The 71750-nt window shown below is 43.6% G+C and overlaps 1 protein-coding gene and 1 pseudogene across 1 annotated transcript; both read left to right on the top strand.

Moving 5' to 3' along the window:
• The first annotated feature begins 8197 nt into the window (after positions 1–8197).
• Positions 8198–18307, top strand: LOC132681671 (E3 ubiquitin-protein ligase TRIM36-like; annotated as a pseudogene).
• Positions 18308–19462: 1155 nt separating this feature from the next.
• LOC132681670 (E3 ubiquitin-protein ligase TRIM36) lies at positions 19463–51815 on the top strand. The gene is made up of 10 exons (XM_060636346.2): positions 19463–19732; positions 21808–22042; positions 30874–31199; positions 35322–35468; positions 37564–37659; positions 41430–41683; positions 41895–42019; positions 46135–46425; positions 49318–49615; positions 51373–51815. The coding sequence occupies exons 1-10, from the start codon at positions 19706–19708 to the stop codon at positions 51722–51724; spliced, it is 2151 nt and encodes a 716-aa protein (XP_060492329.1). The 5' UTR covers positions 19463–19705; the 3' UTR covers positions 51725–51815.
• The last annotated feature ends 19935 nt before the right edge of the window (positions 51816–71750 follow it).

The raw sequence follows: 71750 nt of genomic DNA on the forward strand, positions 1-71750 counted from the left end.
TTATATATATAAAATTTGTATGCTATACAGAATCTGGAGATTGGGTATAGCATAAATTATCCAAACACTCCTTCATGAGTGAAAAGTAAATTTCTTCCAGTGATTTACCATTATAGACAATGTTGCAACGAACATATTTATACATGCCTCCTTGCTAGATGCTTCTCTGAAGAGACGCTTCCACTGAAAAGTGGAATTTCTGGTTCATTTAACACTGTGATCTCTGTTGCCAAATTGCCCTCCAAAATGGCTGTTTCAATACCCAATGCCGAAAGTTCTTAAAGGTACATCTTTCCTTATACTCGTACAAAAATTTGTATTTTCAATTCCTTTTAATTTCTGATAATCTAATGAATGAATGGTGACCTGTCATTGTTTTTATTTCTGTTTCCCTGATGGCTTTTGTGGCTCTGCATCTTTTTATGTTTACCAGTCATTTGTTTTCTCTCATTTACAGATAATCTGTCCATATCCCTTACCCATTTTTCTTCTGGGCTACTTGTTTTTTGCTTATTGATTTATAGGACATTATTTAAGTATTCTTAAATGTGCCCTTTTATCTGTTGTGTATATTGCAAATATTTTCTTCCAGTCTGTCTCATGTCTTTTATCTTTGGTATCTTTTGTTGTACAGACTTTTCTCATCAGTATTTGATCGGTCTGTCCTTTCACTCCTGATTCTAAATGTCACCTGTATGATTTAGTAAATAAGTATAAATCACGTACAATCTGATCGTGGGTTTTTAATCTAGACAGTGCAGATCTGGATGTGGGGCTCGAACTCAGGAGCCATGAGATCATGACCTGAGCCCAAGTCCTCAAATGCTTAACCGACTGAGCCACCCAGGCGCCCCATGCATTTCTCTTTTGAATTAACTTTAGAATTAATGTGACAGTTCCTGGACAATGACTGAGATTTTTATTGTGATTGGTTTGGATTTACAGATTAATTAAAAGATTGAAGGAGTTCATGGCTAATAGGTTGTCTTACAAGGTACCCTGCAGGGAGTCTTCAGGATGAAAGGAGATGCTTACAAATAACAAGAAATGTTGAACACCAGATATTATAAACATGTGAGTAAATCAGTTTTTCCTTTGCCCTTAATTTCTTTAAAGAACACATAGTCTTTTGTTAGATTGTGTAAAGTGATAATCATAACACTGTATTGCTGGGTTTATAACATGTATAGATGGGATATGTAATAGACAATAAAGGAAGGAGGATTGGAACTGTATTGTAAAGTTGCCATGTTTTACCAGAATTTAAGTCAGTATTAACCTATTATAGATTGTGACCAGTGAATATTTACATTATAATTCCTGCAATAACTCCTACGAAATAACAGTTTTGTTAAAAATCAATGGAAGAAGGGGACAGGTATACTAAAAAATATTTAACACAAAAGAAGACAGAAAAAGAGAGGGGTGCTTGGGTGGCTCAGTCAGTTGAGCATCCAACTCTTGCTTTTGGCTCAGGTCATGATCTCACAGTTCATGAGAGATGTTCATGATGCAGTCAAGCCCTGCATCAGACTCTGCACTGACCAGTGTACAACCTGCTTAAAATTGCCTGTCTCTGACTCTGTCTCTGTCTCTCTCTCAAAAATAAAATAAATAGAAGAATAAAATAAATAAAAAGAAGAAGGAGGAGGAGGAGGAGCAGCAGTAGAACAAAGACATAAGAAACCAGCCTTACCTAACTGATTTGTGGAACACTCTACCAGCAGCAGAACACACGCTCTTTTGAAGCACACGTGGAATATTGCCTCACAGAGATGATAGTCTAGACTGGGGTCAATAAGCTACAGCCCAAGGGCCAGCCACCTAAATTTTTTAAACCATTAAAGAAAAAAATTTTTAATTCATTTTTGAGAGAGAGAGAGACAGAGACAGAGTGGGAGTGGGAGAAGGGCAGAGAGAGAGGGAAACACAGAATCCGAAGCAAGCTCCAGGCTCCAAGCTGTTAGCACAGAGCCTGATGTGGGGCTCAAACCCATGAACCATGAGATCATGACCTGAGCCGAAGTCAGACGCTTAACTGACTGAGCCACCCAGGCGCCCCTTAAACCATTTTTAAGTGTGCAATTCAGCAGCATTAATTACATTCATGATGTGCACCCATCACCATTAACTACATCCAAAACCTTTTCATCCTCCCCGACATAAACTCTGTATCCATTAAAGAGTTAACTCCCCATTCCCTACCCCACTCCCAGCCCCTCTCATCTACGTTCTATCCCTATGAATTGGCTTATTCTAGATATCTCATATATGTGAAATCATATAATATTTGACCTTCTATATCTGGCTTATTTCACTTAGCATGTTTTCAAGGTCCATTGTAGCATTGGACATATTGTAGCATATATCAGAATTTCATTCCACTTTATCGCCAAGTAATAATCCATTATATGTATATACCACACTTTGTTTACCTTTCATCTATGGATCAACACTTGGCTTGTTTCTATCTATCTTTTTTTTTTTTAAGTTTATTTATTTATTTTGAGAGAGAGAGAGAGAGAAAGTGTCAGCAGGGGAGGGACAGAGAGAGAGGGAGAGAGAGAGAATAGAAAGCAGGCTCCATGCTGTCAGCGCAGAGCCTGACATGGGGCTCCAACTCATGAACAGTGAAGTCATGACCTGAGCAGAAACCAAGAGTCTGATACTCAACTCACTGAGCCACCAGGTGACCCTCTATCTTTTGATTATTGTACAGAGAGTGGCAGTGAACATTTGTGAATAAGTATCTGTTTATGTCTCTGTTTTCAGTACTTTGGGGTCTATCACTAGAATTGGAATTGCTGGGTTCTTTGGTAATTTTTTGTTTAACTTTTGGCAGGATCATCAAACTGTTTCTCAAATGACTCTACCATTTTACATTTGCAGCAGTCACGGGTTCCAATTTCTCCATATTGTCACTGGCACTTATTTTCCAGTTTTGTTTGTTTGTTTTAATTATAGCTCTCCTAAGAGGTATATGAAGTGGAATCAATTGTGGTTTTGATTTGTATTTCTCTAATGACTGATGATGTTCAACATCTTATTTTTAAGTTTATTTATTTTGGGGGGGGGGAGAGAATATGAGTGGGGTAGGGGGAGGGGGGGGGAGAGAGAATCCCAAGCAGGCTTCATGCTGTCAACTTGGAGCCCGACGTGAGGCTTGATCCCACAAACCCCAAGATCATGACCTGAGCCAAAATCAACAGAAGACCCACTTAATGTTTAATTATATCTCACCCATTAAGAAAAAAATTGCTAACTCCCATGTTAGACCACAAAAAGGCTTCAATATATTAAAAAAGTCTTTTTAAGTTTGTTTATTTATGTTGAGAGAGACAGAGACAGTGTGAGTGGGGGAAGGGCAGAGAGAGAGAGGGAGAGAGAGAATCCTAAGCAGGCTCCCAGCTGCCAGCGCAGACCCTGATGTGGGGCTTGAATTCATAAAACCACAAGATCACGACCTGAGCTGAAACCAAGAGTTGGATGCTTAACCAACTGACCCACCCAGGCACCCCAAGCCTCAATATATTTTAAAAACAGAAATCAGTTAAAGGATGGTTTTTGTTCAAAACAGCATTAGATTGGAAGTCAGTATAGAAACATGAGAAATCTAAAATATTTAGGAGTTTGGAATTTGTGAAGAAACCACATGGGTAATTTAGAAAATATTTCTCACTGAAGGAAAACAAAAACACAACATATGAAAATTTGTGAAATATAGGTAAATCAGTACTTAATGGTTAAAGACAGAATGCTTCTCTTCTGTGATTGGGAATAAGGCAAGGATGTCCACTGTTGTCATGTTGACTTAATATTGTGCTGAAGGTGCTATTCAGAGCAATAGGTGAGAAAAATAAAGGTATAAAGTTTGGAAAGGGAAAAGTAAAACTTGTTTAATTATACATAGTATGATAAGGAATCTACAAATAAAACCTATTAGAATTAATAAATGAGTTTGGTAACATTGCAAGATACAAGTTCATTATGCAATTATTAGTTGTATTTCTATATGCAAGCAATGAGCAACCCAAAAATGAAATTAAGAAATCATTTACCAAAAGGAGTACAGTGCTTCCAACACCCAAAGCTATTAAGCATAGCTAAGAGACGTTAAAGACAATCTCAATAAATGGAGAGATATTCCAGTGTTTTAAAACTGGATTGTGGGGGGCATCTGACTTTTGATTTTGTCTCATGGTTCATGGGATCAAGCGCTTCATCTCTCTCTCTCTCTCAAAATAAATGAATAAATAAATGTCAAAAAAAAAAAACCAACCTGGATTATGGGATGCTTGCATAACTCTATAATTTAATTTAAAAAACTGTCCACTTACAGTGGACACTTACATTGGTGGATTTTACAGAATGTAAATCATACTTCAACAAAGCTGTTTAAAAAAAACAATTTCAGGGCACCCGGGTGGCTCAGTCAGTTAAGCATCCAACTTCAGCTTGGGTCATGATCTCACGTCTTGTGAGTTCAAGCCCCACATCAGGCTCTGTGCTGACAGCTCAGAGCCTGGAGCCTGCTTCAGATTCTGTGTCTCCCTTGCTCTCTGCCTCTCCCTTGCTCACGCTCTGTCTCTCTTGCTCTCTCAAAAAGAAACAAAACATTAAAAAATTAAAAAAAAAAAAAAGATTTGGGTTTTTAAAATGACCTTTCTGGGTACAGGTGCTAGGATGCATTTTTGTCAGAAAGCCACATTTTTCTGCTTGTACTTTTGAAATAAAAACCAAGGGTTTACCAAAACCGAGATCTTTTTTAGATTTCTTATTCCAGCCTCTAACTCTTAAACTGCTACGCATTCATCATAGATTTCAACCTTCTAAACCTCCACACCTATTTGTGTCCACAGTTTAAGAAAAACTTGAAATATGTTTTCTGTCAGTATTTGTTAAAACTCTTAATGTATCATGTTGTTTACCCTCAGAAGGAGAAAGTAGGGTGTTAGGGGTGAAAATGAAGTCAAGACTGCGTATGCGTTATGTTTACTTCAGTAATTGGCACGGTATTGGAGCAGTTGCATTGAAGTCCTTCTCTGTTAGATGGAGGTTGGCAATTAGAGGGTTTCCCACAGCAAGTGACCCATTTAGCATCGCTAGTCCTCTCTGTGTGAAAAATTCACACATTACATAATCCCACTGTTAAATACCTTTCTCTTAGGTAGGAAAGCTCCCTGTGAAGCAGCATCTGTCATGTTAATTTCGTGATATTTAAGAAATGTGAATTAACTTTTTTAAAAAATTTATTTATTTATTTTGCAAGAGAAAGTGCAGTGTGTGGGTGCACAAGTGAGGGAGGGGCAGAGAGAAGGAGAGACAGAATCCCAAGCGGGCTCTGAGCCAACAGCCAGCGTAGAACTGGATGTGGGGCTTGAACTCGTGAACCCTGAGGTCATGACCTGAGATCAAGAGTCGTTCACTTTAATAGGCTGAGCCACCCAAGCGCCCCAGTTAATCTTCTTCTTAATTTTGGTTCCTTTGGGGAATGAAGTTTAATTGATATCAGTGTTTATCATATTAATCTTCATTTGTTCTTAGAAAAGCAATGATAAACCACACTTTTGTTTGGTACCTGTTGACTGTCTGTCCCTGTGTCTTTGAGGTTCATGCTTAGAATTTCAGGAGAGATTTTTGTGGTCTTTATTTTGTATGCCTGTCATCTTTGAAAGGTCTTTGCTCCACACCCAACGTGGGGCTCAAACTCACGACACTGAGATTAAGAGTCACATGCTCTACCAACTGAGCTAGCCAGGCGCCCCACTTTGAAAGGTTTTGAATGCTCCATAGTGCCTCACACACTGCCAACCATAAAGAGTGGTAAATACCACCAGGCGTCGGCGTAAACTCCAGGATCTAACCCAGGTTGTAATTTCTGAACACTGATCTGGACTCTCACGGGCACTTCTTCTCCTTGTTGCTGAGCAACTGATTCTAAGACCCTTGTCTCCACCACTATCTTGGTCTTGGGTAGGAATCCAGGCAACTGAGAATGATATTTTGCCTGGGGTGTTTCTGCGGTCAGGTGGACAGACCTTTGACAATAGCAACTTTTTTTTCAGGGAAAAGTGCTGGTGCTGCCAGATGGCAAAGGGATCCTTAGATCAGAGATCTTAGCGTTAAGACCAGGGAGGGTTAGAGACTGTTTAGTTCCAAACTGGTCATTTTACAGAAGGGAAAGCTGAAACTCAGAAAATTGAATGGACTTACCCAAGGGATAGCAGAAACTAACAATTTCCTATCCAATATCTGTTTCTTCTTCTTCCTTACTAGCAAGTCCTTGATTTTGTTTACAGTGGCAATGCTCCCAGAGTAAAATAATCACCTTCCCAACCTTCCTTGAAGCTAGGGGTGGACATATGACCCAGTTCTCACAAGGGATATGTAAGTGGAAGTCATTGGATGGGGTTTGGGGGAAAGCTTTTTAAGAGGAAACATTTGGCTTGTATGCCCCTTTGTCTCAACTTTCCTCCCTCTTGCTTTTCATGCAGACGGAAGACTAGTTCAGTTCTAACACTGTGGTTTTTATTATGTGCCAGATTCCATTCTGGGGCATGAAAAACTTTCACTTTTAGAGCAGTGCCTCTTTCTGGTAATCTGTTGGCTATTGCTAATGTTAGGGAAGAATCTGTTCATAAATGCTATGGATGTGTTAGAATCCTGCTAGTATTTTGGGGCACCTGGGTGGCTCAGTCCATTAAGCATCCAACTTCGGCTCAGGTCATGATCTCACGGTTCATGGGTTCGAGACCTGCATTAGGCTCTGTGCTGACAGCTCAGAGCCTGGAGCCTGCTTTGGATCCTGTGTCTCCCTCTGTCTCTGCCCTTCCCCGTTTGTGCTCTCTCTCTCTCAAAAATAAAAATAAACATTAAAAAATTTTTTTAAAGAATCCTGCTAGTTTTATTATAGAAGCAAAGAGAACACAGGAGGTTCTCCAGAACTTGAGGACAAGAAGCTTCCAAGCAAGAAGTATTATGATTGTGTCTGACCTCCTACTCAGCCCCAAACACCTAGTGCCTTATCTTTTGCTGCTTTGCTCCAATCAAGAGTCAGCATCAGCTCATAGAGGAATGTAACACATTGAAGAAGTAGGAAAGTTATGATTAGAACAGTTAAGGAGCAACATTATTGAAGCTTTAAGGAGAGGTGTGTAGGGACCAGGGTGGGGGGTGGGTGGGGGAAGAAACACAGCTCTCTGGGCCAGAGGAGAGAAGTCAGAACATGACCAACAACAGAAGAGCCCAAGAGGACCCCCCCCCCCCCCCGCCCCCGTGTATTATGGAGCCTCGAAAGCTGCCCTGTGCCTGCAAAATGGGTCCTTTCCATACACCACCCTGCCCACTGGTGCTGAGCCCAAGCTCAGCACGATGCCAACCTGCTTAAGGAAAGTGGCTTCACTCCTGTAGTAAATCTTGTGTTTGTGTCTAATCCAATTATCGCTGGCTGATTTTGTTTTTGGGGGAAAACTCAAGCCCTTATCGCTTTCCTCCTTTCCGAGGAAGATAAGAGACAGCCCACAGGGGAGTAATAGACCAGGGCAGACTTGTTAAGCCAAGTATTATTTTCAAGGGAAGCAAAGATTGTCAGGTATGAATGAAGCAGGGAGGAGACCGGGAGGCCATTTCAGCCCCCGCTTCCTGGGGGAGCTGCTATTTTAAAAAGAAGTATAAAATGTGAGAAACATGCGCTGAAGGCTTAACTCGGGTAATGAAACGAATTGTTGGAAAAGTGAGTGAGTCGTAACTAAGGGTGTTCATGCAGTGCTGGCAAAAATGATGCTTTTTTTTTTTTTTTAAATTATGGGAAAGTCGAGTATCAGGAGGATATAGAGATACAATCGCCCTTGCACACTTAGAGTGTTTAAAATACAATCCTTGTATTTGTTCTCATCTCAGAAGCGCTGGGCTTGGTCTTTGTTACCTATTGGGTTTCAGGAAGGCTGACTTGAGACGCGGCGTTGCCATTTTCTGGGCTCTCATTAATTTTTTTTTTTTTTTTTTTTCCGGCGCTGGCAGGCTGATCCTTTGTTGTTGCCTCCTCTGCATTCATCCTCTCTGCCCTCGCACCTCCAGACAGTGTGATGGTTTTTTTTTTTTTCCCCCCAGTCCTCGCGCCAGGAGCTCCGGAAGGCCACCTTCCCCGGCATCCGAGGAGGCACCGCTCTCACCATCCCGAGGGCGGAGGGGGGGGGTGTCGTTGGGCTGGGACCGCGCCACGCCGGGAGCGGACCCGCTTTTGTGTCGCTGTTTGTCTCCGCAGCCGCTCGACCCCGGGCTGGAGGCGCGCGGGCCGCGACCCCCGAGGAGGCGGGGCCTCGGCGCGGGGCTCCGCCTGGTGTGCATTTCACTGCCGCTGCCGCCGCCCTGGTTTGTTCAGATACTCCGCCCTGCCCCTGCCGCTGCACCCAGATCCCAGGACGCGGCCGCCCGGATCCCTCTCGGGCCTCGAGCCCGCCCAACCCCGCTTTGGGCTTTTCCCCGAGCTTGCTGGTTTTGCCTCGTTAACCGCATCCTGGAGCGGCGCTTGGCAAAACTCAGACTAAAAAGAGAGGGTGGGGGGAGAACAAATTCGATGCACCCGTCCGGGTCCTCCAGAGTTTGTGAAGGGTCGTAACCATGACCGAGTCGGGGGAGATAAGTGAGTTTGGCTACATCATGGAATTGCTAGCCAGAGGCAAGGTAAGTGCTGGGGCGCGCGGTGTCGCGGCCTGGGCCCCCACCCCGGCCACTACCTGGCCTGTCACTGTGGGCGTCCCGGTCCCTTCCAGCGCCCGCGGAGGGCGGGGACCGGAACCCCGGGTCCGCGCTCCCAGCCAGGGCGTCCCAGCAGCTGCAGAATGCAAAGTAGCCGCCTTTTCTTTATCGCGCCGCATCTCTGAAATGAGCCAAGGGGACTTGGCCAGCTGGGCGACGGCGGGGGCTCCTGGGACGGCGAGGGGCGCGAGCTCAGCTCCGGGAGATGGAAAGGAGGGCGGGGCGTTGGCCTCCGGGGGCGCTCCTCGACGCCCCCAGGACTGCCCAGTCGTGGTGACTTCGAGTAGGTGACCTCGAGCGTCCAGGCGCGCAGCGCGGAGCGGAGCGGAGGGTCGGACCAGCGGGTGGACAGTCGGGAGGCGGGACCGGGTTCAGCGCGCAGTGCGACCGTGAGGCGGGTAAAAGGCAGAACCCCAGTTCGCAGGCCCTTGGCGTTGCCAGCCCTCTTTCCAGGTCCGTAGGCGCTGCCCGAGGCCGAGAGCATTTCAAGCAGTCTGCTTTTGCAGGGGAGGCTGGGGGGGGGGGGGGGGGGAATGCCAAGGAGCCGGATTTCAGGCAGGCACCTGTCCGGGAGCCCGTTCGAAACCCGGGCTGGCGCCGTCGGTGTTGCCTCGCGACCACGCCCTCGGCCGGCCCCGGTGGCGCCGAGCCTAGGCAGAAAGCTTGGAGGCAGGCTGGCCTCCGCGCTGCAGCCGAGAAACTGCCCAGGGAGGCACCTGAGTGCTTTGCCGGCCGGCGGTGTCGGGAAATGCAAAGCTGAGCCAGGCGCGCTCAGCCGGGAGTCGCAGCCGGAGAGAGAGAGCGAGAAACGGCGCCTGCCTTTGCCCTCTGCACCTGGAATTTCGATAGGTGCTGGCATGAGGGAGAGAAGGACTTCCTGCGCGCAGCCTTCAGAAAGGAGGATGATCCCGCAGCCCTGCTGTGAGCATCTGAAACTTCGGGCTCACACCTCACCAGCCCCAACTGCGCCAGGTTTTAGCTTTCAGGGCAGGCAGTCCCAAGGCTCCGCGCCGGCGCGGGTCCCCGCACTCCCAGATGAAAGCGTCCCGGGGGAACCGCGCGCCTCCCGGGATTCTCTCTCCCGTTCTGCAAACACGGAATACACTCATCTGAAATAGAATGCTGGTTAACATCTCCAAGATAGAAGCTGTGCTTCGGGCCGCCCCCCGCCCCCCACCGTTGACACCCGGGGCCCAGAAGTACACGTGGAGGACCCGCTTTCCACTTTTCTTTCTACCCTGGGCTCTAGCCTGCACCTGGAAGGGGCCTCCGGCGCGTGCGTGGGAACACCCGGGCCACCACATCCAAGCTTCTGTCGCCCAAGAAGCTTCAACCTTGGCCACCCGCTGGGCCTAGGGTGCGTACCACAGCCCGCTCCACCCCTTGGAGGGCCCACCCTGGGAGGAAAGGAGAGGGCCAGAAAGAAGGAAGCGCCGCTTGGAAGGAGGAGACTTGCAGCCAAGGGGTCAGAACCCGGCTTTCTTAAGTGCACCGCAGGATCCAGGCTGTCCATGATCTCTGGGGGCTGGGGGTGCGGAGGAAGCAGGATGCCTTTTGCTGATTGCAAAATAAATGGACCGCTCTTGATGGGGAGGAGTGGGGTGATTGAGAGGTGAGTTCTTCAGAGGGAATCAGAATTGTATTCATTGGCTAATACTTTCCTTCAGTACAGGCCCAAACTTGCAGTTCTGAGAGAATAGCTCTGGGGCGGGCCCCAGGGATCTGCGTGTCGACACCCCAGGTGATTATGAAGCAGACGGATGAACTTCCCATAAACACCAAATAGGCAACTAAGGCAGCACCATTAGTGAATCCTTAACACTTACAATAAAACCAAAACCAAACGCTCAGAGTGAGCCACGTGTTCACACTGTTCTTTCTGAAATGAAACGGGGAGAGCAGAAGAACCTGGCTTCATCCACGGTGTCTGCATCGCTCAGTAGCCACTCACCCGCTCGCTAGGCCGACCCTGTACACCAGGCTTCCCGCCAAGCACCTGCAGCAAGCACATGAGCAGCGTTCTCCACCGACTTCCAAGGTTAGAGGCGTGGGTGTCTTTCTGAAAATCTCTGAGGTTGGGAACCAGGCTCTTGCTGTAAGAACTCAGGACAGTTCCGCCCTGGGCCTTTTTTTTTTTTTTTTTTTTTTTTTTTTTTGATGGGGTGGGGGTGGGGGATTAGGAGTAGCCTCCTACCCATTTCCCCTCAAGCTTATTCTCTGCCCACTGTCCTCATACTTCCCGCCCCCCACTTATGTGTGTGATTACACAGGATTGGGACACTGAATACCTCTGCGAGCATGAGCCAATGAATAGCAGACCGTTGAGATTCACTTGCTTTCTTTTCCTTTGGGAAGTTAGACCCCACTTTGGAGTTCAGACTTATAGTGTAAAGGATACTATGAAATGGCGCTAATGACACCAAGTCTCCCGAGTTAAAGGAGAGCAGAGGCCCATTATCTTCCTGCCCCCTTCACTCCCCTCCCCATCACTCTCCTCCACTGCCCTCCCCACCACACTTCCCTTCCCTTCCCTTCCTTTCCTTCAAAGTTGAGACCAACAGCTTGACCGTCATTCTAATTGCTTTTGCTTTTCTCTGATGGCTTTACAGCTTTACGACATTAATACGTGCTTGTTTGAGTGTAACAGACTTTACACAAAGTTTTACAGAGTAAAAAAAATGGCACTTCACTCCCACCTCCAAAACCCTGCCCCCCTCCTCCTGGGAGCTGCAGTGTCTTGTGTGTCTCTTTCCAATTAAATTAGCTTATTGTGTGTTCTCTGAACGTGTGTGTGTGGGGGGGGGGGGGGTGGGCGGTGAGGCCACATTCATCTGAGGGTAACCTAAAACCTGCATCACAAACTTGATCAACCTATTTTGATCAGCTTATTTCACTCTCTTGTGATGACGACTTTAATATTTAATGGACACAGGATTCTCTACCATTGTGGTCTTTCTGCTCAGCAAACCATGACCTGGAAGTATAGTTGATGCCTGTGATAATTCTCAGGAGGCTTAAAAATCAACGTACATGGACCGCCTTATATTTCACTCTCAGAGACATTTGTGCCACTTCTGGGAGATACTTTTTGGGCTTTTGTTTGTTTGTTTTTGTCTCTTTTGTATCTCATCCCTTTGGACTAAAATAGACCTTTCCAAATCTGTGGTCCATGTCCAGGATTACTCAAAGCAATATTTTCAAAACTTTTGGGCTCTAGAAGGGTTTGGCTTATTAATTTTTTTTTATCATCCTCATTCACCTTTTCCCTTCACACCATCACACACTCTGGAACCATATAATGAAGATTTGATGACAGTGGAAGAATTGTCCATACAAATGGAAGAATTTATATTTAGGGTACCTCTTTATATTTAGACAATTTAACACATTTATATTTATGTATAAATAGTCAGAAAGTACTATTTGGTTTTTGTTTTTTTAAAGTTTATTCATTTTTGAGATTTGAGAGAGGCAGAGCATGAGCAGGGGAAGGGCAGAGAGAGAGAGGGAGAACAGAATCCGAAGCAGGCTCCAGTCTCTGAGCTGTCAGCACAGAGCCCGACGTGGGCGTGGGGTTCGAACTCAGGAACGGTGAGATCATGACCTCAGCCAAAGTTGGACGCTTAACCAACTGAGCCATCCAGGCGCCCCTAGAAAATGCTACTTGTTTTTCCCATAGTTCAATAGTTCCTGTTCAGACACCTCCAAGGAGTATAATAGTTTGAGCAGAATAAAAGCAGCTTTGGAAAGCTTACTATTTAACTTTGATAGAGAAACGGCGATGATTCCATTATCTGGTGAATTATTACTTTTAATTTTGAATATCTCTGAAGCATAAAAACTACAAGAACTTTCATAAGCACAAAATTTACTGTGAAACAAGAAGATACTTGTATTCAGAAAGAATTAGGTTTAGAAAATCCTCAAATCTAGACTAATGGAAAGTCTTAAAACCTCTCCCGGGACCAAAACAAAAATACCACCAAATGATCTGTTTCAGAAGGCTCAATAGGTACTTGCTCACACAACCAAAATCTAAACTGGGTGATAATGCTAAGGTTGGGTCCACTGCAAAGTATTCTTTAAAATATTTTTTTATATCCTGGGATAGGGTGAAATGTGTGCGTTGTGGGGGGTAGGAAAGGCAAACAGAAAATTCAGACTTTAGCAATATATTTGCAAAGTAGCCAATTTCACAAATATAATTTTCCTGTTTTTTTTTTTACTTGTTCAATAGATAATTTGAAAAAAAAAAGGATCTTAAACTACTTAGTCATATAATGCTTAAATCGTATTTTTTTGTGCAACTGTGAATTACATGTTGTATATTTATCTGTGGGCAGTGCAATAGGGATGCTGGAGGGAGACTCAAATTTGAATCTCAAGGTTCTTTGGTATCTGGTCATGTGACCTTGAGGGTATTACTTAATCTCTGGTTAAAGGTGGAGAGCCCTGTCCTGTCTGAAGGGAATCATACCTATTCACAGTGTTACTGCCAGGATTAAATGAGTATTTTACAGAAAGTTCCTAATACTGTTCTTGGCACACAGTAGGCTGTTAAGTGAAAGTTATTACCTCTAGCTGCCATGACAGCAGAGTTTGGTTTTGAGACAACTTTATCCAAACTGTGATTACTAACAAGTGGAGATGGGGAGTTGCCAGCCAGATAAAATACAGGATATAGAATCACATTTGAATTGCCGATAAACAACAAACAATTGGTTTTTAAAATTTTTTTAAACATTTATTTTTGAGAGATAGAGTACACAAGTGGGGGAGGGGCAGAGAGAGAGGGAGACACAGAATCCGAATCAGGCTCCAGGCTCCCAGCTGTCAGCACAGAGCCCGACATGTGGCTTGAACCCACAAACTGTGAGATCATGATCTGAGCCAAAGTCAGATGCTTAACCCACTGAGCCACCCAGGTGCTCCAACAAATGATTGTTTTAATAGAAGTAGGTCCCTTGCTGTTTATGGAGCATACTTACACTAAAAAAAATTAATTATGTGTCTGAAATTCAAACTTATCTGGGTGCCCTGTGTTTTTGCTAAACCTAGCAACCCCAAGTGTAGGAATAACGTGTAGTCCAAGGGGACCTGCTAACAACATCTAAATATTGTTGTTCACCTCAAGTTGGCCAAGGGGGACCAGCCAGTTCACTCCTGCCATTAATGGAAAAATGTCTGCCAGAGAGATGCTGTGTTTTTCTCATCAAATTTCAAATTACTGGGCTGGTGCTGTTTAGTAGGGAAGTGTCTATTGGATTTTCTCTCAAACAGACAAAAGCTTAAAAGGGAGGGAAGATAAGGCTTATAAGACATCAAACATTAATGTACGAAATGAGAGTATGTAATCGTGTTAAACTGAGCGGAAAGACTGTAAGTGCCAAAGGAGTTCAGAGTCAGGAGCTGATCAATGAAAACGAGACCAAGGAGGGAGAAGGGTCTAGATCTGCAGCTTGAAAGATGAGGAGGAGTTGGCTGGGCAATGGACATCTGAACTTCCGGCCTCCCTGGCTCTTCTCCCCCGAGGTTGTTCCCATAGAAACACTTTCTGACAGGTAAGCTTGGCCTGTCACAGGCTTGGGTCAATGATTGATAACTGCCATTCATTGTCCTTTGCCTGTAACCTCTTGATGCCCACTGGCGTAGATAGTGCATGTGCCAATCTCCTGGGAAGCCCTGTGATTTACGTCATTGCTGTCTTGTTCCTAGGGACTCTTCATTTTGTACCCAGGTTGTCCATTGACTAGGAGTCCCCAATAAGGGGCAAGGTGGAGGAGGAGGTGGCCGTATCGCCTAGTTGCGACTTCTTGTTCAGCACATGTTAATGGAATGGCACCCTGGCTGTTTGATCTCAGACCAAACAGATTAAGAGCCAGTGGTGTTGCACGGTACTGACTGAAATATGCACCATGGTCATTAGGACCTGACTGTGCCAGGAACTTAATCTCCTGTTGGGTATTAGGAGTCGGTATGGAAAGAGACCAACCAGGTCAAGTGTAGTGGATAGCCTAAAAGGTAACAGGTTTACATTTTAAATGTCAGGTAATGAACACTTACTGAGCCTCTCTCCTTTACCAAACCTGAATGGTGGTGGTGGTGGTGGTGGTGTGTGTGTGTGTGTGTGTGTGTTTGGGAGTGGCAACTGCTGGTAGCTGAACTAGGAGAAAATTGACAACATCCTTCCCTGACCTTTTGGGCTTGATGAAATATATAGATGCAAGACAGCTCATGCCTCTGTGATAGAAGAGCCATTAAGCAACACCGGATGAGATAATGTACGCAAGAGTGCTGAAGGCCTGTGAACTTGGTGGAGGCGGTGATAGGTATGGAGTAGGCTTCCTTGTGTTGAACTTTGACCTGTATTTTATTTTAATTTTTTGGTGTTTATTTATTTTGAGAGAGAGAGAGTGGGAGGAGGGGCAGAGAGAGGGAGACAGAGAATCACAAGCAGGCTCTAGCAGGCTCTGCGCTGTCAGTGCAGAGCCCAGTGTGGGGCTCAGTCCCACCAACTGTGAGATCACGACCTAAGCCAAAACCAAGAGTTGGTTGCTTAACCAACTGAGTCACCAGGCGCCCCTGACCTATATTTTGAAAGAAAGTATTGGAGAGGTGCCTGCGTGGCTCAGTCATTGAGAGCCTCACTCTTGGTTTTGGCTCAGGTCATGATCTCAGGGTTCAAGAGTTCAAGCCCCGCATTGGGCTCTGTGCTGAGTGGAGCTGCTTGGGATTCTATCTCAATCCTTCTCTCTCTGCCTCTCCTCCACTTGTGTTCTCTCTCAAAAATTAATTAATTTAAAAGATAAAGTATTGGAAAAGGAGGTGCTAGGATACTCCAAACTAGGAAGGGGTAGGTACCCACAGGAGGTATGTGCAATGCAAATCGGGAGAATAATGATTTAAAAAACAAAATACAGATCACTCGTGTCCTTCCCACTTAAAAGCCTTCAAAAGCTTCCCAAAGTCTGCAGAAAAGATGCACGGCATTCAGGTATACTAGACTCCTTTTGTATTATTGCAAGTTTATCACCCCTCCCGTAACCCTTGTCCCCCAACACACAAACATTTAAATCCACTCGCATGCACATATACCCCTCCTGTTATGGTCCTACACTACGCTTCTCAGGGTCTAGGACCACAGCTTTACGCTGTCCCTGTGGCAAATGGAGCAATAAGGACAGAGAGACCTGAATGGAAAGTCATCTGTAAATACTTAATGGATAGGCTGTTTCTGTAATCTAGGCACTGGTAGCAGAGACTCAGGGTGGGCAGGGGAATTGGCTGTAAGGATGAGAAAGGACAGGGATCTGAGAAGAAACCAGAGGATTTGAAGCCTGACCAGAGGTAGAGGGGAAGGAGAGAGGAGGCTTTAAAAACAACAACAACAACAACAAAAAACCAACCAAACCCACAGAATTTTAACTTGAGGAACTGGGAGAGATCTTGGTATGCTCGGTAAGTGGGAAGCTAGAATGTATGGGCCAAGGGGGGGGTGGGTAGGGTGGGGTACAAATGACTAGAAAAGTGGGTAGAATGGTTTAGAATGGTGGTTTTCATATTTGGCTATCTTCCTACTAATACACCCCCTCCCCCCTTAAGCTTTTCAAAATTTATGGGTTAATGGTTTAAATGAATATGGATCAAAATCTGTATGGATTAATTATGTAAATTGCATTAAAAAGTTTCCAGAATTAGGGGCGCCTGGGTGGCTCAGTCGGTTGGGTGTCTGACTTCGGCTCAGGTCATGATCTCATAGCTCGTGGGTTTGAGCCCCAGGTCGGGCTCTGTACTGACAGCTCAGAGCCTGGAGCCTGCTTTGGATTCAGAGAGAGAGGGGGTGGGGGGGGAGAGAGAATGAGTCAGGGAGGGGCAGAGAGAGCAAGGGAAACACAGAATTCGAAGCAGGCTCCAGGCTCTGAGCTGTCAGCACAGAGCCTGAAGCTGGATTTGAACCCACGAACTGTGAGATCATGATCTGAGCAGAAGTCAGACGACTTCGACTGAGCCAGCAACTGAGGCACCCAGGCACCCCTGCTTTTTACTTTTGTAATACAATTTTTAGAAATCCTTCCTCATCAGTACGTTCATTTCAGCTGCTGTGCAGTATTCTACGGTATGGTTGTACATCATGGATGATAGATAATATAGATATTTCTTTAAATAAGGTTTGAACAAGGACTTTGTACATGTTTTTGTGCACACATGCAAGTCTTTCAGTAGGAATTTTTTTTTTAAGTTTATTTATTTTGAAAGAGACAGTGTGCACAAGCAGGTGAGGGGCAGAAAGAGAGGAGAGAATCCCAAGCAGAATCTGACTCTGGCTCGATGCCATCAAGCTTGAGACCATAACCTGAGCTGAAATCAAGAGTCCAAGAGATGGATGCTCAACCGACTGAGACACCCAGGCGCCCCCAGTAGGACAATTCTTAAAGGTGGAATTGCTTAGTCAAAGGTATACGCATTTGACATTTTTGATAGGATGTGCAAAATTTCCCTTCCAATAAGCTGTACCAGTCTACAGCGTCACACACAAAAAGCTTGAATGTACCTACTTCTCCACATTCTTGCCAAATGTATTAAGATTATATTTGAACTTTGGGGCACCTTGGTTGGCTCAGTCGGTTAAGCCCAACTTCAGTTCAGGTCATGATCTCCCAACCCTGGGTTCAAGCCCCACCACCGGCTCTGTGCTGACAGCTCAGAGCCTGGAGTCTCCTTAGGATTCTGTGTCTCTGTCTCTCTCTCTGCCCCTCCCCTGCTCGTGCTCTCTCTCTGTCAATAAATAAATAAATAAATAAATAAATAAAAATAAACATTAAAAAAATTTTTAAAAAGATTATATTTGAACTTTGAGAATCAGGTGGAAAATGCTATGTCATTGAAGTCTGATTTGCATAATGGAGAGCTTTCAAATTTATTTGTGGCCAAATATTGTCTATACAAGTTTAATCTTTAGCTCATGTTAATGAAGTCTTCTCATCTCTTTTACTCAGTTAACTAGTTCGTTTTGGACCAAAGTGCTATTCAAGTGGGCTGATGTGAGGTTACAGCCAGAGGAGAATAATTTAACGCAAACAACAGTATTAAAAACAAACACTGATTTATGCTTTTTAATGGCTGAGTCTTTAAAAAGTATATGGGGACATGGTGTGGTACATGATGTAGGTAACCAAATTACGCGGGTATTTGTTATTTTCCTCATTTCCCTCCTGATTAGGACGCTTCACAACCTGGGGGAACGAAGCAGTCTCAACTCAAGCACGCGGGGCCACAGACAGGGCATTAATCCGGATCAGACTAGTCCAGGCATTGCTTGGCAAGGCGTTCATCCTCTCTACACCTCCTCATCTGTAAACTGAGGGTTTTCCACTAAAGACAACCGCTCTAGCCCTTTGCTGTTCTTGTCTACACTGCCACCCCAGTATTTAATCGCCGGGTTGGAGAAGAGGCTACCGCTGCTGACCGTGCTGTGGGAAGACGGCGGAACTTTTCACACGGAGAGACTTCTCCCAAATAGAAAATACGTGGGAAGCATTTCAAAACCTAAACGGGATTCCTCTGCTGCAGCTCCAAGGTCCCTTCACCCAGCTGTTTAGGGCGCCCGTTTTCCCTGTCTCTACGTAAGGATGGAAATAGCCGGCTGGGAAGGCAGTGGCGTGATCCAGTAACACGGCTTCCAACCACCCCAGGTTAACCCGTTTTCGGTTCGCCGTGAAACGAGACAGAAGAAACGCGCTGGAGAGCCGCGGAAGGTGAAACCCGCGCTGCTGGTCCCTGAGCAGGCGAGGCACCGCGAGGGTGCGCAGGTGCCGGAGCCGCCCCGGACCCGCGGCGCCCCGCACCCCGCGTCCCCAAGGGGGAGCCGCAGGGCGGCTGCCGGGGCGGGGGAGGGGCGCTCCCGCGTCGCCGGCTCTGGACCCCTACCCCGCGCCACTTGGCGACAACGTGTTGTGCGTGCCAGCGCCGCGCCCAGGGGTGCCAAAGCAGAAGGAGAATATGAGTGATTCGTGACCAGTTAGGGGATGTGAAGTTCACCCGACGAATTGGGCCGGAAGAGAAGGAGGAAGAGCCGGGCGGGGACGGGGACCCGCTAGGGGAACCCCCGGCCCGGGAAGGGGTGGGACGGGCGGGTCTCGCTCCGGTCGTCTCCTCCGGCGCTCTGTTCTGCGGCGCTCCGTGCTATGGCACCGGGAAGGCGGCCCGGACCCGCCCTCGCCCCCGCCGACCGTCCAGAGTCGGGAAACGGGGCTTGTAGGTGATGCCTCACATCGCGCTTCACCAAAGCGCAGGGAAAGCAAAATGAAGGGCAGAGGGGCGGTGCCCGGCCAGCAGCCAGAGCTGCAGTCCGCGGATACTCTGCCGACCGCTCCACCCCGGCCCCGCCCTCCGCCTCCCTAGCCCCCTCACTTCCGCCCCTCCGAGGCTTCCTACAGCGTCTGGCCGCGTAGGCGGCGGCCACCCGGGAAGGGGCGAGCGGCCGAGGGGGCGGGGCCCAGGCGGTGGCGACGGCGGAGGGAGCCCGGACCTCGGCGCGCGCCGCACTCCCACCCCGCCGCCGCCCGCGGCCCCGCCCCCTTTGTGCGGTGGGCGCTGTTGCCCGGGCGACGGCGCCGCCCCGCCCCGGTCCCGCCCCTCGGCGGCGTCCGCGCCCCGGTCTCCGCGCGGCCGCCAGCCCAGCCGCAGTCTGCAGGAGCCGCCGCCGCAGCCGGCCGCGCGGCGGGATTCCGGGGCCGTCGCAGGGAGCGCAGCTCGGCTCTCCGCGCGTGTGCTTTCGCCCGCCCCGCTCCTCGCCGCGTCGGTCCGCTGGCCGGGTCCGGCCGACCAGCTCGCCCTCTGGCTCCGAACCCAGGCTTCCCGGCCGCCGCAGGGACCCGCCCACCAGACCCTGCCGGGGCCGCCTGCCTGTTTGGACCCTGCCGTTGATGACACCTGGCAGGAGGCTACTATGGAAGGGGATGGTTCCGAAACGCTGGTGAGTGGGCGACAGGAGCCTCCACCTCACGCTTCCCTGGCGGCTCGCCGGGACGCCCGGGTCTCTCTCCTCCGCCCTGAGCCAGAGGGAGCCTCGCCTCACGAGGAGCGAGGGCGGGCGTGTGGTGGGTGGCCCCGCTTCCTCTTCGCCTTCCGCGCCCCGGGTTCCGCAATCCGGGGCGCCCCCTTTCTACGCCTCGGAGGGTCGGATCCCGGGTCTCCTGGGCCCGCGAGGGGGCGCCGCTCGGGTGCGGCGATCGCCCACCTGAGCACCTCGCGCAATCCGGGAGGGGCTCTTTCATGGGGTCCAGGCTGTAGACTTCATTCGCCTCCGGGAGTCGGGTGCCCGTCGCGGCGCGGGGCGCATGCCCCGCCCGTGTCGGGCCGTCCTTTGTCCCGGAGCGTCGCGGAGCCGGCGCCAGGACCCCCGCGGGCGCGGCCCACCCGGCTCGCGGTCGCGGCGCGCGGAGAGGCTCCTCTCCGGCTTCGCCAGCTTGCGCGCGGGGGGCGGGCTTGTCCTGGCAGCTGTCGGGGTGCAAAGTGTTTTTGTCTGAAAGGGTCGGATCGGCAGTTCTTTCCAACTTGTTAGTTTCCGGTCGAACCCCCAGTGATTTTCAGACAGCTTCATTGTGGGAGCCGCCACATCCCATTTCTCTTAATCAGGGTGTTTCCCTCGGTGGATGTAAAAACGGAAAACTCATTTTTTCTGTTGGATAAGAATTGTCTTGTATCTGTCGTGGGTAAAACGCTTACGTATCGCTTTATGGACCAGGAAGATGGAAATGATTTTAGATCTTCCAGCGGGAGGTAAACCTCCCATCAAATGAGAGCCTATTTTGGACACCCAGAATAATCCCCTTTGAATCTATTTTGGAGGCTCAGTTGGGTGTCACGTTCTTGGTGAAATGACATAGGACGTGAATATTCTATTTTCTTTGCCATGAAGTGTGGCTGTCTTCCAAATTTGAAAAAATCGTGACATGATGTGGGCTTTTATTAAATATTTATTGAATGATGCAGCAAGAAACACTTCAAAGACCCATCCACGGTGATAAAGGCATTTCAATGTGGTGCTGTTGTCACGGACTGTTAAAGCACTCAGTGTCACTTCAGGGGGAATACGTTTTTAATTAGTTAAACTAAATTAATTAACTCGATGTTGACGTTCTGTGTGTTTCCAGTAGTTGAAATGATTGCACGAGGTCTAGGAGTACTTTCAGATTTGACTGTAAAATGGTAGGGAGGCTGAATATAGATTCATAGCACCTGCAGTTTGGGAGGGGTGTGTGTGTGTGTGTGTGTGTGTGTGCGTGCGTGCGTGCGTGTGCGTCCGCGCGCGCTCGCAGGAACTACATATGAAAGGTTGTGAAAACTGGTATGAGGTCATCTAACCTTTGAGACTCCGTGTTTCTCGTGGAAAATAATGCACGCCTGTAGTATGGAGAGCACTTAAATAATGGTGCTTTGTAGTCCTCCCCACCCTTTCAATATTCATAAAGTGCTTTTAAGAGAACCACTTCCATACCCATCGCCAGGAGATGAAGCATTTTAGCTACATTATAGTTGCAGCCTATGAAAATTGGTCACATTTAATGTAGAAAATTGCTGATGGTACAGCTAGTAAATAGATTTCAAGGAAGCTTCCACGAACATACTGGCGAACCCAGCTTTTGCCGGCTCCTGTTATTTGCCACAGAGTTAGTGTGCCCAGGAGGAACATGGTTTCATTCTCAGTATGCCATGTTCTTCCCTTTTACTGTAGTGATCTACTTGTAGGATTTCTCAGATGTCCTAAATCAGTGAATTCATGATGATTTGAGTAACTTCATAACAGATGAAGTATTATGGGCCCCTCATATTTTGTGCTGATTATTCTCATACTTCAGTTTTAACCATGTCAAGTGTCCCTTCTGTTCTACGAGGTGGGGGGTGAGGGTTGATGGTACGGAATTCCGTTGCCAAAAAGGGACTTCAGATTAAACACCTGAATTCTTAATTCTTTTGGAAGGGTGAACACACATGTTTAATGGGGTCCAGGCACTTATTTTGATTCTGATTTCTTTTCCTCAACTCCAGGTTACCATTAAGAATATCGAAAGAGAGCTCATTTGCCCCGCATGCAAGGAGCTTTTTACCCATCCGTTGATTCTCCCTTGTCAACACAGTATCTGTCATAAGTGTGTAAAAGAACTCTTGCTGACACTCGACGATTCCTTCAACGATGTGGGATCGGACAACTCCAATCAGAGCAGTCCTCGACTCCGGCTCCCCTCTCCTAGCATGGACAAAATTGACAGAATTAGCAGACCAGGTATGTGCCAGAAGCTTGGGGTCTGGGAGTTTCCGCTGTGTCTATGGAAGGGAAGTTACTGTTGCCACTTTGAGGGTTGATCTTTCCAGGTGAATTAATTAAAATTAGTTGTAAAGGAACCCTTCCCTCTTTGAAAATGTCAAAATGAACTCCTCACTGTCCTGGTACACACTAAAAGTCGGGTATTGAACACCAGCTTTGTGTTAGACCCCTTATTAACTGTATTTAGGGGATGTTCTGACCCTGTGGTGTCCTTTATATGAGGGATGGAGTAATGGACCCCAGAAGTACTTACTAGGGAAACATCTGTCTCTGGTAATATGTAAATAAATATTCCGATTAAAGGATGAGACTCCACAGTGACTACTCCTAAAAGACTTTTTAGATGGGTTATTTGGTATCGTTTTATTCTACCTGAGGATTCTGTTTTCTTCAGCAATTTTTAATCCATGTTTTAGAAGAAGAATTTTGAATATCAACTAAATAGTGGCGGAACTCTGTCGTAATGACAGAAGTAGATCTAGATGTGTGGCACATCTGTCTATACAGCCAGAGTCCTTATTATGCAGCCAGAGTGTAAATTGTTTCCCTTTGGGATGGTGTTGCTTTCTTCTGGACATCCATTGCAGGATTAAGGTAGATCAAAACTAATTTGAAATCATTGGGAACAGGGCCACTGAGAATTTCAGGGCCAAAATCAGCAGTGAGGGAAGACCAAGGGGAGGCAGAGCTTTGGGTAGAAATACCGCAGTGTCACGTTAGGTTCGCCCTTTGTTTGGAGGAGAGTCCTTGAGTGGCTCTGGGCACCAGACTGTTGGACTTTGAGGTTTTAGTTTTGATCCTTTAGGCCACTGTGTTTATTTCTCCCTCTTACAGTGTAGGAATAACTTTTTAATCTTATGTGTTAAAAAAAACATATCAGAAGAGAGTCTCCTCCTCCTTACTTGCATTTAGCAAATGCTGTCCCTTTTGGTCCACACTGTGATGGGGAATCTCTTAGAGCAATGTTGGTGTCCTTGTGCTCCATCAGACACTGGATAAGAGGGGATTTGTTCTAAGAGTCGTATTAGGCTGTTTTAAAAACATGTATTTTACTTTAAATGGTAATCACGAATTCCTCGTAAGATTATTTCGCACACATAAAAAAATTAGAAACCTATATAAAAAGAGGAGCATGAAGTCGGTGGGCGGATGTAGGGAGTATGAGGTCAGAGAGGGTCCTGCCTATTGTGAAGTCATCACTTGTATGTTTCCCTCCCTGCTAGGAGCTAGCTGTCACACGGAGGAGGGAGGAGAGACATTTCAATAGCTTGAAATCACCTACCAGATAAAATGGAGATATTCTGTTGGTAGATCCTCCCTGGCTAATTAGGGATCCCTTACTGACCAAGAGAAATTCACTTTTTGTATATTAATATATAGCAGGTATTTATTAAATATTAGTACTTAACATTCAGAGGAATTTTAGTCACGTACTAATATTTCTGTAATTAGATTGAGCTTATGTACATATTTTACGAAATCCTGTATCTGCTGCGGGTTTTTAATCTTAGTACTTGGTTGGTTTTTATATGTGATTCATATGGAGAATGAATGAAATACAGATGAAGTATGTGTCTAGCAAGATGAGATATGGCTGTTTTTAAGAGCTCATCTGACAGTACTTGGTGGGTGTTTAATAAATACTTGTGGAGTGGTTGTCGAATGTTGTGGGATTTCTACAAAGCATGCCATAGTGGCTTTTATTCTGTAATAGTGGTGTTTTTGTCCAGAACAAGAGATCCATTCCATCATACTTGATAGTGTCCAGATGAGAAATAGACTTAGTGACATGTTCCTCCCTCTTTAGGAAGAACTTACAGTTGGGATCATGTCCCAAGGGGGGGAAGCGAGAAAACTCTTCTGGGAGGAGCAATTACAGGAAGTCAGAGTATTTAACTTGGAGAGGGGGAGAGCGCAGGATATGATGGCAGTCTTGCGGAAGAGAACAGTAAGCTGGGGATCTTCACACAGAGGTTCCTGATCAGTGAATGGTAAAAGAGGAATGCAGATTTCAGCTCGGTGCGTAAGAAAACACACCCCACAGGCTTTCCCAAAATGAGATTGTCAATCCCTGTCACTGGAAGAGATCAGATTTAGATGCTGCAGGGCCCAGTGAACACATTAGCGAGGCAGGCCCCCCGGCATAATAAATACAGGAACGCCTTTCATCTTACTTGATATGGAGATAGACGAGATTTCATTTTCCCGTTAACTCAGCTACCATAGGAAAACCAGCAGCCTAGGTATCAGCAGCCAGCTGTCTTCCAGGCCTCCCCTGTTAGAGACAGTGGCGCATGGTTCCGGACCGTAGACTAGAATGGACGCCTTGTCTAATGGGGCAGTAGCCACTTGGCACTAGTGGGTTTGGGGATGCCAGACATTCCCCCTCCCCCCGCACAAGAGCCTGATGGTGGGTTTGACATGTGATCTTTTACATGTGGGTAGTTAATTCAAATCATTTAAAAACCACGCCAACTCAACAGGATAGGGCAGCCAAAACACATCTTTGACTGTGACCCATCCAGTGTTTGGGCCATCAGTATTTGGAGTCTTTTTTATTTTTTTATTTTTTTTTTTTTTTAAATTTTTTTTTCAACGTTTTTTATTTATTTTTGGGACAGAGAGAGACAGAGCATGAACGGGGGAGGGGCAGAGAGAGAGGGAGACACAGAATCGGAAACAGGCTCCAGGCTCCGAGCCATCAGCCCAGAGCCTGACGCGGGGCTCGAACTCACGGACCGCGAGATCGTGACCTGGCTGAAGTCGGACGCTTAACCGACTGCGCCACCCAGGCGCCCCTATTTTTTTATTTTTAATGTTTATTTATTGAGGGGGGGGGGAGAGACATGAGCATGAGTGGGGGAGGGGCAGAGAGAGAGGGAAACAGAATCCAAAGCAGGCTCCAGGCTCTGAGCCATCAGCACAGAGCCCAACGTGGGGCTCAAACTCATGAACCACGAGATCATGACCTCAGCCGAAGCCAGATGCTTAACCGACTGAGCCACCCAGGTGCCCCTGGAGTCTTTATTTTAAACACTGGTTGTGTGACCACCATTTGACCCCCCGTAGAGGGGATTTCTGCCTTGGGTGGTGGGTCAAGCCCGTTGTACATGAGCGGCCAGTACAGAGAACTTCTGCATTTCATTCATTCGCTCAACAAATACTTAATTTACCTGCTGGTTGCCAGACATGGCCCAATGCTGAAGAGGCATGAACAAGATAGATCCACCGCTCCTTTTTAAGAAGCATATAGTCCAGCATTGTACAGAGTCTTCATGTACACATGGAGAACACAGTCCTCCATCAAGAAGAGTGTACAGAGCAAATTAACAAATACAGATGAAGAACTCAGGGTGGGGAGGCTCCAAGTATAGTAGTCACTTCTCAAATGAATGCAGATTTTAGGATTGTCCTCCTTTTCATGATACCAGTTTTAAATTAATAGAAGTTACTGTATCACAAATATAATGCTACCCTCCAGTTATGGGGCCTTTGGCTCTAATTTCTCTTCGGAGAGATTGAAAGAGAAATTTATAGGGAAGTAATGCACCCCCCCCCCCCCCCTTCCCTTCTGGCAGATTTTTAAAAATGTTTTCATCATTTGGACATACTCGGGGAGGAAATCCTATTCTGAGCAATTGGTGTGGGAGGAGCAGATTTCTAAAAATTGGTTTTGCTCTTGGTTTGCCAAAGGGATTAATTAGACCAGTACTGTCCTGTATAGTAGCCATAAGCCACATGTGGCTATTGAGCACTTGAAATGTGCCAGCTGGAACTGAGATTGCTGGAAGTAAAAAATATACTCTGAATGTCACACACTTAGAATGAAAAAAGATATAAAATGTCTCTAATGATTTTTATCTCTGTTTGCATTTTGATGGGATAGTATTTTGGATATATTGGGTGAAATAAATAGCATGTATGATTAAAATTAATTTCACTTGTTTCATTTTAATCTGGCCACTAGAACATTTAAAATGGCATATGTGGCTGATGCTTTTGGGCTCACATATCCCTTTTGGATATTGTTGCATTGGAGATTGGACAGATTTTTAAAAGGGTGCCCTGAAAGGAGGGTAAGGTTTGTGTGTATAACACAGTAACACAGTGATGTAAAAATAGCCATTTTACTCTACATTTTGGGTCACACGTATGCAAGGCTTTTCCTGCATTTTGTATTTCCTTTTGTCAGGAGGATAAAATCTGCTTTAGCAATGTTTATATGCAGTGTTGATAATACATTGGTTAAAAAAAAAATCAAACAAAAGATGCTTGATATTGCTGTGTATTTTCAACAGTTACCAGAAATATGATTGCTTAAAAACGCAAATCTATAAGATAAAGTTTAGGCCTCTTAAGTGTTGCACCAACAATGATTTAATTCTGGGCTCCAGGATCAGCCTGATGAATGTTTTTTACAATGATGGTTTCATAAATACCACGTGTGCCAAGGAGAAACACATTTTCTTAGTGTTAATTCAAGAATTGTGTTATGTGCAGGACACAGTTGCTGCTTTATCTTTTGTTAACAAGTTGTGAATCTTTTCTTTGAAATTAAATCCTAAATCCAGCTTTCTGTTCATTGTTCACAGCATCACAACGGAGATCTTTGGGGTGGAGAGGTAGAAAATGCTTTTATTGCTTGTGTGGCCGCAGGCAGTATAGTGTTAGATTTAAATTGAGTAACCGTGTATACGTAAAGTTGTTAAACATCAGTGGTCAAGTGTTCAAAATTCTGTAGAACGTGAACACATTTGGGCTGAGTGACTTAAAGGTCAACAGGACTAAATTTCCACGCGAGGTCTGGTGTTTTTAAAGGGAGCACTGATGATTAGCGCTTCTGTTTTGTCAATCCGCGTGACAAGATACTTTTGAAGAAATGACGTACTCTTGCGGATCACCTTAAAAATCCTTTACGTGTAGTTTGATTAGTGGAACAAACTTGTATTCACGGCCATGTTGCTACCGTGAAGATCTTAAATCAGCCAGTGCCTTTTGTATTTAAAAATTTGCTTAAAGGTATCGGTAATTTTTTTTGTACTTAATTATATAGGCTTAGCTTGTTTTATGCCTATGGTGCCTTTCCTTTATTAATGTTTCAAAGTATTTGAGTTTTAACATTGAGGTCTTACCCACTTGTGGGTAAATAACATAAACTGCTTTTTTAGGCTTTCCAAAGTATCTGACTCCGAATGAAAGACGGACCAACCTACCTTATTAAAAAACACGTGTTTTTATTCCAGTTGACCTTTAAAGTAAAATTGGCTACTTTTCTTGTAGAATGCTGGTGATACCATATATCTTATTGGAGAAAATAAACATCTGGAATGTTATCCCTTTTCTGTCTTCCTTACCTTCCTGTCTGCATGCCTCCATTTACAGACCTTCTCGTTACTTCTAAAAGCCACATGTAATCCTTTCTCTTACAGGCTTTAGTGAGTCCCCGAGAATTTTAAGCATTTTGAGATTTAGTAAATAGGAGGAAAGGTAGGAGCAGTTTGTTTAAAAAAAGTTCACTGCTTACTTCCTGTTTTTTACCCAGGCAGCCATTGAGAAAAAGATTCTGCAGGTCGAAAGTGCCCATAATACTCAAAGGGTAATGGTAACGCCTGGCCGTCAGATTGGTTACAATGTGCTACAAGAAACATTAAGGTGGCAGTACCATCCGTCAGCCCATTTTCAAGCATAGAAGTCCAGCAGGATAGTGGGAGGTGGTCCACTACCTGGCTAGCAGGTAACAGTAGGGAAGTTGTCTGTAGCCAGAATATGGGACAGGATGCAGCTCGCAGAGGTTTTGAACCTGTCATGAAATCGACTCGGTTTTGAAATACTTCATTTTCTCTTTGATGTTTAAATGAGAAATCATAGTGACCAAAGCTGATTTTGGGGGGAGATTTGCTCTAAATCAATTTGAAGACGTTTTTTTGGAGTCTTCATTTTAAAACTGTGTCATGATTCATACTCATTTAATATGTTTTTGAAATAAAGGTATACGGGGAAAAGAATGGATTCTGCAAAGTGACAGTGTTCACATAATCCTGAACGATTGGCCCCATAAATACAGTTTGACATATATAATTGCATTGCTTGGCCTGCATTGCTTTCTTACCTTTCAAAGCCATCATTACTTTTTCTTTTTCATTAAGTCATGCTGTTGAGGAGTATTATCCAATGGAACATTCTAAGTTCAAGGGAATGTTTGTTTGACCCAGCTCTGTACAGTATTGGAGCCAGTAGTCACATGTGGCTCTTGAGAATTTGAAATGTGGCTAGTGCAGCCGAGGAACTGAATTTTTTTTTTTTAGTGTTTATTTGAGAGAGAGAGAGGGAGGGAGGGAGGGAGTGGGGGAGGGGCAGAGAGAGAGGGAGACACAGAATCTGAAGCAGGCTCCAGGCTCTTAGCTGTCAGCACAGAGCCTGATAGGGGCTCGAAGTGCAAGATCATGACCTGAGCTGAAGGCAGACACTTAACCGACTGAGCCACCCAGGTGCCCTAGGAACTGAATCTTTGATTTAAATTTAAATAGTGATGTTTGGCTAAATTGTTACTATGGTAGACAGCACAGTTCTAGACAGGAAAAAGTTGACTCTATTACATCTTATTCTTAGTTCCCCTGTCTTGATTTTTTTTTTCCACTAGATTTACTTCCCAGAATATCTTTAGATGTGTTCTGTTTCTTTGTTGCCCCGAACATATGTTCTATTGTTTGTTTTTGAAAACAGTGGTAGAAGTCCATGACAGATGAAATAAAAGATAAATGTCTTCACATTTGTGAAAAAATATGAGAATTTTTTAAAGATCTGTTTAGGAAAACAGCTAAGATTTATTGATCTAATATTTTGCCTGATTTATGAAAATTAGTGTGATGCTTGATACCTTATTTTTGTTAAAAGTTAAAAGAGGTTTACAGAAAAGGGACACAACATCTTTTTTGAAATTTCTGAACTTGAAGACCACAATCTGGGTGTCACCAGTATACAGGTTAAAGCATGACTTTGTTGTCGTGATTTAATTTGGTTTGATCCTGTCACTTAAACTGATAGCAACCTTCAATTCATAAAACCAGTGATAAATAACCCATTTTTGTTAAACATTGTCTGTTGGGATTCTCCATTTTAATTTCTGTCACCTGGTTCACATGTGGAAGCATGCAGTTAAATGTGACTTTCCATTACTTTCAACTTGACCACTGCACTAGATCACTTCCAAAATTATGTGGCTTGTTTTGTTTCACTGACTGAGATTTTTCATTGGCATGTGTCTTAAAAGTGGCTTTGCTGCTTATTTCGTTCTGTGCCTGCTGTGTTGTGAAATATCTCGCTTGGACTGTGTTGCATGTTTTGAGAATTATTAGAATATACTTTAAATAGACTTTTCAAACTGTTATGGGGAAACTTTTTTTTTTTTTGGTATGTGGTTTTTCTGTATGTTTAGAAATATAAAGGTTAAAATATCCTTAAAAGAAGATAATATAAGTATTCTGCATGTTTGTTAAGTAAGTAGTTTTTGGGACCCAGTGCACTCTTAGCATGTTGTAAAGTCACTTCCAGTGGAGAATAAATATGCCAAGACATTATTAATGTAGCTGTAGAAAGACCTTTTCTAAATGGGATCTACTGAGTTGCACCATTCATTTTCCATACAGGATACACGGCAGAGTGAAGGAAGGCTGTAGGTTAAGGAGTTTGTGTTTATGTTTAGGTGATTTTGTGGGCAATCAAGACTACATACTCTAAGAGTAGATTTATAAATGAGAGTGGGGAATTAATGGCATGCATACACCTGTGTTAAAGAGACAACCCCTGGATTCTCGTGAACCTGTGGGTAAGGACGGTCGTGTCTTGGTTTCTTGATTCGTTAAAATCCAGATAATATTGAACCAAAGCATGCTATTTAAGGTCATTCAGTGTATTATGTATAGATTGGAAAGTTATTTGTAATGCTTTCTGGGTAGCTTTTGGCTTAATGAGTTAAGTAATTTTAATGATTCTTTTTTTCAGGTCATAAGAAGATTCTAAATGGTTGGTCTCTCTTAAAGTCACTAGATTCTAGGTCTATGGATGGGCTTTTCACTCTTTTATAGATTGCACTCCATTAACTAATGATTTTGCCTACCCAGATAAAACAATACTACCGTGGGAAACTCTCTTTTGCAGTGGTCCTTAACCATTTTGTGGTTACGTATGTCTGAGAATCTGATCATAGCTATGGATTGTTGAACCAGAAAATAAGCATAGGCATATTGATGCAAAATCTTGCGTACAATTTCGAAGAGTTTGCCAAACGATTTGGATCCTTCTGGAGCCTATCCATGGAGCACTGGTTAGGGACTCTTGTTCATTTATGTCTGAACTCATTTCCTCGTCATCAGCCAAGGCTGTCTTCATTTAAATGAAAACGAAATTACTTTGGAGGTAACATATAAAAGTCATTATGTATAATTATATGATTTCAAAAAAATCCTGACCCCGTGTAGTATTGTATTACATGTTTTTTCTTATATCTGTTTGATTTGATGTGGTTTTGTGTGGGGTTTACTATAGAGGATTTTCCTTTCTGCTTTGATTTAATACCTATTTAACAATTTGGGCTTGTCTTTTGCATACCAAGGAAAAACAAGCGTGAAGCATTTTCAGAATTCAGACCAATTCAAGCGGAGCCACTTTGAGTATTAGTTTGGGAGTGGGTATATATTTGTAGATTTCTCTTTCCAAAATCTCTCTTCTTTTGTCTTCATTCTGTTGGTTTTCCTACTGCCGTAACTAAACAAGGACTTCCAATTACACAGGCTGGAAGCGCAGCTCCCTGACCCCTAGGACCACCACTTTTCCTTGCCCTGGCTGTGAGCATGACGTGGATCTTGGAGAACGAGGAATCAATGGTCTGTTTCGCAATTTCACTTTGGAGACCATTGTCGAGAGGTACCGGCAGGCAGCCAGGGCAGCCACGGCCATCATGTGTGACCTCTGCAAACCCCCACCCCAGGAGTCCACAAAAAGTTGCATGGACTGTAGCGCGAGCTATTGCAATGAGTGCTTCAAAATTTACCACCCGTGGGGTACCGTGAAAGCTCAGCATGAGTACGTGGGCCCAACCACGAATTTCAGGCCCAAGGTAAGAGAAGTTCTGATTTAGTTAGAATATCAGTATTACAAAAGGAATTATTACAAGACTAGAACTTGACAGGAAGGGACGCCTGGGTGGCTCAGTCAATTCAGTGTCCAACTCTTGATTTCGGCTCAGGTCATGATCTCATGGTTCTTGAGTTTGAGCCCCGTGTCAGGCTCTGCAATGACAGTGCAGAGCCTGCTTGGGATTTTCTCTCTCTCTCCACCCCTACCCTGCTTGTGCACTCTCTTTATCTCTGTCAAAATAAATAAACATTAAAAAAAAAAAAAAAAGAACTTGACAGCAAGAATGGAAATAACTTGAAAAGCCTGTATGGGGGGTGGGGTGCAGGGCACCTGGCTGGCTCAGTCAGTGGAGCATGTGACTCCTGATCTCGGGATCTAGAGTTCAAGCTACGCGTTGGGCATAGAGCTTATTTAAAAATAAATCCGTAGGTAAAATGGATGGTACATGCACGTAGAAATGTGTGTGTTAAAATGAGAACATAAAAAAAAAAAAAAAGCCTGTACCAGAAACCAAGGCCTGGTATTTGGAGTTAATTTAGTCTGTTGTTAAACATCCCCGCAGCCTAAAGGCAATGTTCTGGTTCACCGGGTTACAACAGTGTAATGCAGCACAATGCACAACGGTGAAGGTTTGTAACGAAACCTCTGCAAATAGGGGAAAAGTTGAGTTCTCTCCAAGATTGAAATGATTATCAAGTTAAAAAGCTTTTGTGCTTTAATGTGTTAGGGTCACAGTTGTGTAAAAGATTTTGATTGGGAAACATTTTTTTTGACATTTTTAGTTAGCTACAGTTGTGCTCTAAGTAAGTACAGCCTAATATTTTGAAGGTTGTGGTATAATGTTAATGTAATATCTGAAGTGGAAGTCATATTTCTTAACCTTTCTGGGTAATTTCTATGGTCATGCTCAAAAGAACTTTATGCATTGTTGTTTGCCTTGCTTTGTGACTGACAAGAAGAATGTTTGGATAGCTTCACTAATACTGCTTTCTCATTTATGCAGATTTAGAAAAACTAGTTGATTCTTTTGGTTAAAGTTCTTATTCATTACAACTTAGTAACTTGTGTATGAAAATTTATTTGCATTCTTGAGCCCAAAACTTTCTCTTTAATTTGTAATAAAAAAATGAAAAAAAAAATCCCCAAAGTTATCTTGAAACTATGAGCTGAGTATTTGTTGTATCATTTTTTTTTTTAATGTTTATTTATTTTTGAGAGAGAGTGTGTGTGCTCGAGCAGGAAACAGAGGATCCATAGCGGGCTCTGCTGACAGCAGAAAGCCTGATGCAGGGCTCGAACCCACGAACCAGGAGATCATGACCTGAGCTGAAGTCAGACTAGCTTAACTGACTGAGCCAGCCAAGTGTCCCCATCATTGTTTTGTTTTGTTTTGTTTTGTTTTGTTTTGTTTTGTTTTGTTTTAGAGACAGAAAGGTGGGGGCGCAGAGAGAGAGAGGGAGGGAGGGAGGGAGGAAGTGGGGAAGGGGCAGAGAGAGAGGAAGGTGGGGGTGCACAGAATCCAAAGCAGGCTCTAGGCTCCAAGCTGTCAGCACAATGCCTGATGCAGGGCTTGAGCTCATGAACCATGAGATCATGACCTAGCCAAAGTCTGATGCTTAACTGACCAAACCACCTAGGTGTGCCCATCATTTTTTTTTTTTTTTTAAAGTACTACACCTCGTGTGGGGCTTGAACTCACGACTCCAAGATCCTAAGTCACGTGCTCCACTGACTGAGCTAGCCAGGCGCCCCCTCTTACATCCTATTAAGTGCAGGGCTAGTAGATTAAAACAAAAACAGTCTGTGCTTGTATGCTATTTAAACTTCTGTGCTTGTTTTTCAAACTATGTCATTGTGGCAATAGATTTATCAAATGATTTTTAACCCCCTATTATGTTCCTTATCTCATTTTAAATGCTCCAGGTTGTATACTTTTAGAAAAAATCATGCCTTCAGGGATGCCTGGCGGCTCAATTGGTAGAGCACACGACTCTGGATCTTGGGGTCATGAGTTCAAGCCCTACAGTGGGCATGGAACCTACTTAAAAAATTATATATATACACATATATACATAGGCATGCCATAAGCTTTGTGTTTTAATTAGACACAGATTAATTAAGTTGATTAATACTGTTCCATTATGAAAGAACCTGATTATTAAATGAATTCTATTAGGTTTGGGTTTTTATGACCTACAAACTCATGAAATCTTGAGTAACATTTTCAGAGTATTGCAGACTTAATTCTGTTTACAAATATAATGAAAGGTTGGTAAGAAAGAAACTGAAGATATAGGGGTAAGTTATATTGAGGAAGAAACTATTTCCCTTCAAGTCATTAGTGTTCCTGAATATAGCGAAATTTTACAAATTTTACAAAAATTTTACGAAGGCAAAGTATTTGCCAGTAACTTTGAGTTCTTGTCATCATTCCTTGCAGAAAGTCAAATTTTATATCTTAAAGGTGATGGCTTTTGGGGGGCCTGGCTGGCTTAGACAGTAGAGCATGCGACTCTTGATCTTGGGGTTGTAGGTTCGAGCCCTACATTGGGATTACTTAAGAAACATATTTAGGGGCGCCTGGGTAGCTCAGTCAGTTAAGCATCTGACTTCAGCTCAGGTCATGATCTCACGGTTCGTGGGTTCGAGCCCCACGTCGGGCACTGTGCTGACAGCTCAGAGCCTGGAGCCTGCTTCGGATTCTGTGTCTCCCTCTCTCTCTGACCCTCCCCCGTTCATGCTCGGTCTCTCTCTGTCTGAAAAATAAACGTTAAAGAAAAAAAAAGAAACATATTTAAAAGATACAAATAATAAATGTAATGGCTCTGAAAAGTAATATAACGCTGTATGCTAACTATGCTGGAATTAAGGTAATGATTAAATAAATACATGTAATGGCTTTGAGAATGTAGGCAGTTGGACCTGCTGAAGAATTTGAATTTTTTTCCTCTATTTTTCTCCTGGACCTGCACATTAGTATTAAGACTTTTCATATCGGATGTTACTTTTTGTCTCAGTGTTACCAAACCAGTTGTAGTGGCACAAAATCTGAACTGTCAGAGCCCCCGATAACTGTTTAATTTCACTGACACACTAGTCTAAAGGAATCTCCGCTTTCTTGCAAATGAACCCAGTTATCTCATGTACAGTTTCAGACATACCTGTGATGATAGTTTTCAGAGTAAAAAAGAAGGTAGAAGCTTACATCTTAAAAAAACAAAACAAAAAAACAATTCTAAGTTTGGTAATTGTGTGCATGATTAATATGTAAAAGCAAATATCTGGAGGCTCTCATCATAAAGTGTTCTAAGACTCCTCAGTAACAGATTTCTTTTTCTTTCTTTCTTTTTTTAATTAATTAAATGTTTATTTTTGAGAGAGAGTATGAATGGGGGAGGGGCAGAGAGAGAGGGAGACACAGAATCTGAAACAGGCTCCAGGCTCCCAGCTGTCAGCACAGAGCCCGACGTGGGGCTTAAACTCAAAAACTGTGAGCTCATGACCTGAGCTGAAGTTGGATACCCAACTGACTGAGCCACCCAAGCGCCCCGTCCCTTTTTTTTTTTTTTTTGAATTTTTATTTTTAAGTAATCTCTACACCCAATGTGGGGCTTGAACCCACAACCCTGAGATCAGGAGTCACCTGCTCCACCGACTGAGTCAGCCAGGTGCAAATTGCTTATGAGGATGGTGAAGCCATGGGTTCCCATCAGCCATTTGCTATTGGACCTTACAAAAAAATATGGGTCATGGTCCTTAAGAATTGCCTACTCAGTGTGGCCAGAGGGCCTTTCTGGCCTGGTTAAGCATGCAAGTCTGATAGGAATGCAATTTTCATCTTCTTGCCACCAAGTTTAAGGGCGATAACGTCTATATATATAACTGACCATTTGAACTCTCAAACCGAAAAATAGTAATTGTAATACAGAAAATTTTCATACGATATACCAAATGCTTTTATGCTTCTTCTTTTCACACTTTTATGTATTTCACTGGCTTTATTTGGTGATTTTGTAAAGCGCGTCTTTGTACCTTAGGGACTTTGTGAGTATCTGGCAAACTCTGCTGACCCTTAATTGCACTTCGGTTCTTTATTCCGTAGATTTTAATGTGCCCAGAACATGAAACTGAGAGAATAAACATGTACTGTGAGTTGTGTCGGAGACCGGTTTGTCACCTCTGTAAGCTGGGCGGCAATCATTCCAATCACCGGGTAACCACTATGAGCAGTGCCTACAAGACCTTAAAGGTAGGATTTGTGTGGTTTTGGAACTCGATTCTGGGTCTTTATAACTTTGTTTTACTTTGTGCCTTTAACTTTGTCTTCATAAGATCCTAGCTTCCTGTGTGGTCTTGTTTGACTGATGAGTTAACAATGTAAAGAGTCAGTCAGTGTTCTACTGATATTAGGTTGTTAGTATTTTTAACCAGGTAGTTCTTTGTGGTACTGATGGGGAGGGGCAGAGAGAGAGAGAGAGAGAGAGAGAGAGAGAATCCCAAGCAGGCTCTGCACTTGTCAGCACAGAGCCCAATGTGGGACTCGAACTCACAAACCTTGAGATTAGGACCCGAGCCAAAACGAGAGTCAGACGCTTAAGCCACTGGGTCACCCAGGCACCTCACAAGCTCAGTTGTGGCTGATTTTTCTTTTCAGTGTGATTTGTATGGTATTGTAAATTTTACCTTGTTGAGCACTGTATCTGTATCCTACAGATGTTCTTGAGTTTTCTTCTAGCGTGTGAGTAAATTACTTCGACACAGTTTGCTCCTTCTTTGACTTGCTTTTAAGCTTCTGTTGCCAGGACAGAGCGGCAGTTAGCTCTGGGACTAGTTTTACCAGACCGTTGAAGCAAAACCTTACGTGGTTTACTCTTCTGGACGCCCCATGAATGTTGAGGGTTTTTTAATTTGTTTTTTTGCTTGTTTAGTTTGGCTGGTGAGGCACAGGGCTCTCCCAGCCTCGAGTTAGCTCCTGGAATTGTTCCTTGTTGAGCCCCTCAGGTCAGCAGCAGTGACTGAGAAATCCTCAGATCCTCTTCTTAGGGAGACAGCTCAGGATATTCTTATGCATATTTAGACTCTGAGTACACTTGTCTCTCATAACTTTGAACCCCATGGTGCTTCAAGGCTTTTTTGTTTGTGTTTTAATATACTTCAGTCATATTACGTGTTATTTTTTCTGGGCTAAATGAGGGATCTCACCAACACCTATTATATTATCTCTACAATAAGCATGCTAATTTCAGAATCACTCCTTTATAAAGATGTTCTTTAACGAGCTCTGGTAGCTTAATGAGCTCTATTTAAAAAAATTTTTTTTTTTACTGTTTATTTCTGAGAGAGAGAGAGAGAGAGACCTGGAGTGTGAGAGGGGGAGGGGCAGAGAGAGAGGGAGACACAGAATCTGAAGCAGGCTCCAGGCTCCAAGCTGTCAGCACAGAGCCTGACACGGGCTTGAACCCATGAACCGTGAGATCATGACCTGAGCCGAAGTTGGACACTTACTGACTGAGCCACCCAGGTGCCCCTAATGAGCTCTATTCTTATACATCTATATTTTCATTTTCGTGTATGTGTAATTATATAATGAATAGCTCACCTGGGCTAGGCTGTGAAGTTTATTTTAGAAGGGTCTTTGTTGCTGTTTGGGTCGTGTGTGGGTGTGTGTGTGTGTGTGTGTGTGTGTGTATGTGTGTGTGTGAGAGAGAGAGAACGAGAGAGCGAGGGAATGAATTATAAAATCTGATGGAGGACACACTCCCGTTTGCTATTCTTCCATTTACTCAGAAGCCTGAGGAGGAAGACCTTTGGGAGCGATGAGGAGACAACAAAAATGTATTATATATATATTAAAGGTTTTTGAATACCAGTCTGAGCATCACTGCCTTGTTCTCTTATCCAGCCTGCTTCTAATGTCTCCTGTGTCCTTGGACCTCAGTGTTCAAGGCCAGTAACTGTTTACTCCGAGTTAATAATGACAGTCTCTAGGGGCGCCTGGGTGGCTCAGTCTGTCAGGCATCTGACTTTGGCTCAGGTCATGATCTCACAGTTCATGAGTTCAAACCCCATGTCAGGCTCTGTGCTGAGAGCTCAGAGCCTGGAGCCTGCCTCAGATTCTGTGTCTCCCTCTCTTCCTGCGCCTCTCTCTCTCTCTCTCTCTCTCTCTCTCTCAAATAAACATTAATATATATATATAAATAATGACAGTCTCCAGTTCTCATCATAGGCTAAAGAAGAAGATGGGTATTGTGTGAAAAAAAAAAAAAATAAAAGCAGGAAAAACCTGCGAGGCCTTTGTTAAACTCCTGCTTCTGTTTATTTGTGTTTCTGATATGCTCTAACAGGAAAAGCTTTCAAAGGATATTGATTACCTTATTGGCAAGGAGAGCCAGGTGAAGAGTCAAATTTCTGAACTGAACTTGTTAATGAAAGAAACCGAGGTAAGTGCTAACCTGGTTTGCATGTTTTTATTTATCCATTTAGAGAATGTGTTCCTTCACAAAACCGTGAGGGTAGTGGGTGCTGGGCTTACAGGATCGTGTTGGATTTCATCCCTGCTTTTCTGGGACTAGGAAAACACGTGTGAGAACTAAGTTACAATGTGTGATCAGCTCCTGATAGGGGCAGTGATTAAATTATATTGAAGCACAGGGCAGAGGATGACTCCCCCTTCACGTGGCGGTTACGGTGTCAGAAGTAGTCACGTGAGGTAAATGATCGCTTTGCCAATTATCGGCATTTTACAAAATGAACAGAATGCATCTGAAATACATACTGTGTGTTCTTGGGACCAGGTTGATTTAAAATGCCGGCTATCCCTAAGTATATATACCTGACATACATTCACCAAAACATACGTATCAGAATGTTCCATCTCTGTGTTGTTTGGAACAGCCACAAAGTGGAAACTACCCACACATCCATCAACAGTGGAAGTTAAGCAAGGTAGAGTGAGTATCTACAACTATATGCAACAGTGTAGCTGAATCTTGCAATAGTATTGAAAGGAAGATGCCAGAGACAAAGGGGTACAAACTAACCCATTCCTTTTGTAAAAAGTACCAACAAAAGGGAAGCTGGATCCTCTGGTTAAAATTCAGGATAGGCGTTGTTGAAGGGTGGGGAGGGGAAGGATGGGTGCCTGGAAAGGTTATAGGGATGGTGTCTGGGATCCGGTAGCATTCCTCCATTTAATCCGGATGCGGGTTACATGGACGTGTTTACAAAGGTTCATTGATCTCCACGCTTATGTAGACCATTTTCTGCTTGTATATTACACTTCAGTAAAACAAGTGAAGAGAATTGGTAGCATTTAAAAAATAAAGATAGGACTGGGTTCTTTTAAAATTCCAAATGTTCACCGATCTTGATGTGTGTTTCTTTTCCTCTATTTAAAATAAACTGAAGGGCCATTACTCCTGATCACTGTAGAAGCTGTGATTCAATATAACAATATCCTAGCTAGTGTGAGACTGTTACTTCTTGAGATTTTATTTCCCAAAATGGGCTCGAAAATTGAGAAATTATGCAAATGAGCAGCATTATCGCCATCACTGCCTTTGTTTCTAATTTTTTTCCCCTGATATTCACTGATTGCATTCCCCACCCTAAGTAAGTTGTTTTTCCATGTACTTGAAAAGTGTGATTTTGTGTCTCCTATTTTTGTCTGATTGAAAAACTCTCTGTGTTTCATATAATCCCCCAATCCTTGGTAAATTATCACCTACCTGGTAGGTTGCTTCAGGAATTGTATCTTTGGTCATTTTAGGTTTGTTTTATTACTGGTCCTCAGTCATGCTGCCCTTACTTCCTGTTACTTTTTGATGTTTATTTATTTTGAGAGAGAGAGAAAGAGCGAGCACATGTAGGAAGGAAGAGCAGAGAGATACGGAGAGAGAGAGAATCCCAAGCAGGCTCTGTGTTGTCAGTGCAGAGCCTGACGTGGGGCCTCATCTCATGATCCGTGAGATTATGACCTCAGCTGAAACCAAGAGTCAGACGCTTACCTGACTGAGCCACCCAGGCGCCCCTGGCCTTATTTCTGAAATAAGGGATACCCAGGACCCGTTGCTGAGTTTGTGATTCAGTAGGCTGAAAACGGAGGAACTCTCACATCACCTGTTCATGCAGACGCTCATTCCTTGGGATCCTGGAGAAATTACCTAGCTTCTTATACCTTTGACCTAAGCTGCATTGGTCAGCTCGTCAGTTAAGAATCTTTCCCATTGGACAATTTGTCTGCATTCTTGACTTTTGCTCAGTGAGGACTGTGACACGGTCTTTTTTTCTATAATTACACTTAGCTGGAAAAAAAAAAATCCCCCTTTTTACCTATGCGTAATGATCTTTTGAGTTTAATGTTGTGATCTCTCATTGAACTACTACCAAAATGTCACCACCCTCTGTCCCCCTTCCTTCCTTCCCTCCTGCCTATCATTTAAAAATTTTTATTAAGGGGCGCTTGGGTGGCTCAGTCAGTTAAGCGGCCGACTTCGGCTCAGGTCACGATCTCGCGGTCCGTGAGTTCGAGCCCTGCATCGGGCTCTGTGCTGACAGCTCAGAGCCTGGAGCCTGTTTCAGATTCTGTGTCTCCCTCTCTCTCTGCCCCTCCCCTGTTCACGCTCTGTCTCTCTCTGTCTCAAAAATAAATAAAAGTTAAAAAAAAAAATTAAAAAAAATTTTTTATTAAATTTTTTTTTTTTTTACAGTTTATTTTTGACAGAGAGAGAGACAGAGCATGATTTGGGGAGGGGCAGAGAGAGGGAGACACAGAATCTGAAGCAGGCTCCACGCTGTGAGCTGTTGACACAGAGCCTGACGCGGGGCTTGAACTCATGGACCGTGAGATTGTGACCTGACTGATCATGACCAAAGTCAGACGCTCAACCGACTGAGCCACCCAGGCGCCCTATCCTTTAAAAATATTTTTTTGCCTGTTGGGTTTAGGAAACAGAGAAAGGAATCTGGAAAAAAATTTCCTTTCATTAGAAATGTTGGCCAGAAGACACTGGGAAATGCACAGTGTAGTTCTTCCACATGTCAGCTTTTAAGAATGTGTTTGAAGCATTTTTTCTGATGGCTGCTACTTATGGGTCTATAATGATGGCTGCACACGTGTGCTCTGCTGGTTTTGTTTTCAGAATCAAGTTGGTCTCTGATGTTACAGACATTCAAAATGTTCAGTCAGTACTGCAGATAGGATCATTTTATAGCCAAGTAGAGGAAGAGCTGCATGTACAGGGAATATAATCTCTGTGTGTACAGACTATGTACCATTGTGGTGGGCATTTTATGTAAATAATCTTTTCCCATCTTCAAAAAAACCGCAAATTATTTCCCTTATCCCCAGTTTTCAGAAGAGAAAAACTCAGGGGTTCAGAAGTTAAATAATTTGCATAAAGTCATGTAAAATTTAATTTTAATTAAAGTACATTAATTTGAAGAGAAGAGTTACATTCTGATATCTTAGTAAAGGATGTCATCTTCCTGAGTTTTAACTGTTTTAACATCTCGTAAAAAATTGGAATAGGATAGAAGGGGTCAAAAGTTGCCTGAATTAGAAATGAATTAAAAGCTCTGGGATTGTATTCCCCTCCCCCCCATGCTCTGTCTCTCTCTCTCTCTCTCTCTCAAAAATAAATAGACATTAAAAATTAAAAAAAAAAAAGGGGGTGCCTGGGTGGCTCAGTTGGTTAAGCATCCGACTTTGGTTCAGCTCATGATCTTGTGGTTTGTGTGGGTTCAAGCCCCGCGTTGGGCTCTGTGCTGACAGCTCAGAGCCTGGAGCCTGCTTTGGATTCTGTGTCTCCCTCTCTCTTTGCCCCTCCCCCACTCATGCTCTGTCTCTCAAAAATAAATCAACATTAAAAAAATAAAAAAAAAAAAAAAAGCTCCAGGATTATATTATCCTGTGTCTTTGGTTAAATCAGTTAATTTCTTCCTCAAGTTCCTTTGTATATAAGTTGAAGGCTGTTTCCCTACTTAATTATTTATTGCTGAGCTTTGGAGATTAAAGCTTAAGGAAAACACAGTATTATAAAATTACAAAGTACGTCTAAATAAAAATTGGCCATCGTTCCTTGCTAAGTGTATTCAGTGCCAAATTACTGTTCTGAAAATGTCAGAGTCATTCAAAATTGAATTTTGGTTATTTTGAGGAAAGACATTTGGATTTAGCAGATGAGGTAACGTGTTGCTTGTTTTATAATAGTGTAATGGAGAGAGAGCTAAAGAAGAAGCAATCACACATTTTGAAAAGCTCTATGAGATTCTAGAAGAGAGGAAATCGTCTGTTTTGAAAGCAATTGACGCTTCTAAGAAACTGCGATTAGACAAATTTCAGACCCAAGTGGAGGAGTATCAGGGGCTTCTAGAGAACAACGGGCTTGTGGGATATGCCCAAGAAGTGCTTAAGGAGACGGACCAGTCTTGTTTTGTACAGACGGCGAAACAACTCCACCTCAGGTGTGTTGCTTTGAATTTAGATCTCCTTGGCAGTATCTTTCAACTTGAGCTCCGAGTGGCTCCTGGTGCTGTGTCCTGTGCAAGGCACGGCCACACTCCTCACCTGAAAGTTGACGGAAGTATTTTTTTTTTTTTTTAATCACATGGCAGATATGTAGTCTGATTGGCCTTTTAAAAAATCGTTTTTATATAAAATAATCTCTGTCTGCAGAATACAGAAGGCTACAGAATCTTTGAAGAGCTTTAGACCTGCGGCTCAGACTTCTTTTGAAGACTATGTTGTTAATACATCTAAACAAACAGAACTCCTTGGGGAATTGTCCTTCTTCTCTAGTGGTAAGTTTTACTGATGACAGAGCCTTACTCTTGTAGTCGGAATTCAGAAGGTATGGGAACAACAAATGCTTCGGTTTGCCATTATGAAAACTAGGTTTTTATGCACAAAAAGTATATTCTGTTAGTTTGTGTGTTTTATTTTTTATTTTATTTATTTATTTTTAAAGATTTTTTTTTTTTAAAGTTTATCCATTTTTGAGAGAGAGAGCGTGAGCGGGAGAGGGGCAGAGAGAGAGGGGGACAGAGGATCTGAAACAGGCTCCGCCCTGACGGCAGCGAGCCTTGTGTGGGGCTCAAACCCACCAACCGTGAGATCATGACCTGAGCTGAAGTCGGATGCTCAACCGACTGAGCCACCCAGGTGCTCTGGTTCATGTGTTTTTTAAACATTGTAGAAATAGGGGCGCCTGGGTGGCTCAGTTGGTTAAGCATCCGACTTTGACTCAGGTCATGATCTCACCGTTCCTGAGTTCAAGCTCCACATTGGGCTCTGTGCTAACAGTTCAGAGCTTAGAGCCTGCTTGGAATTCTGTGTCTCCCTCTCTCTCTGCTTCTCCCCTGCTCAGGTGCTCTTTCTCTCTCTCTCTCTCTCTCTCACTCAAAAATGAAGAAACATTAAAAAAAAACATTGTATAAATGGCATTACATTGTATATGTATCCTTTTTGTAAATTGCTTTTTTAAACACGTGAAGTTTAAGATATTATCACACAAAGTTCTGGGTCAAAGCTATGTTTTAGGGCTGCCTCGATGGCTCAGTCGGTTAAGCATCTGACTCTTGATATGGGTTCAGGTCATGATCTCATGGTTCGTGAGTTCAAGCCCCATGTTGGGCTCTGTACTTGTAGTATAGAAGCTGCTTGACATTATCTCCCTCTCTCTCTCTGTCTCTCCCCTGCTCACTCTCTGTCTCTCAAATGAACTCCCCTGCTCATTCTGTCTCTCAGAATAAATAAACATTAAAAAAAGCTATTTTAACTGCTTATAGTATTTCATTTTATAAGTCATTTCCCTACTGAGAGACAATTTGTTTTTGTTTTTTCTCTGTTGTAAACAGTGCCGTATTGAACATCTTCATCAGTGTTCTTTGTGCACATGTGTGTGAGTTTCTCTAGGGCAGAAACCTAGAAATGATGTCTCCAGGCTACAACTGACTCTAAGATGTTTTCGTCTTTACTTTGCTATGTTAGTTTGTTAGGACTGCTGAGACAAAATACCATAGACTGCATGCCTTAAACAACAGAAATGTATTTTCTTACAATTCTGGAGGCTGAAAGTCTAAGATCAACGTGTTGATAGAGTTGGTTTCTTCTTCTTCTTCTTCTTCTTTTTTTTTTTTTTTTAATTTTTAATGTCAATTTTTGACATTAACAGAGCATGAACAGGGCAGGGGCAGAAAGAGAGGGAGACACAGAATCTGAAGCAGGCTCCAGGCTCTGAGCTGTCAGCACAGAGCCCAATGCGGGGCTCAAACCTACAAACCGTGAGATCGTGGCCTGAGCCAAATTCGGATGCTCGACTGACTGAACCCCCAGGCGCCTCTGCATGCACCTGTTTTGCTTTAAAAAAAAAAAAAAAAAGGTGTGTGTGGGGGGGTGGAGTATACTAGTCATGTTATTTTATAACTAGCTTTTTTTTTTCTCCCCCAAATGTATTTTGAATGACTTTCCAGATCTCATCATGGCTGTAGAACATACAGTTGCATAAATGTACTCTATACGGACATGCTTACACATTGCTTATATATACGTGGGGAGAAGGACAAGAGGGAGACTTTTATTTTCAATTCATATACTTCTCTGACGAATGTGTGGTATGTGTGTGTGACTTGTATAGCTTACCCCTGGGCAGTTAAGCTTGTGGGAGTTCCTTGTATGGAAAGGATTATGCATATGCACAGAGATTTAGCTGAGATACTTCTGTGTTGTGTTTTTCATGAAAAACTAGAAACCTGTTTCTGAGTTTCTGAAAACAGTTAAATGTTGACATGACCATGCAGTGGAATTGCCAGTGGGAGAAAAATACTGGCAGGATCTATAAAAAATTGTTGTAGTGCTTATCTTGGAGTTGCTTGAAGTGTGTTTTGTGTAGTTTCTGATGTTCTTACAGAAAATATTATGTATTGGGGCACCTGGGTGGCTCAATCGGTTAAGCGTCTTACTTCGGCTCAGGTCTGATCTTACCATTCGTCAATTCCAGCCCCGCATCGGGCTCTGTACTGATGGCTCAGAGCCTGGAGCCTGCTTTGGATTCTGTGTCTCCCTCTCTCTCTGCCCCACTTCCGCTTCTGTGTCTCTCTCTCTCAAAAATAGATAAACATTAAAAAAAATTCTTTTTAATTAAAAAAAAAGAAATCTTAGTATCATGTTTATACCAAGAAAAATTCATTTAAATTGCCTTGCAACTCTGTGGAGGAAAATATGAAAGAAAATTATGTGATGTTTCATTGAATTTTGTTATAGTCACCAAACTTAGATTTTAAAATGTATTTATTTTGGGCGCCTAGGTGACTCAGTCAGTTAAGCATCTGACTTTGGCTCAGGTCATGATCTCACAGTTTGTGGGTTCGAGTCTTGCATCAGGCTCCATGCTGACAGCTCAGAGCCTGGAGCCTGCTTCTGTGTCTCCCTCTCTCTCTGCTCCTCCCCAGCTTGCACTCTGTCCCTCTGTCTCTCAAAAATAAACGTTAAAAAAAATTTTTTTTTAATAAAATTTATTTTTATCTTGTTTTAGTTTAGAGAGAGAGAGAGCGTGAATTGGGGAGAGGCAAAGGTGGGGGGTGGAGGGAGGGAGACACACACACACACACACACACACACACACACACTTTTAATCAGGCTGTGTGCTTAAGATCGTGGGGCTTGATCCCACGACCCTGGGCCAAAATCAAGAGTTGGACACTCAACCAACTGAGCTACCCAGGCACCCCTGATTTAAAAATATAATTACAGGAGGGCACATTAAATATTTTGAGCCCCAGCATTACTATTTAGTAGGTGGAAATTGAAAGGCATATTGTTAAAAAACTTTACGGTGTTTCAGAATTAATATAATGCTTAAAGCTAAAGTCTTTTTTTGGTCTGTCTTATTTTTTTGTTCTTCTCCCTTTTAGTTACACACCTAAATATACCTTTGAAAGTCTTCATTGCTTACTCTTTCTCATTAAAAAAAAATTTTTTTAATGTTTATTTATTTTTGAGAGAGACAGAGACAGAATGCGAATGGGTTAGGGGCAGAGAGAGAGGGAGACACAGAAGCAGGCTCCAGGCTGTGAGCTGTCAGCACAGAGCCAGATGCGGGGCTCGAATCGTGAACCGTGAGATCATGTCCTGAGCCAAAGTCGGACGCTCAACTGACTGAGCCACCTAGGCGCCCCTCTTTCTCATTTTAAATTTTGTGGTGAGAGCACTTACCTTGAGATCTGTTCTAACAAATTCTAAGTGTGGAAATACAGTGTTGTTGACTCTGGGTACAGTGTTGTACTAGGATCTTTAGAGCTTATACGTCTTGCTTAACTGATACTTGAGGTAACTGATACTTTATGCCTCTTGATTAATAACTGCCCATTTGTCCCTCCCCCGCCCCTGGAGCCAGAATCTCAGTCTTTGATTTTATGAATTCGACTCTTCTAGATTCCTCACATAAGTGGAATCATGCGTCAGTATTTGCCTTTCTGTGTCTGGTTTATTTCAGTTTGCATGTCCACAGGGTCCGCCCATGTTGTTGTTCACTACAGGAGTTATTCTTTCTCTTATACATAGTGTTACAAATTTAGAAAACTCTTAGTACAGAAATGATTTAAGGGGCACCTGGGTGGCTCATTTGGTTAAGCTTCTGACTTCGGCTCAGGTCATGATCTCATGGTTCTTGGGTTCGGGCCCCATGTCGGGCTCTGTGCTGATGGCTTAGAGCCTGGAGCCTGCTTCGGATTCTGTGTGTGTGTGTCTCTCTCTCTGCTCCTCCCCCACACATGCTCTGTCTCTTTCTCAAAACTGAATAAACATTAAAAAAAAATAGAAATGATGTAAGTATTTTCAATACATGATTTTTATCGAGGAACATATAGGTTCTGAAATAACAGTATTTTAACTCTGTTTGGTTTCTTCTTTCTTGCAGGTGTAGATGTGCCAGAGATCAATGAGGAGCAGAGCAAGGTGTATAACAATGCTCTGATCAACTGGCACCATCCAGAAAAGGACAAAGCTGACAGCTATGTCCTTGAATATCGGAAGGTTAACAGAGATGAAGAGATGCTGTCTTGGAACGAGATAGAAGTGTGTGGCACAAGTAAAGTCATTTCCGATCTGGAAAGCAATTGTAACTATGCTTTCAGAGTAAGAGCCTACAAGGGCTCGATCTGTAGTCCTTGCAGCAGGGAGCTGATTCTTCACACCCCTCCAGCTCCAGGTATTGGGAAGACTGGGAATAAAAAAACCACAGAATTGGAAGAGACCTTGATAAAAAATAAACTAGGGGCACCTGGGTGGCTCAGTCGGTTAAGCATCCAGCTCTTGATTTCGGCTCAGGTCATAACCTCACGGTTCAGGAGTTCGAGCCCCAAGTCGGGCTCTGTGCTGACCATGCAGAGCCTGCTTGGGATTCTTTCTCGCCCTCTCTCTCTCTCTTTGCCCCTCCTCTGCTCTTTTACATACTCTCTCTCTCAAAATAGACTTTAAAAAATAATAAATAAATTAGGCACTGTTTTTATATAGCTTTACATTGAAACCAGTTTTCATTGGTTTGAAAAAAAGTTTTCTAGAAAACCCATTCCATCCCCAGCTAGGTTTTGGAAATAGACGAATACTTGAATTTCACCATGTAGGCTGGGAACAGGATTAGAATGTGGACTGACATCAGATGGAGAAAAACATGAAGACATTTGAGTGAGGGCTATTCATTTGAAATGAAAAATAGCATAAATATGCTGCCGTACAATTTTTACATGGTATAATTCTGTATTTTTGATAGGTTTATAGAAATCTCTACAACATAGATCTTGGGAGATTTTAAAAAAATTATTGGCATAATATGAAATATTTTGATTAACCTCATTCTGACGTGTCTGGATGTTCTCTAGAACTTGGTGATTCCTGCCCCCCTCAATATTAAAAGCTCATCTCGCCCAGCCCCCCCCCCCCCCCCCCCCCCCCACTCCCAGGTCTGAAGCCACTGGTGCTACTTACAGAGTGCCCATAGATTTTTGTAGAAAGAATCATCTGCAGGTGAGCGGTTTCCCTGCAGTGTCTCCACAGACCAGGGACGCTGAGAACCAGTGCTGGGTTCATTCTGGTTATAGCGGGCACACATTGTACCCTGTTGCTCACTGCCTTTGAGGTTCCTGCAGTTGGTTTTTAGACCCCACAGCCCCTGCCTGTTTTTAGTGGCTTGTGTGTCCATATTTTGTACAGTCTGTCCTTCCTTCCCTTTTTGTCCAAAGTGTACTAGCCACTACTTGTTTTTCATGCACATTGTGGCTAATTAAAAAAAAAAAAAAAAAGAATACAAATAAAGTAGGGTTGGCGAAAATTGGTTATCTTCAATTTGAATAAAATCTGATAGTTTTAGGGTGGATTTGCAAGTATGAAATAAATATTTGTACATTTTAGGCAGTTTCCCCTTTCTTTTCTTGTCTGACTGAAAGTGGAATTAAAAAGAAACCTGGAAGTAGCTGCTGGGTTTTCAGTGACTTGGTGGAGGGGGAAGGAAGAAAGGACACATTCAAAGTTCTTGCTTTCTTTTCTTTTTTTTTTTAAGATTTTATTTTTAAGTAACCTCTATACCCAGTGGGGGCTCGAACTCACAACCCCGAGATAAAGAGTTGTGTGCTCCACCAACTGAGTCAGCCACGCATCCCAACCCTAACCCTAACCCTAACCCTAACCCTTTGGGTTTCTCTCCTCTGGGAATAAGGTGACCAGGGTGACTGTTACAATTTTTATTTTGCAAACGGGGAGACTTTTGAGATTGACGGGAAGATACCAGGCCAGGGCGATAGGCATTCCCAGAGAGGATGGTCCGCTTACATATGGAGAATGGCTTTAGCTTACTAGTACACAATTTCTTCTTTATCATGGTATATAGTATAGTCAAAAATTACTGTCTTAACCACGTGTAAGTGTGCACATCAGTGGACAGTGGCATTAAGTACATTCCTATTTTTGTGCCACCACTACCACTCGTATTTCTACAACATTTTCATTTTTTCCAGACTGAAACTCTGTGCCCATTAAACACAAATCCCCCCTCCCCACAGATCCTGGGAGCCTTGATTCTATGTTCTGCCTCTATGAATTGCCTATACCTCATATAAGTGGATGGATATAATCCTATGCCTGGCTTATTTGGGGTTTCATCCTTGATGTAGCATGTACCAGAATCTCCTTGCTTATTTAGGGTGAATAATATTCCACTGTATGGATAGACCACGTTTTCTTTATCTGTGCATCTGTTGATGACCATTTGGGTCATTTCCACTTTTGAGCCAATGTTCTGCTTAATGGATCTGAGTTGATAGAGACTTAAGAGAGTGGTATTCTGTCCATTCTGTAGTCAGGAAATCAAAGGTTAAGTTAAACTCCATTTAAATGCCTCAGCTGGAGGGTGCCTGGGTGGCTTAGTTGGTTAAGGGTCGGGTCTGGTTCCTGAGTTTGTGAGTTCGGGAGTTCAAGCCAAGCCCCACATTGGGCTCTCTACTGTCAACACAGAGTCCGCTTCAGATCCTCTGTCCTCCTTTCTCTGCCCCTCCACCCTACTCAAAACCAAACAAAAATGCCTCACCAGGGATTAAAACTCTGGTCTCTCTAAACCCAAAACGTGTGCCTTTTTTTTTTTTTTTTTTTAAACTACTGTACAGTTTTTCATGTCTGCCCTGTGGATTGATAAGGAAAAGCCCCTACTGAAGTTGCTAATTTTTAGAATAAATATTTAGAAAACTGTACAGGTAATTATGAAAAAGTACATCCCCTTATATTAAAGGGAAAAGGGACAGATCCAGTAGTGTAAAATAGAAGAGATCTGCTGTGTCTCTTCCTAGGAACCACGTTTGTTAAGTTTTCTTGTACACTTGAAATACTTTTTCTGCCGTTTGATATTCCTAGAGATTTTCAGGCATAGAGAATCTACTGGAAGTGATTTCCCAATTGGGGATTCGGTTTGTAATACTTTGTCTAGGGTCATGTGACACATTCCTCTTCAAGTCTGTTTTCACTAATTTCTAGTTCAAAAACAGATCCTATTTAACTGTCAGTTATAGAAGTGCTCACCGATAATGATGAGACTAATCTTAAGCTCTCTTTACAGTTTTTAGTTTCCTCTTTGATGAAAAATGTGGCTATAATAACGAACGCCTCTTGCTGAACTTGAAGAGAGACCGTGTTGAGAGTAGAGCTGGGTTTAATCTTCTGCTTGCTGCGGAGCGTATCCAAGTGGGTTATTACACCAGTTTAGACTACATCATTGGAGACGTTGGAATTACCAAGGGGAAGCACTTCTGGGCCTTCCGCGTGGAACCGTATTCATACCTGGTAAAAGTGGGAGTCGCTTCCAGTGATAAACTACAAGAATGGCTCCATTCTCCCCGGGATGCAGTTAGTCCAAGGTAGGCTCTTTTTATTGATCTAGAACTTAGTGATTCTGTTAAAGGTACACATCGTTGTTTGGCCAGGTAAGACTGGAAATTGATGTGGGTTTGCTTATTACATCTGGAATACATTCCTTAGATTCAGGTGTTCTGGCCGTGCAGATGTGGCTGGCTCCAGAAAGGAGTCAGGAGGTCTTGGGATACAAATCTCAAGTGTCTAAGCCTGTTTTGGGTACTTCTCGACTATCCTGTAGCTTTGCAAGTAAAAAAAATTTTTAGGGGCACCTGGGTGGCTCAGTTGGTTAAGCATCCAACTTTGGCTCAGGTTATAATCTCATGGCTTGTGGGTTCAAGCCCCAACTCAAGCTCTGTGCTGACAGCTCAGCCTGGAGCCTGCTTCAGATTCTGTGATTCCCTCTCTCTCTGCCCCTCCCCTGCTCACACTCTGTTTCTCTCTCAAAAATAAACATGAAAAAAAGTTTTTTTTAATTTAAAAATTTCTTAAACCTTTTTTCTCCTAGAGAGAGAGCAGTGCGGGGGTGGGGGGAGGTAGAGGGGAGATGAGGCAGAGAGAGAGAGAAAGAGAGAGAATCCCAAGCAGGCTGCACAGTGTCAGCACAGGGCCTGATGTAGGGCTCAATCTCATGACTGTGAGATCATGACTGATCTGAAATCAAGAGTCGAAAGTTCAACTGACTGAGCCACCCAAGCTCCCCACAGTTTTAAATTTTGAACATCTTTCATATCCATTTCCTTAATTCTGTGATAAAAATTACTCACACGTATAGTGAAATGCTTCCAACTGCCATACCTCATAATTGGTATGAAATTGTTCTTTTGTAATGGGATATAATTTCTTTAAACTCCCCTGGAGGTACTTTACAAAATTGGGTCACGGTAAACAGGTTTCCACATCAAAGAATTCTGGTTTGTAAAGAGATTGATTATTTAATGGGCGTTGTGTGGTTTTGTCGTTTTATGTGGTATTATGTATACTAGCCCACACAAATAATTTATGACCTCTTGTGTGAACAGAACCCCAAATTGGTAATCTGAGTGACAGGAAAAGTTTTTTGCACAAGGGTGAGAAATTAACAAAACAGTGACTGTGGTAATCGGGAAATGGTTAATTAAACATGGTGCCATGACCACTCGATAGAATATTGATATTAATAATGTTTAAAAGGCTTGTGACATCAGAAATATCAGTGAGACCTGATTAAAAGCGTCAATATAGTATGATCACAAATACATAAAAAGTGAAGTATGCATCGGAAAATGAAGGAAGGACGTTTGTGTCAAAAATCTCTATAAGCTGCTGTTTTATGCTAGCTCCTCACTGTCAGCACAGAGCCTGACATGGGGCTCAGTCCCACGAACCATGACATCATGACCTGAGCTGAAATCAAGAGTCGGACGCTTAACCCACTGAGCCACAACTTCATTTTAAAGCAACATATGTCGGGGCATTTGGGTGGCTCAGTCGGTTAAGCGTCCGACACTTGGTTTCGGCTCAGGTCATGATCTCTTGGTTCATGAGTTCGAGCCCTGTGTCAGGCTCTACGCTACACTGAGCACAGAGCCTGCTTGGGATTCTCTCTCTCCCTCTCTCTCTGCCCCTCTGCTGCTTGTGCTTTCTCTCTCTCTTAAAATATGTAAGCTTAAAAAAATAAATAAAGCAACATATATTATCATGTGAAAACGTTTTGAGGATAGTTGACGGCCTGTGGATGGCGCCACAGCTAAGACTGCTTTGTGTGTGTATTGTGTTCTAGATACGAGCAAGACAGCGGCCATGACAGCGGAAGTGAAGATGCCTGCTTTGATTCACAGCCCTTCACGTTAGTCACCATAGGCATGAAGAAGTTTTTCATACCCAAGTCAGCCACTTCCGCCAGTGAACCTGAGAATAGAGTTCTTCCGATGCCAACAAGTATAGGGATTTTCCTCGACTATGACAAAGGCAGAGTGGCTTTCTATGACATGGATCACATGAAATGCCTTTACGAGCGCCAGGTGGACTGTTCGCACACGATGTACCCAGCATTTGCATTAATGGGCAGTGGAGGAATTCAGCTTGAGGAACCCATCACAGCAAAATATCTAGAATACCAAGAGGACATGTAGTTGAAGCACGTGATGTGACTTAGGGTGAAAAAGGGGAGCAAAACGACGGCTCTGTGTTAACCTTCGTAACTAATTACACATCATCTGAGTAGTCTGTGGCCACGCTTGTATTTTGTGTGTGTTTCTTCTTAAATCGGAAAAACCTAAACAGTCTTGCCTCTTTCCTGTCTTCATCCTGCCTTTCACAAACTGCGGGAGTAAAGACGCTCTCTCCTGGTTAACCCTGAAATGGTTAAACTGTAACTGGATTGTCTTTCTTTTCTTATGAACAGGAAATCTAATGTATTTATGTCAGTGTTGCTGATACTGATGCTTCTTTTTTGAGGGGGAAGGGATACAAAACTATTTATTATTATGTTTCTTTTGTGTTTGGTTTTTCATTTGGTATCATGTTTATGTCTTAAGAGAAGCTATTTTTTAGATGCCTTATGGATAGAAATTAGTACTTAGCATTGTGTCTTGTGTATGTTTTTCACAAGAAAACAAAGGTATAGTTAGTATAAAGGCCAGAGAAATGGTAGTATATTTAAATGGGAAATTATGTATTTTGAAGTGCGTAACTAATATTCAGAGTATATTCCCCAGAAAATGAATACTGCTTTTTTTCTTTTGAGACGGCAAATTGTATTTTTAAGGATATTTTTAAGAGTTCGCTTACCTGTAATGCCCATACCTGATCGTGTGTAAACATTTTTGTTTTTTGTTTCTTGTTTTTGCAGGAAACACTAAGTTCTTGGCTAGCACAAGCAGCTTTTCACTTGGTGTAATTTTTTTTTTTTTTTTTTAGAAAATTTGTCTTCAGTTTTTCTTTGAAAATACCTGCGTCTGTATCAAATAATTTATTTTTCACAAATATTAGAGAAGCTGCACTGATATTTAACATATTTGTTCTTTGCCCTCTTATTGTGTCCTGTGATTTTCATTTTTTGGCACCAATATTACATATCACATTGCCCTGGTTTATGTTTACATGTTTGGAAAGTTCATGAAATATTTTTAATGTCATTAAATATGTTCTAAAATGTAGAGTAACTTACTGGTCAGTTGGATGATATTTTCTATGGCCTGTTGTTTGGCAATAAGCATCTGTAAAAGTCAGTAAAACTACAAGTCTAGTTTAGGAATAATAATGAAAATCATATTGACTTTGTGTGTACCCTTTTAAAAGTTCTTCTAATGTGAAGAATTAATACTTTGACATTTTACATTCATTTTTGAAAGATGTCCTTTAAAGGGTTTTTACTTAAACTGCTTATTTTTTAGAAGTCAAAATGTTCAGAAACTAAGCTGTTACACATTGTAGCGCTAATGATTTTGAAATGCTTTTGATCTCTCTTAATAGACCCACCAAAATCTTAGGCCTGATTTGGTTTCCTTGTTGTTTGCTTGTTTTTAATATATATTTTTAAGTGGAAATCTGTTATTCAGGCTGGTAGCATCAAATTGGCCTTTTCCCCCCCTACCCGGAGTAGGAAATATCATGGAGAAGTTGAGTGTTTAGTAGGTTTGTACCTTCCTACCGATGAATAAGCACTTTACGACATAGGCTGAACTAAACAAATATGCAGTATTATGTGGATCATTGTGCAGTAAGACTGCTAGAGTCACGTGTGTGGTCAAGTTTGAGCCTCAAGCTTGTGTAAGCACATATCATGTAATGTAAGCATTTTAAATATAAAGCTTTAATAGGATAGGGAAGCCACTTAAAACATTGTATAGTTGTATAGAAATTGTTCTCCGTGTTTTCTTTCATTTTGAATAAAAATTAAAATAAGTGTAAGTATTGAACTGCATTCTGGAAATTCTCAGTTATGTTTCTGTGGAAAATGGAAACAAATCTTTCATGAAGAGATGTTTTGCCGAGTATATTAGCTTAAGAGAGAAGGTTTTACATAAAGTTATTCTGGGCATGTCCTTACTAGCCTGATTCTTGCCGAAGGGATCATTAGAAAAGTTTGACGTGAAGCTGGTTTTCTTTGGCTAACTGATCAGATTCTCTGATGTTGCTTTTCTGGTCCATAATAGATCAGATATTGATTATATGTGTGTTCTTTCAGTTCACATTCATACTCTCAGGCCTTGGGGCTCTGATAGTCGTGCATCACAATGAATTGTTATTTATGCTTCATGGGTTTTAATTTAAAAAAAAGTCAATTCTGTGTTGTCCCGTGATAGTGTATGATAACTTAGCCTCATATTCACAGTTGCATTCTGGGGAAAGGAGTAGGAGTCGGAGCGATCTCCTGGGCACTGAACACCGTCTGGGTCTGTGAAATTTTGCCATGGTCCATCATCTGATTAGATCCCGGGAGCATGTCCCATGTGGGAATATGATCAATCGTGCTATTGCTACACAAAATGGAGAAGTGTTCTAGCCAAGAATACTCGTAAGAAATTATTTTCTATCAGACAGATGTGCATCCGTTTTATTTTTTTCAATGTTTTTGTTTATTTTGTGAGAGAGCAGGCAGGATAGGGGCAGAGAGAGGGAGGGAGAGAGAGTAACCCAAGCAGGCTCCCCGCTGCCAGCGCACAGCCCGACGCAGGGCTTGAACTCCTGAACCGTGAGATCATGACCTGAGCCGAAATCAAGAGTCAGACGCTTGACCCACCGAGCCACCCAGGTGCCACAGATGTGCATTCATTTTAGAGGATTTTCACCTGCTTGTTTATGGGGATTAACACGCTGAGAATTGGAAGTTCTCCTTGGGACTCTTCTGCTTTAACAAACCCGATGGAAGTTAGTTAAGTTCGATTTGGAACCCACTTCACTGATGGACAAGTTTTTAAGTTGTGCTTTCTGAGACATCGTGCTGTGTGCTTACTGGGTTTCAGGTGAACCAGACCACCCAGCCAGGTTCTTCCTCTTAGGAGCTCTGTTTGCAGGAGGGGGGAGGTGATAGAAATGGAAGGTGCTAGAGAGTGTTTGAGAAGGAGGCTCTGCTAGACCCAGTGCTGAGGGAGGCCCCTCTGAGGAGGCAGCGTAAGATGGACCCCTGAGGTCCAAGATGGACTGCTAAGGAGCTGGCTGTACAAAGAGCCGAGTGAGGTGCATGCTGGGTAGAGAGGACAAGGAGCACAAGAAGGCTTTGAGATCGTGACCTGCTCAGAGTTTTGGCAGGAAACAGCATTCACCCTGGATGGTTCAGCTGGAAAGTGAATGAAAGGGGTACTTTGAGATGTGAGTGACCTTGAAGAAACAAGCAATGGTGAGACCCTGGAAAGACGAGCAACAGCCAGAAGCCATTAGTGCTTCCAGAGCAAGGAGGGCAAGGGGAAAGCGTGTTCCTAGATGTCAGGGAGAGTGAGACATTAAGGAAGGGTTGCTTGGTGGGAGTTGGGCTCACCATGGGAGGCAGCAGGTCCCTGAGACGTGGCACCAAGACGGGGAGGGAGTCAGAAATCTCCTTCACTGGATGTGTTGGTACTGCCTATTGACCACCGGAATAGCCTACTGGAAGCCACCCAGCAAGGGCTCTCTAGGGATGCAGGCAGTGGGGATCACCTTCCTGGGGCGGAGAAGGGAAAGCAGGCATCTGGTGGTAGTTCTGGCGGTGGCTTAAATGGAGAACAGCTGGCACAAATGGGAAGAAGCTGCATGTATTTGAGGGGAAAAAGGCTATTGGCTGTTGTGCTGAGTGCTTAAATAAGGGTGTTTATAATGTTCTGAAATAATACAACACACAAAAACGAAGGCTTAGAAAGCCATGTACCTGGGAGGTCTCCTGCACGTACTTCCTGTCCCTGAGTTACTTCTCCAGTTTTCTTTAGAAGCTCCACCTCCTATGTCTGGAAGTGGGTGGGGGTGGTGGTGAACTATTCCCTACACTAACCTTTAAGCAGTCCCTTTGGCTCAACTTTGAGAATTTACCCAAAGTCCACTTTCTCCCACCTTCCCCCACCACCCACAACCTCACCTGATCACTATAATAACTGCCTGTCAGACCTCCCTTTCAGCCGCGTAGGAGTTGAATAGCTAAGTTCTAATAAACCCTGAGCTAACCAAAATTCATTTTTTGCTCTCCCCTAATCTCTTCTAGATCACCAATGGCTTCCGTCCACCAGCGAAACAGGGATCAGGCTCCCTATGCTTTATGATGCCACCTTGTTAGCACATCATTTCTAACATTGCCAGTTTACATAGTTTCTAGAAAAAGAGTTTAAAGCCATTAATGTCCCCAGCACGTCGTTTGCTGCATTCATGTTTCATTAGATAGAATGGATCGCATGGTGCTGGCAGTCATGGGGGTGAGAAAATTGTTTTTTCCAAGTGCCCAGGTGGGGAGACCAGCAGATGTGGGCAAGCACTGATAATGCCCATCTCAAGCCTTTCCGCTGACTTTTTCTCAGTTGCAAAATAAGCGTGAGCTTTTTGCTAATTCCTACTGTTCCAGATATCCACACAGTCACCTTTGTCTTTTCTTCAGATGTCACCCTAACTGCTCTTTATTTTAATTTTAATTCTTTTAATGTTTATTTTATTTTGAGAAAGACAGGGCTTGAGCAGGGGAGAGGCAGAGAGAGAGGGAGATACAGAATCAGAAGCAGGCTCCAGGCTCCGAGCTGTCAGCACAGAGCCCGATGGCAGGGCTCCAACTCAGGAACCTTGAGATCATGACCTGAGCTGTAGTCACAAGTTTAACCAACTGAGCTACACAGGTGCCCCTGTATCCAGTTGTGTTTTTTTTAATTAAAAAAAAATTTTTTTATATTTATTTTGAGGGGGAGAGAGACAGTGCGAGCCGGGGAGGGGCAAAGAGAGAGGGAGACACAGAATCCAAAGCAGGCTCCAGGCTCTGAGCTGTCAGCACAGAGCCCTATGCGGGGCTTGAACTCACGAACCTGGATCGAGCTCATGAAACTATCCAGTTTTTATCACTGCTGGATCCCAGCACCTTGAAAATCTGGTTTCCAGCCTGATGATTCTCTTACGTCTTGATGCACACAGTCTCTGCAGTTCTAGAACCTGTCTTGGGATCTGTGTGGACAAATTGGCTTGCAGGTCACGGGCTTCTCCCTGTGCAAGCTTTCAGATTTGAGCTTCCTCCATGGGGTCATTTACTTGCCATTTCTTTATTTGCTCATATGCCACAATAGTTAACACAACACGTGTCCTGGTTGCACTGAAATTGGAGTTGGCTTCTCACTTCCCATGTATTTTTGTTTTGGGGTGTTTTCTTTGGGGGGGGGAGATGATTTTTCAAGAGAAAGAGGCAGATAGGACTTTGCCAACTTGAAACTAGAAAGTATTATTTTTGGAATGATATGTCCATAAAAATTAGTATCTTTTCCAGATGTTCATTTTATAACACCTTGACTCTTAAGCAAAGCAAGGTTTTGTTTTTTTTAATGATGGAGTTACAAGGTGTAGATGTACCTTATTCTTTGCAGAAGATACTTTCTTGCAAAATCGCTTATGAATTGAACTTTTATTGTATATGGTGAGTGGATTCAATATTTGGTAAAATGTGAGCGTTTTAAGGGGCTTTGTAATACCTTAATCTGGTCCCTCCCCTTTTGATTCTTTTGCCCCTCCATTTTTAAGCAAAGCTCATCTGACTATATGGCAATATTCTGGGCAAAATCCCAGAAATGATTTTCCTGGTAAAACTTCTTGGGTTGTCGGTTCTGCTCATAACTTTAACATGTGACTTATTTTTTTAAAGTTTTTATTTTTTTAGTAATCCCTGAACCCAACGTGGGGTTGGAGCTCACAACCCTGAGATCAAGACTCTGTTCCTACTGAGCCAGCAAGGCACCCCTAACATGTGACATTAGATTTCTTCTTAAGTGTACCTGACATGCCCTAAAATTGTTGATAGGGAAATGTCAAAACATTAAAAAAAATTTTTTTTAACGTTTATTTATTTTTCAGAGACAGACAGAGACAGAGCGTGAGCAGGGGAAGGGCAGAGAGAGAAAGGGAGACACAGAATCCGAAGCAGGCTCCAGGCTCCAAGCTGTCAGCACAGAGCCGGACGCAGGGCTCGAACTCATAAACCACGAGATCATGAGATGCTTTATTGACTGAGTCACGCAGGCGCCCCCCAAAACACTTTAAAAATGTTGTACGTTGTAGTACATGTCTGAACAGTGATCTAGTAGTCGTTTATAGGTTTGGGGGAAAGGAGAGCATATTAAATTGGGGTGTTTCCCTGTTGGGCAAAGATACTTGTCTTATATTTGCAGGGATTCTCAGTTTTTACTGCCTGTTTGATTCTATGGAACACGTGGATGGAGTAGTAGTGGTTGGTGTGGGTTTTTTGCTTTGGATTCCTGAGGTTTGTCATTTATACCTGTGGGATTTGTGACAAGTGATTAACGGTGAGCCTCATCTGTAAAATATCTCTACGGCTACATACTCCAGGTAATTCAGATCATGTATACAAAATGTTTAACACAGCATCTGGTGTATACCGAATACCCACTATATGGGGGCTTCACAGACACATTCTGCTTTTTGATAGTGTTTTTGTTTTGTTTTTGTAAGTTTATTTAGTTTGAGAGAAAGAAAGAGCAAGCACAAGCAGGGGAGGGGCAGACAGAAGGAGAGACAGAATCCCAAGCAGGCTCTGCCCTGTCAGCGCAGGGCTCCACGCGGGGCTCAGGCTCACGAACTATAAGATCATGACCTGAGCTGAGGTCAAGAGTCAGATGCCTAACTGACTGAGCCACCCAGGCGCCCCTTCGATAGCATTTCTGAACATAGTATTTAACTCCATAGATCTCTTTTACGAATGATGAGAATGTCTTTTGAGTACAAAATTGTACTAGTATATTCAAGTGCCATTATTTGCTTATAATACCCAGAGCCAAACGGAAAAGTGAACATGAATAACTTGACGTATAGTTCAGACAGACAAGAATTAAATCTAGCTTTTGAAAGACCAAGACAATATGGTCCAGGTGTGTTTCTTTGCTATTATATAGCAATGAGCAAGCGCTCACTGGGAAGATGCAGAGGAAAAGGACTTCGTGTCAAGTTACCAGCTTCGCCGGGAGACTTAGTTCTTCGGGGTAGATTTCTCCCTGCTCCAGGAGTCTGTGGATGGACTTGTTAATTAACAAGCCGCAGCAGGTGTTAAATGCGTGTGGTTCACCTGGGGATCTTGTTAAAGTGATTTTAATTGAGTAGGTCTGAGTGGGGACTGAAGCGTCCGCGTTTCTAACCAGCTCCCAGAAAAGCCCACGCTGCTGACCCTGGCTCACAGTAGGCGTTAGCTGGGCTTTAGAAAACCCGAACGGATGTGGGGGAGGAGGCATGAGAGCAGAACTCGTCTGCCCTGAAAACGAAGCAGGCTCAACTGGACGGAGAGGTAGACCTCCTGAGATTTACAGGTAAGGCCCAAATTTTGTTTCAATACAGTTTTGAATCAGCTTGGCCATGTGGGCAGTCATTTAATTGAAACTCCCCAGCTACTGTGTCATATGGTATAGGAGTTGAGGCTTCCAAAACAATGCGGGGGTTTTCGGCCGTTTAAAGCAAACCAACCGACCTCAGCCTGTTATCTTTCAGAACGTGAGTAGAATTTGCCTGATCCTGACCCTTGGTCCTTCGTGATACTAGAATGTGTGAGTTGCGCAAGATACCCAGAGGCGGTTTGCCTGCACAAGAGTTGCTTAGATAAGGATTTATTATTTCAAAAGTTGGCCATGCGTTGACTGCTGTGTTCCAGAAACTATGCTAATTGCTTAGTGTAGACCTTATGTTAAATTCTCAGAATATTGCTAAGGAGAGTGCATCATTTGTTAAAATAACAAAATCCAGCGAGGACGTTTAGGAATCATTGGCTTTATCAAACAATTCTTGGATTAAGAAGAGGGAGAGACACAAAATAGAAGGCTTTTACAGGAGGAGGGCGGGACAAGAAAGTTTTTAGCAGAAGAAAAGGATTCTTCCCTGCAAGACTGCTTTCCCATCAAGAAAAACAAGGGGTCTTCTCATGCAGATGACCTCATCTTTCTTTTTGGGGGGAGATGGAGAGGCCCCCGAATGTCAGACTCACAGGCACTGATTGAAAAATTCCTGGGGCGCTTGGGTGGCTCAGTCAGTTAAGCGTCTGACCCTGGCTCAGGTTATGATCTCGCGGTCCCTAATTTCGAGCCCCGTGTCGGGTTCTGTGCTGACAACTCAGGGCCTGGAGACTGCTTCTGATTCTGTGTCTTCCCCTCTCTCTTCCCCTCCCCTGCTTGAACTCTGTGTCTTTCTCTCTCAAAATAAATAAACATTAAAAGAAATTAAAAAAAAAATTCTTTTAAAAGGAAAAAAGAAAGATTCCTGACTGATGGTGTAAGACCTTTCTAGGGGAGGCTGATACTGTAGTTATACTAGGTATTAAGCCCCTTGAGAACTAGGTCTAAGTGACACTGATTTGGACCTGTGACTTTTTTTTTTTTTTTTTAAAGCACATTTCACCCATTTTACAGGCGAGGAAATAGAATCAAATGTTAAGGGGCACCTGGGTGGCTTAGTCGATTAAGCGTCTGACTTCGGCTCAGGTCATGATCTCACGGTTTGTGGGTTGGGTCCTACATCGGGCTCTGTGCTGACAACTCAGAGCCTGGACCCTGCCTCCGATTCTGTGTCTCCCTCTCTCTCTGCTCCTCCCCCACTCATGCTCTGTCTCTCAAAAATAAACGTTAGGAAAAAAAAATGAAATAACCTGCTCGGGACAGAGTTGGGATTTTAACTCCAAACTGATTCCGAGGGCTAACTGCCGAACCATTATCCACCCTTTGTTTTAAACCTATTTAACTATCGTGCCATGTATGCCACGGAGAATGACAATAATTGAAAATACTGTTTTTTCATAAAGTCTTAAAAATTTTTGTGTTTTGTGTTTGTTGGACTTTTTAATCTTGGCTCTTATAAGAAATGTTTCAAAGAGTGTCCTTGGTACAGTGGTTTCAAAGTGACCACTCTTGGAGGAATGTGTCTATATGTTTTGTGTCCTTGTCTGTAGGTGGGAAACATATAAATCTTGTAAAAAAAAAAAAAAACAAAAAAACCCAAAAGCTTGAATGCTTTTCTGCTGGTGGGCAGGGCATGTGGGCTTCCGTTTCAGGGTCACTGCACACCATTGTGACTTGCCCCCCCTCTGAAAGCCTTTGAGGTTTTCAAGGCTCACGAGTGTGGGTTTTTTTGTTTTTTTGTTTTTTGTTGTTGTTTAATCTCTATACCTAATGTGGGGTTTGAACTCACAACCCTGAGGTCAAGAGTCACATATTCTACCAACCGAGCCAGCCAGGCACACCAAGGCTCGTCGTTTGTTTGTTTGTTTGTTTTTAATATTTATTTTTGGGAGAACACAAGTGGGGGAGGGGCAGAGAGAGGGGGACAGAGGATCTGAAGTAGGCTCTGTGCTGACAGCTGTGAGCGGGGCTCGAACTCATGGACTGTGAGATGATGACCTGAGCCGAAGTTGGTCGCACAAGCACAACCCACTGAGCCACCCAGGCTCGTGGTTTTGAAAGGGATGTATCATGAATTGGGAAGACGTGAAATTGTCAATCTTTTCATTATCTTTAGTAGACTCCACTCTAAGTATCTTCCAAGGAAACTTGGTGAAGTTGGTAATGCCTATGATGTGTCAAGGATTTTGGTGGTAATATGATAGGAAAAGATAGGATTCACTAGGCAGAGAGGGGAAAGGTTAGGACCTGAGGTCCCTGGTGGGGAAAAACACCTATTTTGGAACAGTGCTGGGAGCGTCTGACCACGGCAAACCCCCTCAGGCGTAAGGTTCCTCTTAAGAATGTAACAGACCCCACCTACTCCCCCTGAGGGTCCCCTCAGGAATTAGGTCTTCAGTCAAAGTAAGTAGTAGACCATAAAGCGTATGACCCACCAGAAAGGATATGGCCACAGACCACTCCCCATACAATGGAAATGAGCCAATCAGGAATGGACAACCCAGCACCTAGAACTATTAAGCCATTAACGGTAGAACCTGAGAAGGAATGAGGGGGAAGGGAAGAAGGGGGGCTGATCAGAACCTTATAAGACAAGGACCCTTGCCTATAGTCCTCGGGCATTCACCTTGGAATGTCCTGTCTCTGTAAAGAGTGCTTTCCTACTACTCTTCCTTCCTGATCTTATATTCTAATAAACTTTTGCCTACTGCTCATTCTGTGTCCACCTCTTCATTCTTCGAAGCAGCGAGACAACGAATCCTGGGTATTGAGGTGGTAAAATCCCGCAACAGTAAGAAATATTCACAGGCCATTTTCGGATAGAGATGATCGCTTCTAAAATGGATGGGGTTATTCGATTTTACCTAGGGGAAATTCCATAATCTACATTCCTGTCTTGTCCAGTCATTAGCAGAGACGTGTGTACTTTGGTGACTGTGCCCCCAGATCTGTCTTGGTCCATACTCTCTAGTACCCTTCATGTTTTTCCTTTACCCTAAAATATAAGTTGCTTCAGAAACTAGAGCCGGGGGTGCCTGGCTGGCTTAGTGGATAGCGTGTGTGACTCTTGATCTCAGGGTTGTGAGTTCGAGCCCCAACGTTGGGTGTAGAGCTTACCCTAAAAAGAAAAGAAAATGTAGCCAGAGCACAGGGGTGCAAGGGCACCTGGCTCCAGGGTCCCAAACAGACTAGGTTCAGTCACTTGCTGCTGACAAAACCTAAAAGCAGAGGGATGAAGGGATGTGAAACAGGAAAAGAATTTATTTCAGTGATGCCAACACCAGGAAGATAGTGGACTGGCTTCTCAAAGACTGTCCCCATAGCACTGAAAATACTTCCAGGTTTATATAAGGAAAATGTGAGACAAAGGTCAAGTACATGCAGGTGGGCAGTGAAGGTCACCCCGATGATTGTCTTGGGGTCAGTCCCGAGGGGGAGTTGGTGGCTCAGGGTAGCCCTCATTGCTTGAGCAGGTGGTTTCCTTCCCATCAGGGGATGCTTTGCACTTAGGGTCTTCTGTCTGAGTTAAGAGATGAGCTGGGAAGAAGAACTTGAGGTCAACTTTGACTTTGAGGTCACAATGGAGGTTGTCCAAGTCCCCTTTCAAAAAGATGTCACTGTGTGAATATGATGCAGGCAGGCCAGGTCTGCGAGCCCAGGGGAGGGTCCCACCGGACCAAACATGAGGGTCCTTGGCATCAGGCAGGATAGACATCAAACATGAGCCAGAGAAAGTGAAGACAGTTTATTGAATAGCGCGAGTGACAGAGAATAGATGGAGTGTCTGGGAGACTAGGAAAACGAGAGAAAGGTCTCATCATTGCTTGGGGTTAGGGGTTTATGATAGAGAAGGGTCAAGGGTACATGTTCCTTCAGGAATCCAGGGGAAGGTCTGATCAGAGGCGAGTGTCAGGTGAACAATAGGTATTATTCCATAAATTACCAAAGGTAGGATCTTTTTTTTTTTTTTAATTTATTAATTTTGAGAGAGAGCATGAGCACGGGAGGGGCAGAGAGAGAGGGAGAGACAAAATCCCAAGCAGGCTCTTCACCATCAGTGCAGAGCCTGATGTGGGTCTTGAACTCACAAACTTCTGGATCATGACCTGAACTGAAATCGAGAGTTCGATGCTCAACCAACTGAGTCTTCAGGGGTCTTGATGCCATTGTCAGCCAAGGTGTGTTTGAAGCTCATGCCCTGGAACATGTTTGAGATCTGGTTCTTCTGAGGTGTTATCAGGTGTTTAGGGCCTAGGACAAAACTCAAAATGATTAACCTCCTTGCTTCCCCCTTGAATTGGGCACATAGCTTCTTTGGCTTACTCAGAGGCAAAATAGGGATCATGAGTAAATGGGCCTAGCAGAAAACAGTGGAGATGGAACCATCTTAAAATGGAGTCCCTTCAGCTTGCCTACCCCAAATAGTCTCATTTGAGCTCTGTTTCAGAGAACTCCTCCTGCCCTCCAAAGTTTTTTTGCTTCGTTCATTTTAATTTAGCCAAGAGACACAATAACCTCTCTCCAGGTTTTAATCTATCCACAGTTCACATGCATGTAGTTTGACAACTAAGGTTACTTGATACTTGAAAAGGTTATTTGTGGAAACTAGAAAGGTTTAGAGTCTATATTAACCTCCTCTCCATATCTGATTCAGGGCCAGTAGAAAAAACAATCACATTGAACATGGTTCCCCCATTTTTTTTTTTAAATGTTTATTTTTGAGACAGAGCATGAGTGGAGGAGGGGTAGAGAGAGAGGGAGACCTGAAGCAGGCTCCAGGCTCTGAGCTGTTGGCACAGAGCCTGACGTGGGGCTCACAAGCTATGAGATCGTGACCTGAGCTGAAGTCGGATGCTCAACTGACTGAGCCACCCAGGCGCCTCATTTTACTGTTTATTTTTGAGAGGATGGGGCAGACAGAGAGAGAGGGAGACAGAATCTGAAGCAGGCTCTACGCTGTCAGCACAGAGTCCAAGGCAGGGCTTGATGGCACAAACCATGAGATCATGATCTGAGCCACCCAGGTACCCCGATCCTCCAAATTTTTTTTTTTAAGATTTTATTTTAACCTGACCTCTACATCCCACATGGGGCTTGAACTCACAACCCTGAGATTGAGTTGCACGCTCTCCTGACTGAGCCAGTCAGGCACCCCAGTCCAAAATATCTTGACGATGGAGATAAATAAAGTCCAATTATTTGAGTCAATTATGTCAGTTCCCATTTAATGTAGGAATGTAACTGACTGATGTAGACTTAATTTATGGGCTGTAATATACTTAGATTTTGATGATCCAGGAGGTTGACCCTTTTTTTCTCAACTGGCCATTTTCCTAAGGATATTTGCAAGTCTTTCCTCTATAGGTTCTCTGTGATAAAAGGACGTTAGGATACCTTTGGTATTCAGGTGGCTATTATCTCACTAGAGAGTGAGAATGTATCCCAAGCAGGCTCCATGCCATCAGTGCAGAGCCCCACTCGGGGCTCGAACTTAAAAACAGATCATGACCTGAGCTGAAACCACGAGTTGAAGGCTTGACTGACCGAGCCACCCAGACACCCCTCAAGTGACTATTGATTTGGACCTAGACCTCTGGGGCATCTGTCCTTACGTTATTAATAGAAGAGGTGGGTCCAGAATGACAAACTCAGAAGCATTAGGTCCTTACATGTGCTATAAAAATCATAACTGAAATTAGGCTGGCTATCCAGGATTGGATTGTCAATGTAAGGAAATGTGTTACAGATGGGATCTCTCTCTCTCTTTTTTTTTTGAGACAGAGTGCACACATGAGTGGGGGAAGGGCAGAGGGAGAGAGAGAATCCCAAGCAGGCTCCATGCCCAGCATGAAGACCAACCGTGAGATCATGACCTGAGCCAAAATCAGAAGTCGGATGCTTAACCGTCAGAGCCACCCAGGCATCCCACAGATCTGATCTCTTCTACACAGATTAGCTAAGTCTGTAGAGAAAGGTTAGAGAATCTAGATCATTGCTTTTTTTTTTTTTTTTTTCCTCATACTGACATTCTGGGAGAGAAGTTTGAGTAATTTTAGACCATCTGTATTTGCCTTTGGGGTTTCAGGATTTTGCAATTCCAGTCTGTTAATTGACATTTCCGACATAATGGAGATCTAACTCACATGATCCTCTCAGTCAGATGTTCTCATCTTTGCCCATGATTTCAGCAACTGCCTCTTTGCCAATGGTTCCACACTTTATCTCCACCCTGGGCCCCTGAGACCCAACTCCATTTATACAGCTGCCAACGTGCCATGGTGTCACACTGGTTTATAATAGGTACGTATTTGGTCTTCGTCCCTCTTGGCACAGAGCTCCTAAAACTCTTGGACCTTCTTAAGTGAAGAGCCCAACAAAGATGTCCTGTGTTCGGTTAATGAGATGATTTTGGAATAGCACCTAAGGATAGGGGGTGGTTGCTGGTGGAGTCAGCAAGGGTTGGAACTTTTAGCTCCTCCCCATCCCACCTCTAGGGAGAGAGGAGGAGCTGGAAATTGAGTTAAATCACCAGTGGCCAGTGGTTTAATTAAACATGCCTACGTAATGAAGATTTTATAAAAACCCAAAAGGAGGGGGTCTGGAGACCTTGTGTTGGTGCCCACTTGGAATTTTGGAGAGAGTGGCATGCTCAGGGAGCATGGAAACTCTTCGCCCCTTGTTTTATGTATCTCGTCCATCGGGCTGTTCCTCAGTTGCATCTTTTCATAATGAACTGGTGGTCCAGTAAATACAATGTTTCTGAGTTCTGGGAGCCACTGGAGCAGACTCCTCTAACCCAAGGAAGGAGGGGTTGCGGGAACCTCTGATTCACGGCCAGTTGGTCAGAAGCACAAGAAACGATCTGGACTTGCTATTGGCATCAGACACGGGGAGGAGGCAGTCCTGTAGGACCGAGGTCTTTTGTTAAGTAGCAAAATTCATGCAAGTAACTTTGAAGGTCTAATCAGCTTTATTGAATGATTCATGAATCAGGCAGCACCACATCCAGTAAGTAGAGGGCAGATCTGAGGAGTTGTACAAAATGAAAGACTTTTATGGGAGGAGGGTGGGGCAAGGAAAACAGTGGAATAAAAGGATTATTCTAGGCAAGGCTGCTTTCTAGGGGGAATAGCAGGGGCTCTTAGCCTCCAGATGACCTCCTCTTTCTTTGGGGGATGCAGGGGGCCCAACTGGCAGACTCATTGGCGCTGACTGAAAAGTTTCCTGACTTCTCCCTCACCCCCTCTCCTGGGGAGGTCAAGAGTGCAATTAAATTATGTGTTTCCTTTTTCTTTTTTAAAGTTCATCTCTATTTTAGAGAGAGAGAGAAGGAGAGAGGCAGAGAGAGAAGAGAGGGAATCCCAAGCAGACTCTGCACTATCAGCCTGGAGCCCAACATGGGGCTCGATCTCATGAACCGTGAGATCATGACCTGAGCTGATACCAAGAGTCGGATGCTTAACCGATTGAGCCACCCAGGCTCCCTGCAATTCGATGATGTATGAAGCACTGGTTTGGGAACTGGGGCCTAAGTGACACCATTTGGGCCTGTGGGCGTTTGTTTCATTTTGTTTTAATTTCTTCAACTGAAGATGCTATCTCTGGGTAGGTAGTGCCAGAATGGAGTTGAATTGTGGTACACCCAGGTGGATGTATGAGGAACCCCTCCCCCTGACCCTTGGAATTGGGTGTAGACCCTTATGTGGACATTTGGATGGCTCCATGGTACCTCGAAAATAAAGTGCCATTTCCCAGGGCTCCTGACCCCTTGCCCTCCCAGCTAGGCAGTTCTTACTAAAAGTCGAGCTATTAAAAATCTTTAAAAAGGTAGAAGAGTGCATCAGAGAGCCCATGTAGAAGGTCCTTCTGGTGTCTTCACTCACTCACCAAAGTGCACCAGAAAATGTCGGTAAATCACTGTGCCCCTTCTGAAAGCCTACTAAGTCATAGATGAAGGCCGACGGCTTTTCTGGTAAACTCTCCCTAGCTCGGATCAGTGCCACTTAAATTCTGGCTCAGTTGCTGTCTGGAGGTTTGCCAACAGCATTTTTGTTTGGCATGCTTTTTGGAGCCACTGCCCAGGGATCCCAGGGCAATGTAAAGAGCTTGGTCTAGAGTGAGGGAGGCTGGAGTTCAAACGGCAGACCTGCTACTTCCTAGGGGGTGACCTTGGCTATGTTTCTGAACCCTCAGAGCCACTTTCCTCATCTCAAAATGGAAACACACCGGCCTTGCAGGGTTTTGAAGTAACGTATGCCTAGTGTGTAAGTACTCAATGAGCGTTAATAATTCCTTCTCACCTTTTACACAGTCGCAGGTTCTCTAGCAGTTTCTTTATAGTTCTGTTACCCAGCAGAATTTACATCTTGGTTGTACTTGATAACATGAGCATTCCTTAGATCTTGTTCAATTGGGGAAATAAGATATTTTGCCTTCCTTCTGTTTTGTCTGTTCTCTGGTGGTAAGTGTGCTGTTAACACAGAATATGTTAGAAGAAGAAAAAAAGGAAAATTTTTTTCCTAGTAATTTAACCACTTTCTTTTTCTTTTCTTTTACAATATGCTTTTTTATTTTTATTTTTTTAAGTAAACTCTACCCCCAACATGGGGCTTGAACTCATGACTCCAAGATCAAGAGTTGCATGCTCTACTGGCTGAGCCAGCCAGGTGTCCCTAACCATTTTATTTTTATTTTTATTTTTATTTTTATTTTTAATTAAAAAATTTTTTTTAACGTTTATTTATTTTTGAGACAGAGACAGAGCATGAACGGGGGAGGGGCAGAGAGAGAGGGAGACACAGAATCGGAAGCAGGCTCCAGGCTCTGAGCCATCAGCCCAGAGCGCAACGCAGGGCTCGAACTCACGGACCGCAAGATCGTGACCTGAGCTGAAGTCCGACGCTTAACCGACTGAGCCACCCAGGCGCCCCTATTTTTATTTTTTTAATTTTATTTATATTTTATTTTTCAAGCTAGACCAGTGTATGGGATTAGGTGATGAAAATTTGCTCTTAGATTTCTGTACTGCTTTTATGAACAATTACCTTGGAATTACCTCTTGAAAGGAGTTCCCTCTGTAACTTGATTGGCGTAAGTCTGCTCTGCAAATTCCAGACCCAGTTAGACTGTGATGCAGCTGTTAGCACATGAACATCAACATCTAAATTATAATGACTCTTTAAAAAAAAAAAAAACTTTTTAATGTTTATTTATTTTCGAGACTGAGAGAGACAGAGCATGAGCAGGGGAAGGGAAGAGAGAGAGGGAGACACAGAATCTGAAGCGGGCTCCAGGCTCTGAGTTGTCAGCACAGAGCCCCACACGGGGCTCAAACCTACAAACTGTGAGATCATAACCTGAGCCGAAGTTGGTTGATTAACCCACTGAGCCACCCAGGCACCCTTAGATTACAATGACTCTTAACTTATAGACTGGCAGTCCTCAGAGGTATCAGATATATACTCAGCATCAGGTTTGCTTGTGTGTTTCCACTATTGCCCCTGACCCCTCTGCTCTCAGTGAGCAAAAGATTTGAAAAGATGCATTGCAAGAGAGGAAATCCAAAAGACCAATACCTGTTCAGAGGTAGGGAAAACAAGATCACGCTGAGATGTGATTAACACATCAGACTGACTAACAATGTAAAGTCTGACAATAACAAGTATTTGCAAGGCTATGGATCTGTAGGAACTCGCACGTTGCTAGCTAGTGGGTAAATTGGTACAAGCAATTTTGGATAATTTATCATCTGGTCAATTTGAAGATTTGCATACCCAACAACCTAGCAGTTCTCCTACATCTATGTCCTAGAGATTTCATGCTTCTGTCCATCTGGAAACATGTACAAGAAAGTTCACTGGGGCGCCTGGGTGGCTCAGTCTGTTGAGAGTCCGACTTCAGCTTGGGTCATGATCTCGCAGTTTGTGGGTTCGAGCCCTGTGTTGGGCTCTGTGCTGCCAACTCAGAGCCGAGAGGGACCCTGCTTCGGATGCTGTGTTTCTCTTTCTCTGACCCTCCTCTTTTGGCATTCTCTGTCTCTTTCTCTCAAAATAAATCAACAGTTAAAAAAAAAGGAAAGCTCATCATTCCAACCTGGAAACCACACAGTTACTCATCAGTAACAATCAATAAATAATGAAACATTTTTACAATGGAGTACTACAGAAAACAAAAATTAAAACTACATATAACAGGGGCGCCTGGGTGGCTTAGTCGAGTGTCCGACTTAGGCTCAGCTCATGATCTCAGTTTGTGAGTTTGAGCCCCATGTTGGGCTCTGTGCTGACAGCTCAGAGCCTGGAGTCTTCTTCGGATTCTGTGTCTCCCGCTGTCTTTGCCCATCCCCTGCTTGCACTCTGTTTCTCTCTCTCTCTCTCTCTCTCTCAAAAATAAACATTAAAAAAATTAAAAAACACAAAAAAAACCCCCTACATACAACAAATGAATTTCACAGTGTTATGCAAAAGAAGTATGGTGCTCTATGTCTCGAATGATGTTTTTATCAAGTTCAAAAACAGATACAACTTAAATTTAATAGAACATCACCCTGTGAGGGCAAGGATCCTTATTACTATTATTTCAAGTGCTCAGAAGAGAGCCTGGCAAGTACTAGATGCTCAATGAATATCGAATAACCTTCACCAGATTGTTTAAGCATATATACGTGGGTGCCAAAATATAAAGAGAGACCATAATCATAAAAGCCAGGATAGGATAGGATTACCTGTAGGGATCAGGGAAGAAGTTATAAGTGGGAAGGAATGAATGGGGAGGGGTCTTTGAAGTGATGGTAATTTCTTGACCTGGGTGGTGATTTATGCATTTTTGCTCCTTTTATTCCTTAAACTATACATTTGTTTTATGTGTTTTCTTTCTTTTTTAAGGTTTATTTATTTGTTTTGAGGTAGAGAAGGAGAGAGAGAATTCCAAGCAGGCTCCACACTGTCAGTGCAGAGCCCGCAGGGGCTTGAACCCATGAACTGTGAGGTCATGACCTGAGCAGAAATCAAGCATCAGACGTGTAACTGATTGAGCCACCCAGGCACCCCTGCACTTTCTTTCTTGTAATTTCCCAAAGAAATAGCTAGCACCACAGCCTTCTAGTCTATTTGGTTTCATTTTTTTTTAAGTTTACTTATTTTGAGAGAGAGACAAAGAGAGCATGAGTGGGCAAGGGGCGGAGAGAGAGAGGGAGAGGCAGAATCCCAAGCAGGCTCTGCACTCTCAGCTCACAGCCCGACGTGGGGCTTGAACCCATGAACCGTGAGATCATGACCTGACCTGAAGTCAGATGCTCAACCGACTGAGCCACCCAGGAGCCCCAGGATTCTTTTCTTTAATTGGACAGTTGTAATTGGGAGGAATAAAGCAACAGTAACAAGCGTGTGGGGGGTGTGTGTGTGTGTGTGTGTGTGTGTGTGTGTGTGTGTAAGTGGACAGTAGATTCTCAGTGAGTATATTGCCCTCTAGTGCTGGAATGTAGCCCAGCCAGGAACACTCCTCAGCTCAAACTGCAGTTGAAACACTTTCCACCCAAGAGCCCGATTACGGACCTGATTTTTGGTTTATCTGTGGGTTCTCAGAAGAATTCGTGATAGTTACCTGGTGTGATAGAAACCTGCAATTAACAATAACTTGCCCTTTTGGGCACTGGTTGGGGAACCAATGTGGACGTTTCCAGCGACTGTAGTCTTACTAAGTATAGTTGGAGATGGTGGCAACTTTAGAAGTAACAGCTCATTTCAGTGACTAGTTTTGACTCACAGGGTTTTTTTGTTGTTTTTGTTTTTGTTTTGTTTTTTACATTTGTGGTAAGGGGTTGATTACTGTGTGAATCTTGCCCCCAGAGTATATAATCTTTTGTTCTTCATGGAAGATAATCGTATTACTCTTTATGTGCCTTGTATTCAATATCGCTGGTGTCAAATTCTGTATATAATGGCAGGGTACCAGATTCAGGTGTTTTTGTTTTTTTTTTTTTTTTTTTAAGTTTATTTATTTATTTTGAGAGAGGGAGAGAGAGAATCCCAAGCAGGCTCCAGGCTGTCAGCACAGAGTGGGGCTCAAACTCATAAACTGTGAGATCATGACCAGAGCCGAAATCAAGAGTTGGGTGCTTAACTGACTGAGCCACCTAGGCGCCCCTGGATTCAGCTTTTTAAATTCAGCAGTCAAGGCAGACAAAAGGCTTATCCGGGTTTTGTTATCAGGGAGGGCAACCATGTTGAAAAATGGATCCTTCTTTTGACCACCTGTCTGATCAGTCAGGGTCCAAGCAGGAGACAACAACCACACAGGAATTTGAAAAGGAAAAGTTAAGCATAAATATTAACTATCACCAGGGCTTGAGGTACCAGGGAATTGGCTAGTAAGAACTAAAAATGTTAAAGAAAACAGGAATAACCTCTCTAGGAAGCAGCCACAGTCCCTAGGGCTGAGAGAGAGCACTGCAGGGAGGAGTGAATCTGAAAGACCTCCGATCCCTCCCCCTCCCCCTCTGCCTCCCCACCCCGATTTGTCCGGTCTCTGGGCTGAGATCCAGACCTCACTGGAGAGTGTGCAGCTGGGCCCCACTCCATGGTGGAGGAATAAATCAATGAAGTGCCACATTGGT

This window comes from Panthera onca, chromosome A1 (genome assembly GCF_046562875.1).
Source record: "Panthera onca isolate mPanOnc1 chromosome A1, mPanOnc1 haplotype 2, whole genome shotgun sequence".
Lineage (NCBI taxonomy): Eukaryota > Metazoa > Chordata > Mammalia > Carnivora > Felidae > Panthera > Panthera onca.

Coding starts and splice junctions, on each gene's coding strand:
- LOC132681670 (XM_060636346.2), top strand. CDS start 19,706: ATGGAAGGGGATGGTTCCGAAACGCTG. Junction 31,200..35,321: donor CCACGAATTTCAGGCCCAAG/GTAAGAGAAGTT, acceptor TTTATTCCGTAG/ATTTTAATGTGCCCAGAACA. Junction 49,616..51,372: donor CGGGATGCAGTTAGTCCAAG/GTAGGCTCTTTT, acceptor ATTGTGTTCTAG/ATACGAGCAAGACAGCGGCC.